The sequence below is a fragment of the Vipera ursinii genome, assembly GCF_947247035.1.
Source record: "Vipera ursinii genome assembly, chromosome: 2".
NCBI lineage: Eukaryota > Metazoa > Chordata > Lepidosauria > Squamata > Viperidae > Vipera > Vipera ursinii.
In genome coordinates this window covers 138,112,975-138,172,911 of record NC_139513.1, presented here as the reverse complement: position 1 = coordinate 138,172,911, position 59,937 = coordinate 138,112,975, and the positions used below count along the sequence as shown (strand labels likewise).

The following is a 59,937-nucleotide window of genomic DNA, read 5'->3' as shown; positions in this document are numbered from 1 at the left end:
CTTCTTTTTCAGACTTCCCAGGTCTGCAATCTCAGAATCTCTCCTGGCAGGAGTCTTACAGCTAGACAGGCTCTCTTGACTTAAGCTTTGGAGCTCTGTCCAAATGCACGCAGACTACAAATTCCACAAGTGAATCATGAGCTGAGCTTTCAGAAAGAATTTAAGATAGGGATTTTCTAGAAGGCAACTGCTCCAACAGCACATCTGCTTCCCAAGGGACCAGCAACAGCAGAATATACGGGGATAAAAGGCAACGTGGAACTCCACGTCTCAAACAGAGCAAATGTATTTTCAGCGTTAATCTGTATGGATATGTGCGTTTTTTGGGGAGCCATCAATACGGCTTGAAAGGACTCAAAAACCAAAGAGCTCTCTGAATTTAGCACAACTCCCTGTTCAGTTCAAATGTTGAGTATCTGAAAATAGCTCTTCAGACTTAGGCATATCCAATGTCATACTGTCTGCATTTTACACGCCATCAACTTGTTCATGAAGCACTAAACCACTGGCTTCTGAATCCCACTCAACACTGGCCATTCTAATTTTATTTGAAATGAAATCATTTTCAAGCCCATAATTTAATGGTAAGAAAACTTACACAGATAGTGTCTTTATCAATTAACATATCAGTTAACATAGAAACAACGATTACATTCTATCTTGGATACATTTAAACATATGATAAACTACCTATTTTTGTAAAAATTACACATATATTGTATTGTTTTTCCCCCCCAATGTAACAACAGCCTGATATTTTACGGTGGGGTCTATATACCATGCTAAAACTGTGGTTTACTTTAACAATTGCTTAGTAAATAAACTACAGTGGCTGAATTCATTCATTAGACTTAACAAATAATTCCAACAGAAGAGAATATATGTAACTCAGGGTTGAACTGTGGAGTCCTTGGTGCTCTCAAAGCTTGGTTGTTTGCTTTCAGACATTGCATTAAACAAGGAACAAGCTCCACACTCACTAACACTGATGATATTATCTAGTCAGGTAATTAAACATTTGCAAGCACACAACCAAGCTCAAAGAAGCACTAAGGACTCCACAAAAACAAATGAACTTTATGGCTCAGTTTCATGTGTGATCCCAGCCTATTTCCATAAGCAAACACATTTTTTTTCTCTGTTGCTGAATTTAACATGTAACCATAAAGCAGAACCAAATCATCTATCAAATATAATAATAAATACGTTCGCTGGATGTTACAATATTTGGTTGACATTTTCCTATTCAAGATGTGCATTATTTCACTATTTCCTGATCCCTGTCTGGGGCGTGCAATATTTCACTATTTCAATATTTCCTGATCCAAAACACAAAGTTCTTCACACATGCCTCACCACGTTTTTTAGTCATATGCCACATAGTAACAATTTGTACATGTGAATAAGCAAGGATGCATAATGGGAATGGTACTCAGTGGAGTTCCATAGTGCTCTAACCTGGGCTGTTTACAGTTTTATTAATGACTTGAATGAAAAAGGTGAGGGGACAATGATCAAATATGCAGATGACACAAAACTATGAACAACAGCTAGAGAAACAGAAGACTCTAAAAGACAGGCTTTAACAGTAGGCCAAAATGAAGAGATGAAATCTTGCAAGGTAAAATATATATTTAAAAAATGAAAGGCACAAGAACAGGATAAGTAAACAATAATACATGTAAGAAAGATCTGGGTGTTTTAGTAAACTACAAGTTGAACAGGAGCCAGCCATGTAATACAGCTGCTAAACATGCAAATGCTATATTGTGATGTATTAACAGAAACACATTAATTTTTCATTCATAAGTAATCACTGTCCCACTCTACTCAGCATTGGTCAGGTTCCACATTGAATACTGTGTCCAGTTTTGGGCACCACATTGGGAAACTACCACAAGTTCAAAAAAGGGGCACCAAGATGGTGAGGTGGTTGGAAACCAAGTCCTATGAAGAATCATTAAGAAACCAGGTATGTCTGGAACAGAAATTGGGGGGGGGGCAGACAGACACTATCAGTCATCAGACAACTAAATGGTTGTCACAAGAAGAAAGAGAGCGGCATTTTTTTTTTTGCTCCAGAGGGCAGGATGGGAACCAGTGAGCTGAAATTATAGCTTAGGAATTTCCTGACAGTAAGCACTGCTGCCATTGGAGGTATCCAGACAGAAGTTGGGGAGCTATCTGTCTGAAATGCATTGGTGATTGCTCCTCGTGCACCAAGTAAGAGTTCAGAAGTATTTGCAATTGTAGTTGTACCTGCAATTATTTAATTAATGTTATGGCACAACTCTAGCAAAAAAACCCCAAACATATAACACTAGATAACTAAATAAGCCTACTTTTTTATCATCCCTCAATGATTTGATGAACTGGCTTTAGAAATTATTTCAAGTGAGAAAAGAATTTGAGATTTTCTTGGACTGCGGTGGTCTTACACTTAAGAGTTATGAAGTGGCTAAGTTGTGCATGAATATCTCTCTTTATGCAATCATGGGGGGGGGGGATTACCACCTGACTTCCCATACTTTTATTATATCTCAAGAGTCATGAGGAAAATCCTTGGAGGAGGGGCATTTTTGATAGCAGTGCTTGGCCACTACAAAAGGACTGACTATTCAGCCTTTGAAAAAATATTAGAATTTATCTCTTTTTTCCCCCTAGAGAAATCCAAAGAAATCATCCATCCAACGTCGGCTTAATATATTTGCTGGAGAAATCTGAAAGCTCAATCACACCCAACGTTCCCGTGTATTTCTCACAGCCATTATTAGAGCAACATGCTTTTTAAACCGAGCTGCCCCAATGCAGCTGTGTCTGTGGGCATAAGAAAGCGTTTAATCATCGCCAACCAATCGTGCGAAATTTACTTCGTTAAAACGTATCGGATGTGAGCCTAATCGTGTTGTTAATCATAAAAGGTTCTCCGTCTCGTCCCTCGGATGGCTTCCAAATCTGTGCCCGAGACACCAGCTCCGACTTCACGTCTTCCAAGCCCTCCTTACACGAGGCGCTTCAGGGAGGTCACTTCCCTAGATTCCACCCACACACACCCCCGGTATACACACGCACACTTTCAACCCCCGTGTCCTGAAAGGTAAAGCGATGATCTCCGGGCTCGCACCCAAAAACCCTGTAGCCGCCTTCCTCCTGCCCTGGGCACGCCTCCCTCTCTTCTTTTGTACACCGCCACGGATTTACTGTCGGAGGATTAATTTACCATTGCGCTTCGCTTCCCTCCCTCCTCTCCTTTAAAAGCCCCAGTGCCACCTCCCCTTTAAAAAACCGGCTGACTTGTCCTCTGTTAGAGCGCGCGCGCTCTCGCTCTCTCCTGATGTCTAATTCGTCTCGCGCTGCCTTTGCCGCCGCCGTTGTTATTCGCGTCTCCTCGGAGCCCGCGTGAGGCAGGGCGACTGCGGAGCTCTCTCTCTCTCTCTCTCTCTCTTTGCCTCCGGCGCTGCCGTCGCCGCGAAGCCGTTGCCATGGCGGGGGGGCTGGCTCGTGCTGCTGCTGCTGCTGCTCTCCGCGCCCTCCCCCCGCCCGTTGGGCTGGCGCTGCTGGCGCTGGTGCTCGGGGGCCAACGGGGGGCCCAAGGTGAGCGTGGGCGAGGAGGAAACGGAGCCCGAGCCAACATGGCGGCGGGCGCTTCGGCGCCGGGCTGGGCGTGGGAGGGCGGGGAGCCCCCTTCCGAGCGGGAACCTTGGGGGCACCTTCCCGCAGGTGTGGCGGTCTGCGGGAGGGTGAAGGTGCCGCCATGGCCTCCTGGGACTGGGGGCGGGTGAGGGGGAGCCCGAGTCAAGCGAGAGTCGGAGGGGGATGAGGAAGTCACCTCTCTCTCTCTCTCTCTCCCCCACCCCCGCTTTCCTGAAGCCTTTCCCCACAGGGTCGCTTGGGGTGCAGCTGCGGGGGGGGGGGGCTTGGGGCTGAGGTACATACAGGGCCCGCGCGGGCTTGAGGTAGCGAGGTGCATGCAGGGAATGGGGAAGGTATGGCGGATAAGATGATGGAGGTGTGGGGGAGGAGAGGCTGGAGTAAGGGAGTATTCCGGTAATTATGGGTGGCGTTCAATCTGCTTTGGCAGGACACCCATCAGAATGTGTGGTTGTTGTTGTTTTTTGCTTTTGTTTTATTTTGAAGCTGAGACGGGTTTTGCTTTGATCTTTTCCGTGGTCTTGAATTCTGTGTCTGTGATGCTTTCGACGGGGTGGATGGAGGTCACATGGCTGCAAAGCCAATGAGACTCATTGTTTTCAGGAACTGTTGCGGATCGCATTTTGGGATTAGCAGTTAAAAAACACACACCCTTCAATGGGTACCATAGCATTGAATTTTAAAAAAAAAACCAACCCACCCCCCCAAACTCTCAGTAAATGGCAACATGGTACTAGAAAGATGGTGTTAGATTTGAATTCTAAACCTTTTTAAATTGGCTATAAGCCAGCGGAGCTTGTGTTCCCCCAAAAGCCTGTCAAGCTTAATGACTGAAGATTCCTCTTTGCTGGCTCAAAAAAAAGCATCCTCAAATTAGCAACCAATCAAAACTTAATTTTGTGTTTGCAGACTTCTTTATTAATATATTTCAAAAGAAAAGTATAGGATGTTGCCTTAGAGGACATACTATATACTAAAGCTTTTGATGAGATATCTTGTTATCTATAGATACTTCTTTTAGACAACTGGCAAGCAGAATTAAGAAAAGTGAATGGCTAGAATCCATTATAAAAAGGCAGTCCTGTTTCTGATATGTTAAAAACCTGTGTTAAACTTGGTGAGTTTTGCCATATGGTAACCTGATTGACTGCTTCAATACGTTCAAATTACTTGGTCAATTTGTAATGAGTTAGTCTATATTAATCTTCAATTTTTTTCTCCCTGGTAGCATGGATGACCAAACTTATGATCTGAGTGCACACATAGTCATTTAAAATAATTTAAGTTTAGGTACAGTTAATCTTTGCATGGAAGATAATCTGAAGTCTAATGTACGCTGCAATGATTTTATTTTGGGGAATGCGTATAATGAATCAAAGCCTTTAACCAATTTTCCAGTAACAAAAGTAAACTTGATTTATATGTGGAGTATAAAAAAATGAATGAGGAGAAAATACACTCTCATGGACAATGGACATGCTGGGATTATCAAGGAAGCTGAGGATGGAAGTTTCAGTCCAGACCAAAAAAAATAATAATGCTACCCCACACTGTGCAAAATGAGAACCAGCAATTTGGATAGGTTTATTCATTGGTGGTGGGGGGGGGGGAGGAATAAGAAATTTCTGTTAGTCATTGTGGCTATAAATTTAAAGGTATAAAACTGATACGTTCTTTACCATGTACTGAGACTATATGGGAAGTATTGCATTTATATTTTCTATGGGCATCTGACTGGGTGTTGTAGAAATATACTTTTAAGCTGAACCGCTTTTGCATGCTTTTGCATCTTTGTGCAGACCGGTTTCTGGCATGCCATGGCCTGGTGCCGGTCCCCGGACGGGGTTGAGGACCTCTGGTATAACAGATACAAATTCAATTAGCCATAGAATGTTTAGGATTTCATCCTGAAATATTTAATATGGGTGGCAGTCCTTGTGAGCTTTGTAAACAAATTAGTATTATGCTACCTTGTCTCTTAAAGATGAATTACCAGTAAATATTTTTTTGAAATAGGTTAAAAGTTATAAGAATATATGATGTAATAAATTTAGACTATAGGATAGTCGTAATCAGACAACAGGAGTCATAGCTATCTAGCATGGAAGATACTTTTTTTCTTTTTTTTAATTTATAGTACTTAATTCCTTCAGTAGCTGCCTGCAAGAATGGCCAGAGATGCTAGTGAATGTTCTTTCTAAGAAGAAGTAAGCTAAGATACTCAATTGTTTTAGATAGCATATAAAATAATTTTTAATAATGTTTAACCTTAATTACAGACTTACGTGGCCAACCTCAGGTGAAAGTGAATTTTAGAAAATTGTGGGTGTATTTATAGTTAAATAAGGGACACGGTGGCTCAGTGGGTTAGGACGCTGAGCTTGTCGATCAGAAGTTCGGCAGTTTGGCGGGTTGAATCCCGAGTGCCGCGTAACAGAGTGAGCGCCTGTTACTCGTCCCAGCTTCTGCCCACCTAGCAGTTCGAAAGCACGTAAAAATGCATGTAGAAAAATAGGGACCACTCCGGTGGGAAGGTAACAGTGTTCCGTGCGCCTTTGGTGTCTAGTCATGCCAGCCACATGACCAGGGAGACGTCCTCGGACAAACGCTGGTTCTTTGGCTTTGAAACGGAGATGAGCACCGGCCCCTAGAGTTGGAAACGACTAGCACACATGTGCGGGGGAACCTTTACCTTTACTTTTTCTATAGTTAAATAACTGACTATGAAAATCCTCATGCAGATGAAGAAGCTTTGTCTTTGATATTTCAGACTCTGAAAAGCTTATATTGATTTCCTTGTAATTTATGCTTGTTCAGAAAAATAAACAGGAATGGGGAAATTGACTTGATTATTTTTTGATGGCTTTGTTTGGGTAGATGATTACTATTTCCAGGAAATGCTGCTGCTTATTTTTATAATGTTTCTTGATAAAGTGTGCATGTGTTTCTATAATGACTATGCAGGCACGTAAAACTATGCAAAAAGATGTATTTATCAGTGAATGAGATCAAGGAAGGAACTAATTCTGCCCAGTTACAGGTGAAAGGTATCAGTAAGTGAAAGTTATATACAGGCTGTATTGCAAACAGCAAGAACTGTGAAAGCTTATTTTTCCAGTTGCCTGTTTACAGGCACAATGTGCTTTTTGTTCCTTGCAGAGAAGGGCAGTTTTTAAGCTCGTTCTAATTGCAATGGATATGTAAGGGTTTTTAAAAATGTAAATTTGAACTATCTTTATGTACAAAATATAGTTCACATTGATGTTTCCTCGGTTTGATTTCACGTGATGTTTCCTCATCATATGATTGAGGAAGCTTTATGATGAAAAATCTACTCATTTCTTAAAACATTAAAATGTTTTATATTATATTTGAAATCTTAGTAATTCTTAGAACATGGATGTACATAGCTCAGATTGTTTTGAATACAACATAATTTATGCTTTATTACTTTCCAAGAAAGATGCTATTTAAATGGAGGCTAAGTGCACTGTCCCAAAAGGCAATTTTGATACTTTAAAAACAACAGTAATTCAGCGTGACAGATACAATTCTATTTCCCCGTTCTGGCAACTGGGCAGTCTGTCCTATTGTGAATGAAGGCTTTGGTAGGAAACTGCTTTTGCAAGTGACCTCAATTAAAACATCATACAATATTCAGGGACCGTCAGTGCGGAATTTGATTACCTCTGCACAAATCAAGTGGGTTTATTATCAAAGTTGGTTCTCAACTCTCACATTTCAAGAAGGCAGATAATAAAGGGATACCTTCTATGAGGCTCGTTAAAAGAAGCCTATTGGAAGGCAATGAAAACTGAGTTGGCAGCCCTATAGTCATACAGTCAGCCCTATAGCTGAACTCCGGATGGCCCCCGACCTTCGCTCCTTCCGGCGTGATCTAAAAACTTATTCGAACAAGCCAGCCTGGCCTGATGGATTTGGGTTTTAAAATTATTTAATGTATTCTTATTTTATTGCCCTGTACACCGCCCTGAGTCCTTCAGGAGAAGGGCGGTATATAAATTAAATAAATAAATAAATAAATAAATAAATAAATAAATAAACTGCTGGGAATAAGGAGCAATAAAATTGGAATATATTCCTGAGAATCAAGAACTGATTGCAATACCTGTTGCTAAGCTTAGAATACTTGGTAAAATTTATTTTAAAGAAAATGATTTAATCATCCAAAAGATTATTTATGTATGTAATTGTGAATAAGACCATCTACAGATAAGCCAATCCCCAGAATTTCAACTGAAATACCATGAAGTAAGTTTCACTCATATAAGCTGAGTCTTGATTTTTTGACCACAATGATAGGCAGGAAACTACAAACTTGCATCATCATTTACAAAATTACATTATTTTAAGGCTGTGATGGGCTTTAAAAATCTGAGCTATGGTCCACAGATAAGACACCCCTGAGATTTGCTTTGCATTTTGGAACCTAAAATTTTTACTTATCCACAAATATGTAATCAAAGTATTTTTGATATGAAGCGTAGAATCTGCGAAACAAGAAATGTTATAGAGTTGTAGATAAGAAAAAACATGCCAGGGAAATGTGCATGCACATTGGTATAACATTTTTCTATTTATAACAAAATAAATTATAGTAGACAGAATATGTATAGAAAAGGAATCCCAAAGTTGTTTTTTTCAAGAGGCAACTGTTTTTCTTTGAAGATGTTTTGCTTCTCATCCAAGAAGTTCCTTCAGCTTTTGGATGAGAAACGAATATCTTCAAAGAAAAAAAAGGAAGTCCAGTTGCCTCTTGAAAAAGCACCTTTGGAACAACTATGACCTGGATGACTGAGAATCTCCATAGATATATAGAAAAGGAAATAATATTTTAACAATGTTCTGTATTATACTTTCTTCTGACTGTGGGTGTGTGAGCACGCGCGCGTGCAGGCGCACGTGCGTAGGAGTCCTATTTCTACTTATTTTAGATTCCAATAGATGCTTTTCATTTTAAAAAATACGATTAGGAATATTGTATGGAACTTTGCACAATATAAACCTGCCCTTAATCTGTTTGTACATTGGCTTTAAATTTCAAAAGGAGAAATCTAAAAATTATTTCAAGATAATAATTCACAGTGTTAGCTCTGAAATTTAACAGGTGCATATAACTCTACGATTCAGAAGTATTCAGAACATAGATTGAAAGGGTATGATTTTGCTTTAAGTGTCCCACTATTCTCAGTTCTGGCTTTATAGAAATTGGGTAGTGCTAAGTCCTTCATATTTATAAGCTTTAATCACAGAATGTTTTAACTCTGTAATATAAATGTTGAGTGGGCTGCATTTAACTTGATTTCCTCTCATGAGCTTTTATTGGAGATTTGATGCCAGATGCAGTTAATAGCTTAGAATGTTGCTTAAATATTAACAGGCAAATACTTAAAGAACAGCCAAAATACAAAAGTAATATTTCAGTAGACAAATTATATAGACTTAAAATGAAGATGCCTGGAGTTACTCAAATGGATAGATACATTATAGCAAGCTGTGGTTCACTTGTTTCATACAGCTGGACAAGTCTAATTAGGAGGAGATGTGACAGTGGAGGTCTGTGGAGAGGAGCTGAATAGATGTACCTGCTCTTAAATGAAACCTATTTCTGTTTATTTGAACCTTCAGGAGTCATTTTAAAGACCCCTAAAGCTGCAACCTTATACCAATTAATTGTGGGTAAGCCTTTTTAAACATAGTGGTACTTTATTCTCAGTTGTATTTGTGTTTATCAAGAATTAGAAAGCAGAAGATATGTATTCTGATTGACACCAACTTATATTATTTCTTTAAATTTGTTATAGCTCCCAGTCATAGTAGCATTACTAAATCTTGGACCTGGAAGAATATGAAAGTTTTTAAGGTCCTCTTGCTATCTGAAGCTTAATACTTGGCAACCAGAAAAAGTGTATTCTGTGATAACTGAAATTCCACTCCTGAAAAAGGCTTATTAGGCAGAAATATGGATGTATGTTTGGTATTGTTAATGGTATCTTATCCAGGTATTCCACAATGCTTTGTAGCTGATTTTAGGCATTCGATGCTTTAATTTTAAACTATTGATTTCTTTTGCATACTCTTGCTGAATATGTTTATTGATTTTTACCATATTTCTATGGTATTTTAAAAATTAATGTAACCCAGACACTGTTTTTTTACTGGACATGGTTATGGTTTTAAATGTATCGATAAAAAGCACTTGTTTATTGAAAAAATAAAGAGAAAAACAAAGGTGAGTATGGCCTTTATTTCCCCACCCAAATTTGTGTCATAACAAGTTGGCGTTCTGTCTGTGATTAAAGTACAGTGTCAGTTCATTTCAGCAAAAATGCATACCTTGTAGATCTCTTGTACAAGAACAAAGCTTTCGTTCTGAGTCTCTGAAGCTTAATATTAAGCTTGTTTAAACAGCTTCTTCAGGGGTTGGGTCTGACTTGCAGCAGAATGTCAGACATAAGCATGCCAAACAGATATAAATACAATTCACAACAAGCTTGTCTTGCACCTTATTTCCAGTGCATCTTATCAGAGGTGTAGATAAAGATCTTAATCAGTGAGCTCTTATGGTGTCCAACCAGAAATTTTCTTTTATTTAATTATATTAGATTATATACTGAAGACATCTACCTCCACCCTCTATTTAACTGCTAGAAAAAGGTATTTTTTGAATTTTGCATTTGTGTAGGGATTTTTTTTAATGTTGGACTTGCTCAGACAACCTCAGCTGCAGTCTGAATCATTTTGTTTAAAAAAATATATACTTGCCTCATACATGCCTGTTGATTTATGAACGTTCTCCAAGCTGGAAATAATAGGGAGTCTGCTAGTTTGGTTTTAATGAGGCAAAAAGATTCATTCTCAGTTGCTACCTAGAACTGAAATGCCAGAATTGTCCCAACGCTTTTTTAACTGGTTTTTGCTGGTCATCACTTCTTCCAGAAGGGTTGAAACCGATTTAGCTGATTGCTTCTTTAGATTGCCAGTACAATATGTTGTAGACAAAGGAAGGAATCTCGTTACATTGCCAGTTTGGAATATATATTACCGTAGTTAGCATTTGTTAAATGCCTAAGATAGTTGTACAGAAATTAGAAGATAAGATGGTATCTGTCCACAACTTCAGATTCTTTTTTTTATTGAAAAGTTTTACAGTACATTTTTTAAAAGACAAAACCCTTCCCAACCCCCTTCCCTCTCCCCAAGCCTCCCCGACTCCTCCCTCCCCTCCCCCTCCCCCCTCCCCGACTTCCCAGAGCTAAATACAGGGTATAAAAATACAAACAATCATAATCTACCATATGCAAACAACAATAAAATATTAAATTCTATCGCACTTTAACTCTTATTGAAATAACTACAAGTAATTTATATATCACATAAATCCAATACTTATTCAAATGCTAGGTGAAACTTTTTAGTCCCATATTTATTCTGAATGTAATCAGTCCATCTTCTCCACTCCACAATATATCTCTGTTGCGACTGGTCTTTCAAATACGCTGAGATCTTTGCCATTTCCGCCAAATTGGAAACTTTTAAAGTCCATTCTTCTATAGTCGGCAGTTCTTCCTTCTTCCAATATTGCGCTACTAAAAGTCTCGCTGCCGTAATTAAATTCAACATCAACTTAGTGTCTACAACAGCAGTATCTGTAATAATGCCCAGTAAAAACAATTGCGGACAAAACTTTATCCTTTTCTTGAATATTTTTTGCATATTCCACCAAATTTTAATCCAAAAAGCTTTAACCTTTTTACAAGTCCACCATATATGAAAATACGTTGCATCTTCACAACCACACCTCCAACATTTGGGCTGACAGTTCGGATACATACTTGCACAACTTCAGATTCTAATAGACATAGTGCAGGAGGAAGGAAATGGGAAAAGGTTTTGGAGCAACCACACCATCATTGATCCTTCTTCCTGAGTGACAGATGGTGCTTTCATTATCCTTATGAGTACTTCTTACAGCAGAGAAGCTCAATTCATGCACTTATCTTCTGTGGAGGCTTTACATCTTGCTTTCTTTTAAAGATCCAGATATATTGTGGTAGGCAAATATACTTCAGAAATGGGTTTGGAATACAGAGCAAACTTTCTATTCTGTGGTACGTTCTATGCATGTTAACTGTTGGAAGTGGAGTTCATGGTGGTTGGGGATCATCAGGTTATGGGAAGACTGCTCTAGAAAGTTTACAGGTAGTCGAATTACGACCACAATTGAGCTCAATATTTCTATTGCTAAGTGAATCATTTGTTAAGTAAACTTTGCCCCATTTTACAATCTTTCTTGCCACAGTTGTTAAGTGAACCACTGCAGTTATTAAGTTAGTATCATGATTGTTAGGTGAATCTGTCTTCCCCATTGACTTTGCTTAACAGAAGGTCAGATGTCCCTGGGACACTGCAACTGTCATAAGTATGAATCAGTTGCCAAGCGTCTGAATTTTGACCGTGGAGATGCTGCAACTGTTGTGTGAAAAACAGAAGTCACTTTTTCAGTGCTGTTGTAACTTTGGTTACTAAATGAACTATTTTAAGTTGAGGACTACCTGTATAAAAAAATTTAAAAATAAATTAGGGGGAAAAGAAGGAAAGGACAGAGAAAAAGCAAAATTGGGGAACGCAGACAAGAATTGTATTGTTTTAATTTGGCATCCGGATAACATAATTTTTATTCTGAAGAAAAGTAAGATGAAAATAATAGGAAAAGGCTACTATTTTTTATCAATCCTACCTATAGAATTATAATAGGAAGGTTATCCATATTTCTAGTATAAATATCTTGTCATTCATTTTATTACTAAGAGGCTGGGGTTTTTTTCCACTTCTTGTGGATGCAGTGGTTAATTATAAATGACCTACCCCTAATATGTGGACTATGATGATGTTTTTTTCCTCCAAATTGTACACTAAATTTTTCAGAACTGATAAATGTATACTGTTTCCCAGTCATTGGCTACTGGACAAAGCTCTAGCTAATTATTAGCGGTACTTCGAGTTGCATTGGTGCCTCACCATATTTACAGAATTAAATCTAGATTAGGATAGTTTTCTTGGTCACTAACGATAAAGCCATTAGGAAATAATTAAGGTTGTACTATTTCTAGTTAAAAGGAACAGCTTAGGTTTTATTGCTCTTCCTTGGAAGAAACACTTCTGTAGTCTGAATCTGCAGTACTGTTAAAATCAGTAGTTTCTACGGCTTTTGATTCTTAAGTACGGTATATTCATGGACATCCAGAAACCAGGTTTTTGCATCTCTTAGCCTTTCTATTGTTTCATGTTAGTCTACCCTTTTTCTTGATTTATTTCCAAATGTGATTTTTTTTCACACATTCACATTTTATATATAATTTAAAACAAAATATTAGGAAATACTTAATCTCTTTTCTAAAATATTTCTAAACTTTGCTAAGCGGTATTTAAGCTGATAATTTTTTTGTAATGAAATTTGCAGAATTAACCATAATCTGAAAGATATTTTCAAGTCTGATTTGACTCTTAATTATTGTGTCCATGCAGCTTTTGGAATATGTTTTGTAAGTGGTTTGCCATTACTTTCCTCCAGTCAATATGTTTTTCAAATTCCCAAACAACTTTACAAGAAGTCTGATCCAAGTATGGCCAGCATTGTTTGTCTTCTGAGATTTACTACAGTTAGTTAGACAGCGTCATTTGCCGATAGCAAAATATGTTAGTTTGGAATAGTGATTAAGGCATCAGGTTAGAAACCAGGAGACCATAAGTTAGGCACAAATCCAACTGGGTGACCTTGGCCAATCACTTTCTCTCAGCCTAGGAAGGAGGCAGTGGCAAATCACTTCCGGAAAAACTTGGCAAGAAACCTCAGGGATTGTCCAGGCAGTCTCAAGGATTGGACACAATTAAATAACATTTTTATTATATAAATGGTTCGATAGGAAAAATATAAAGAATTCAATGTTTTTGAATTAGAAAGCTTACATAGTCCATTCATACAAAAATGAACTATGAACTGTCATCCATATGATTTAATAATGTAGTAGGCACCATTTCCGTTACCTTAACATTTGGTAGTAAAAGATCATGAATTCAAAATGCTGGGGACAGGAATTCTTCATAGCTGTGCTTTGCATTCTTGAATTAGCTTTCTGTATATTTGACCTATGTCTCACACCTTAAAAATTGTTCCAATGCAAAAACAATGTGAATTTAAAGTTGTTACATCTCACTTTTACAATGCAAGTTACTTCTAAACCTTCTTGCAATAAATACTATATTACTGTTCATTTATTTACCAAATATTGTATGCCACAATAATCAGAGATTCTTAGCAGCTCACTAATACAGTTCCTAAAATTCAAGGTAATAATAATAAAAGGAATACAGCATAACTAATAAAAGCTCACTTAAACCCAAACAACAAAGCACTCAGTTCCAACATATCACCTTTTATGTACCAAAGATGCAACAAAGTTGCACTGTCTTAATTGCTTCCCGAAAGATGAAAATAGAGGGGACCAGTTGTAGGGCTTATTTCTGAACCTAACTCTCCAACTTCATACGAGGAGGGAATCCTCAACAAATCTTTGTGGCATACAGTACACAAAGAGGATTACATGCGTTGCAAAAGGAAGGAAGGACAGACTGAAAGCCAAATAGAGCATATAGGTCATGATAGCTGATGCTTACCGTCTGGTGCCTCTTGTATAGGTGTCACCCAGATTAAGTCATCTGCTGCTGCCTTCTGTGCTAACTAAAGTTTCCAAGCAGTTTTAAAGACAGTCCCTAGAGAGTGCATTATAGCCATCTATGCACAAGCTAAGAAGGACATGAGTGACAGCTGCTAAGGCGTCCTATTCCAAGAAAGGTTGTGCTGCTGGTATACCAGATAAAGTGAGGCAACAGTTCTGGCCATAGCTCCCACTTGGTATTCATACTGAAGCTGTGAGTCCAGAAGAGTTTTCAGATCAAGAGGTTTGCTCTTTCAGGGAGAATGTAGGCCCATCTAGAGCTAAAATTGGAACTAATATATTGTCTATTATGTTTCTGGAATTCAGTCTGAACTTCTTTTATCCCATCCAGTCCCTCACTTCTCCAAATGCCAAGCTGGGACCTCCATTGCATCTCCTCTTTGGAGATATTTACAGGATATCATCAGCATATTGATGATGCATTACTCCAAATTAACAGATGATAATTCCCAAAACTTTCTTACAGATGTCCAATAGGATAAGAGGGAGGACCAACCTTTTTCGTGCACACAAGAATGGCCCGTAACTTGAACTCTCATCCAATCCCCTTCCCCCCTCCCCATTACTTATAACAACCTCTTGCTTAGGAAAGAACAAAACCATAATACAGTGCCTCCAACACCCAATCCTCAGTATATTGGAATAAGCACTCCACAATAGCATAATTAGTGGCATATAAATGCCACAGACAGCATGGTAGGACCAGAGGGCCACATTCGCCCCAGTTAGATTCTGCTCCGGATCTAGATCTCCCTTGCCTAGATCCGCAACCAGACAGGAAGGTATCTAAATAATCTGATTCACTCGGGATCCTCTGAATCTGCCATACCATCTTCTTCATAACATTCCTCCCCAAAAGAGGAGACTGGGACCAGCTAGAAATAGTCCAATACAGCTGAACCATCAGAATATTACTATGGGAGGGCAACTGGCTTTGATATGTAGGCAGTTGTCAACTTACTATTAGTTGGAACTGGCATCTTGCTGGTTGAGCAAAGCAGTCATTCAGTAACATGCCCATGTGACCGTTTCACTCAGTAACCGCAACCCTGGCTCTCCCTGTTGCAGTCATTAAGTGGATGGAGCAAAAGAGCTGTCAAACAAGGGCAGACAGTTCCCTTCTATGCATGGAAGAGAACTTCAGCAGGGTGCAGGGACAGAAGGGAGAGGAACTCCTGGGCTGGGCTGGAGAAAGGAAGCTCGGGTTTTTGTGATCTTTGCAGGGATTGTAGAGATTTGAGGAGTTTTCTTCCCTCCCTGTGCAGAAGAGAACACCTGTGGAGTGCAGGAGCAGAACCTGGGTCTTTGGGATTCCCCACTTTGTTTCTCCAGCCCAGTGTAGGAGTCCCGCTCCTCTCCATGCACACACGGGAATTCCTGCACTGGGCTGGATAAGTAAAGCTTGGATCTTCACGGTCCACTTAAAGTTACTTTAAGATTAATTTCTTAGTTAATATAGAGTCAGCATAACCTTATGGCCAAACAACAGAGGAAAACTGCTCAAAAACATATCCCTTATCTTAACAAAAAAATTGAGGGAAATGCCTGTTGTGTTTTTATCTAGTTTCTTCGTATTTTCGATAAACTTTTGACAGACGTATTGTGAGAAATGAATTAGCTTAGTAACCTATTACTGCCCAAACTTTAAATGGACCGTCTGATTCTTTTTCACAGTAAAATAACATTTCTCTTTTATTGTGGTTGGAATGCATAGCATCTCTCTCCATCTTGGAACACTAAATTCTGTTTCTTCAGGTCCTTTCCCCCCCCCCCAGTCCCCAAATAGAAAAGAGATCTGCCTGTAGCAGACAGCAGGGTTGCAGCATTAACCTGTGTTTATTTTTTGTATGCTATTTCAGATAGGAAAACATTTTTTAGCTTTTTCCTTTAATTTGTAGATTGTCTTACATAGACAAAAATCCACGTTTAATGAATGATATATTTGCTATCTGATAATGCAGTTACTTTCCTGCAGCACACTAAAGCTGTATGAGGGGGAAACAAAGTTTGAGTGTAAAGATGGGATTATCCTAATTGTAGCCAATGATTACTTATATTGATGGCTAATTTCCTGCAAAGATCCAGCAGTTTTTCAAGGCTCTATGGTGCTACGCTAAAGCTTTTCCTATAGTAATATTGGGAAGTATGTTTCTCCATGTCACTATTTCTTGTAGTATCTGGAATATTTCCTTTCAATTTAGTCATTCCAAAAAACACTTAACTTAGCCAACATGTTTATTGCTTCAGATCATGTGATGAGTTTCTTTTATTACTGTTTTGATGCTGTAAGAATGTATCTGTTTCAGTATATATAAAGGCAAATTGTAAAATGCACACCAGTGTCTGTAAAGAAGCAATGAACTAGTACTTCATAGCTGCAGATGTTCACAGAGTATGTTTACAGTTCATGAAAGTATATAGAAGTCCATAATAAATTCTGTTGAGGATGAGGATGAGTCGTGAAGAAATATGATGTAATCCTGTGATCTTGATTTATAGCACTTTCTTGTTAGAAATGGGAAACCATTTTTTTCCTTTGTCTAGATAAATCTAACTTTTTGCATTAAGCTGTCCAACATGTATGTACATGCTCTTTATTCCTTCTGGGAAACAGAATCTGCTGAGTATTGCAGAAAGTATGTTATGTTTCTTAGGTTCACACACCTTTTCTCTTGACATTACTAAACGTATCCTCGCTGCTTAGATTTATCTTGATTGTTTTTTCCATGTACCTTGACAGAGGAATGATTTTTGCTCAAAACCTGAAAAGATGAAATTTGACAGCTGCTTTGTGTTTATTAAAAAGCAGAATGTAGTTGTTTTCCAGTGACATAGCAAGTGGCTGTTCAGTTGTAGAAGGCAAATGACATTTTTCACAACATTTGAACTGAAATTATGTGTGCAGTATTGGCAAATATTTGTTCCCAATCCTGATTTTTCTGGCATCGAAGCATTGGCAGAGGGGGGATTAATTATTGCTGTGTATATTATTATTTTTTCTTCTGCCATTAAGTAGTGTTATACCAGTCAGATTCCATTTTCTGTTTTTGAGGAAAGCTGGAAGTTATCATGATAGCCAGTAGCAATGTTGTTTAGGTGGAAGAACTGGATATAGAAAGGTCAAGCAGCCCTCTTTTACAATTCTCCTGTAAAATTCCTCCTCTTCTCCATAACTTATTAGCAATTCTTCCTCCCTCATACATAAGTTTACATTATGAGGGAGAGATAATGTTACCAATCTTTGCAACATAGTTCTCCATTTACATGAGGTTTTGTAACAAATAGCATAGTTTAAATTATAATTGCTGGTTGTTTGCTTGTAGAGTTTTGTTTGGTTTTTTGTGCCCTCCAGTTATTGTTGACTCCTGGACAAATACCTGCAGTTTTCTTGGCGAGGTTTTTCAGGAAATGGTTTGCCATTGCCCTTTTTCCAGGATTGGGGGAAAGTCACTGGCTGAAGGTCACCCAGCTAAGGCAGGACTAGAGCTCATGGTCTCCTGGTTTCTAGCTTGGTACTGTAGCCACTTTCCCAAACTGGGTCTCTGTAATACCTGTTATGACTCACTAATGTATGCTGAAGTTAAATTGAAGTACAGATATAAATAATAAAGATGACCTTGAATCAAGCTTGACTCCTAATCCTTTCAGATATGTTCGTGTAATTTTCTAAGTAACAGTCTGGAAATGGTTTGTCAATGCCGTCTGCTGAATTTTTCTTCTAAAGACTTTCCATTTTAGCTTACAACCTTGGTATTTCCTGATAGTTTCCTATCCAAGTATTAATCAAGCCTGACCTTACTTAAGTACCAAACCCAGAAAAAGTCAACCAAGTGGTACCATTTGCTGAGACATGTAAATAGTAATTCCCATACATAAATGTATTGAGCTATATTTACATGCATATTTATCTAGAAAACAGTAATTATACTAAACATAATGGGGCTTACAAATAACTTTAAAGATTGTATTTTAATATTTGAGGATTTTTACATACAGTTCAGATATCACATTCCACTTCTCTAAACCACAAACTATAGGATAAATTTTGTTTCCTGTTTAGCACATCAATTTCATAACCTGTTTTTATTTAACCACCATTGGCTATGGCATTGAATCAGGCAAATTATGATTGTTGTTAACCTCAAACTGTGGATTAGAGTGGTTTTGTGGCCTACTATTTGAAATTGTTACTACTGTAAGTGTAATTTGGTCAGTTAAGATATAAGTATAGTTGGAAGAAACTAAAATACAAGAGAGTACTGGTGTTTGAGAAGAGAGAGGAAAGTGAGAATTTTCAAGTACTTGAAATACTACTTTAGTAAACCTTTCAGAGCTGGCTCCAACCAAATAAATCTTTAGTCATGTTCTGCAAGATAAGCTAACATCAATATCAGTACATTCAAAGAATATGGTTTATTCTAGATTCCTAGTAAATTCATGACAGGCTAAATTTTCAGTTGTAATGACGATTCTTTCTCCCATAAAGGATTGTTAATCTATAATAAATGAAATCAGATCTGTCTTGAGCTGGTCTTGACTGCTGGTGATTTCATGTACATACAGTATGTATGTAGTTGTTGTTTTCCCCCCAATAGTATGGAAATGTCTTGCCATTGCCTTCTCCCAGGATTTTTTTTTTCAGGATAGCCTACAACACTAAGATTTCCTTCACCCAAGTACCAAATAGACCCGACTCTGTTTACCTTCCTAAGTGCAGCCTTTGTAATATAAGTAAAGTCACATGAAAAATAATATAAGTTACAGATAGTGGCGACAAAGCTAGAAGCTAACTTCTAGAGCCTTGGTGGAGCAGTGGGCTAATGCCTCCTTAAGTAACACCAGCTGCCTGCAATTAGTGCAGGTTCGCGTCCCACCAGGCTCAAGGTTGACTCAGCCTTCCATCCTTCCGAGGTAGGTAAAATGAGGACCCAGATTGTTGGGGGCAATTAAGCTGACTTTGTAATAATGCCGCTTGGGGGGTGTGTGTGAAAGCCCTAATAAGCAGGCATATAAAGCCCTAATAAGCAGAATGAAGGCTACTGCTAAGCTTGTAAGCCGCCCTGAGTCTTCGGAGAAGGGCGGGATATAAATGGAATTAAAATAAATAAAAAATAAAAATAACTGGCTGGAATTTGCACTACTTCAGGATTAGGATAGCTCTGTTTCTCTCTGCTTGAATCTACAGCATTCATAATGATCGATGATATTCAGGACAACGTGAAACTACCCCAAAGGATACATGGATATAAATTACCTATCTTAATTTTATGTCATCTTATTTTGAGTATCAGCAAATATCTTTTTCCCAGGTTGTGGTATGTATTATGGTTGCCATCGGTGTTTTCTTTGTTCGTTGGCCCCAATAAAATTGGGAGAGAGAAGAAAATACTACTTTTTGTTTATTTTATTTAAATATTTCATGTATTTGCAAATTAATTATTAAAATATATTAATTTGTCTACATATAGACTTCAAAATAAGGAAACTTATTTTTGTTCTAGAGAATTGATGGTTGCCTTGGATAACTTTGTTTTTCTAGAAGGGTGAGAGATTAGTTGCTGAATCTTTCATTTCAGATTATTCAGTGTGAATCCTGATTGGTCGTTGATATTCATGCCAATGTTTGAACCTTTTCTATTTGGGACAAGTTCAGTGAGAGTTATTTTGCATGTTCATTACAATAGATTTTCATTATTCCTACTAAAATTCAGCTCACTTGCCACAAACACAACTGCATCTATAGACTTGATGCTTTCAGACTTTAAGAAATCACATGGAGCAAAAACAGTGCTAAAACAAATGTATTACTGGCCTTTGTGGAGTTGGTCCTTCATTGCAATAGATGGAATATCTGAGTTATTGAAAAATATTTTGTTGTATAGCCGAAGTGTAAGGAAATTAAGTACCTACTTCTAAGAGACAGAATTCCTTCAAAACTGAATTGACAGAATAACCTTGAGATACGAATCTGCATTCTGTAGAAAGCAACTGTGCATAAGAGAAATATCTTATTCCATGGGGGCATTTAAACATCAGAATTATAGCAAATAGACATTAATTATTTTCTTCTATAGACTTCCCACCGAGAGGAAGCCTATGGAATAAAAACATTGTTCATATAAAGTAATATTTCTATTACTTTAAACTGTTAATGGTTCAATTAAACCTTGCAATTATATATAATTCCATTTCAAAGGTAATAGAATTCCAGTTAATCCTTCTTGTAAGTAGTTTGTCACACAGAATTATTTTTCTTGTTACTTCAGCTTTACTGTGTTTGTGCTCTGACTGCAATCAAGCCAATGCCACATGCGAAACAGATGGCGCCTGCATGGTCTCAATAACAAATGTGAATGGAATGAAGCATCACACCCGGACATGTATTCCTGAAGTAAAGTTGATTCCTGCTGGAAAACCATTTTTCTGCCTTAGTTCAGAAGCTGTACGCAACACACATTGTTGCTACTTTGACTACTGTAACAAAATTGATCTTATGGTACCCAGTGGTAAGTACAATAGATTGAATATGAGAATGCTCTGTGAATATGAGAATTATTTATTGATTGATTGATTGATTGATTGATTGATGGGATTTATATCCCGCCCTATCTCCCGAAGGACTCAGGGCGGCTAACAACAAAACATATAATAAGTACAGAAATCAAGATTAAAATTGCCTTTGCATAGGCAATTAAAGCAAGCCTGATTATGCTGTAGTTATATCAGCCTTAATATATCCTGGTAATTATTTAATTGTTATTTATTTTTTTCAATTTAAGTAGCTTCCCATCTTAAATTCATGACTCTGGACTACTAACAGTGTTAAAAGAATGCATATAAATTTAATTAAGAAGAAAAAATAAAAATAGAAACCATTGTAAAAACAAACCCCATCAATCACAATTCAACATAAGAACTGTATTGGGATTCAGCCCCAATTTCTAACCCCTAGCCTGGGTCACTAAACTAAGTCTTCAAGGGCTTGCAAAACAGCTGATAGGGTCCAGAGTCAATTTCATCTCTACAGAAATTATATTCCAACAGTAGGTAAATAAAAAGAAAAAGCTCCCTTCCTGGATATTCCCAAATGGCATTCATTATTTTATGTACTTATTTATTAAATTTCTACATCACTCTTCTAAGTGACTTGGGTGGTTTGTAGCATCTTAGATAAAAAGCATAGGAAAGCAGCTGAGTTTTTTTTTTTTTAAAAAAAATCAACAACATAAACTAATTTTAATTTTTTTCCCCATGAGAGTTCATGTGTAATATTCAGAAAAATATTTTAATACTTGAATTCTGTAGAAATTCTGTGGAAATATCTAATATATTCTAATATTAGAATTAGATTTCTGTCAACAAAGATTGAATTTTAAAAAGCTGGAATTGTATTTAATATTTAAGAGATTGTTTTGGAAAGTATATTACTGCATCTGTTTATGGTATCAATTTTGTACCAAATATAATAAAAATTGGTGAAAAACTTAAAAAGTACAGCCATATAAAATAATCAGTTGAACTTCTAATTGTCACTTTCCATCATATTATACAATCTCAGTCAAACAGGTTTTTAAAAGCCCTATTCATTAGCTAGGTTGCAATATTAAATTCTATGAATTAAATTTTGTGGTAATACTATACACTCTGTGTGTAAAAAGTAAGAAATATTGTTGGGGAAGGGTTTGCCTCCCCCTTGTGGCAGTATATTTCATTGCAGCATGCACAAGTGATTTCAGAAAAATAATCTGCATTTAGAATATATGGAAATCTTAACAAAAATTACTGATATACTCTATGCTGAATAAAACATTTGGCATAAGATTATTCCTTAACCAATTAGGGAAGATAAAATAGAAAATTGAAAGCAATGCTTAATACTATTTAAATAATCTTTGGAAGTATAATGAAGTCTTTTGTCTTCCATATTGTACACTTAAGCTGATGTAAGCTTAAGTCTGTTTCCATAAGCTATGTTATCAAAAAGTCTCCACTGACAAATAAGTTCCTGCTAGAGGTACTCAATCTTGGGGAGGTATTGCTTTTATTATATGTGGGTATATCTTCATATATATTAAATAAAAGAAAGCATTTCAGTGATGAAATAATAGGAATAATAGGAACATAGGACTATGAAAGAAGAAAGGTCTATTTTCTTATTTTGTCTAAAATCATTGGCCACACTACCACCCGCCACATTTGTGAGTTCATTGAAGCCTGGCACTCCACAAACAATTCCATCAACAGACACATTGACCTACAACCAGCTTACAAACCATTCAGAGTCCAAATCAACCACACAGCCAACCAGAGACGGCACCGATCCTCAACCAACCCACGCAAGCTCCCTCCCCACCCCACCAGCAGTTCACTTTCCAATGACCCTGACCTGAAGTAATCTCCCCATCACAAGATCCATCACAAGCCTCTCACTGATGACTTACACCTGACCCATCACACGACCCTTATTTGACACACCCACACCTGAAACCCTTATAAACAGAAGAGCACTGACATGGTAATTACTAGCCTGGTAATGCAACATTTGGAAACCAACCCACAAGGTCAGAGAATGAACCTTCACCCTCATCCTATACCCGAGCTACAGATATTCGCCACTATTGCAAAACAATGTTCTGTTTATTGGCAATGTGAGGAAAAGATAGGGAGAAACTTTTAAACTACTAAAAACATTACTTCAGCTTATTTGGTTTTTCCTATTTGCAGTTACTTATTTATATGTAATGCCAAACAGAAATTTAATGTCACGAACATGAATCCTGATTTCCTGTTTTTGGTGCAGCAACAATGGGGGATAACAGAAATATCTACTTCCACTTTTTTATGGTTTTGGTATAATTACAAGCTTCCATTTTTAATCAGTAAAAATAAATGTTTCTGATTTCATTGTAGCTGAAGTACGTGCATCCCTGAGACTCCAAGCCATATCAATTCCTTTAAATGTTTATCCTTACTTTTCAATTGTATGCCTTCAAATCTATTGATTGTAGTCTCTTATTTTTTTTAAAAAAAATCCTTAGATATATACTAGGCTTGAATTTGAAGCTTTTCTTGTCTTCCCTCTCCAGGACATTGGAAGGATAATGAAACTTCTTCAATCTGGGGACCTGTGGAGCTGGTGGCTGTCATTGCAGGGCCAGTCTTTCTTGTGTTCATCATTATGATTATACTAGTTTTTGTCTTCCATCACCATCCACGTGTGTACCACAATCGTCAGCGGCTGGACATGGAGGATCCATCTTGTGAGATGTGTCTATCCAAGGACAAGACTCTGCAAGATCTAGTCTATGATTTGTCTACTTCTGGCTCTGGTTCAGGTATAGTGTGTCTTTTATGTAAAGATTTTTAGTTTTATTATAAACTTCAATATGTAAATGTACTCTGTACTGTTAACCTAAGAATACCCATGCCTCCTAGAGTTTTTTGCACAACTTCCACCTAAATGGCTACCCAGATTATTTATTTATTTATTTATTTATTTGTACTGGAGGTTGCTTCAGAGTGTTTGCCACAAACTGTAGCTGCAAAGTATTAAAAGCTAAAATTATACACTTCAAAATAAATTCATTGTCGCCAAAACATGCAGTTAATACTTCCTTTAAATAAGTCATACAGAGCTATAGGTAACTGTATTTGAAATCAAGGAGATATAGTGTTTTATTAGTACTGATTCTACTAAAGTTAGTAATAAAAATGCTAACAATCAAAGTGAAATATTAATAATAACTTACTTTTTTACAAAATTTAAGTTTCAATGAATGATAAAATACAAAAGAAAGAGTTAAGGAAAACAATACAATGGTAAAAATATAAAAAAAACAACAGAATAGCTTCTGGCTTTCTTTGATATAGCTACAAATATAAAGTAGGGTAACCTTTAAACCATAATACACAGTATTTCCATAATTATAAATGGTTACAATCATCAAATCCCAAAATTAAAATTTTGTTTCAGTTTCAAGCAAAAAAGTCCTAAAGTGGTTTCCACAGAGAAACAAAGCTAGGTAAACAACTCTCTCTGATCAAAGCAGTCAATTTCACCATTTCCTTCAATTCCATTAACTTCGCTGTCTATTCTGTTTTGAGAATTTGTAAACCCTTCCACCCCTGAGCATGCATCATTCTCGCGGTTATCTTCTATTAAAGAAAAGTTTTGTTTTCCTTCAGTTTGTCCATCAAACCTAAAAGGAAAATTTCTTAGTTGTACATTTATTTTAAGAATTCTTTGAATTAAAGTACATATCGGATCTCTTAGCTTCCTAATAAGTCTATCAAAAATGATAAAAAGTACCTTCACACTGGTTGCATTTCCAAAATATATTTACATACCTTTGACAATTTATCTAGTATTAAATATCAACAATACATTATCTTGTAGAAATTCTTTTTCAGATTATAATTCAATGTAATTTCTTTCCATACACACACACACACACAATGTTTTATCAATGGGAATAAAATACAAAACAGAAAAAACAACTATCCAAAAGTAACAACAATAACAAAAACAAAATGTGTACAAAAAAGGGGGAAAAAGACCCAAACATCCAACATTAAGCGTAAAAAAAAAATCCGCCCTGGCTGGATTTTATTTTTCTTTTTAGCATCCAATTCAATGTAATTTCAATCCTTGACTCAACATATTTTCCCACTGATCAAACATTATATTGTTTCCAAACTTTTATTAGGTTTATACATCTTAGCAATAGCACATTCATCATTAATACATAAATTAGTTCAAAGTCAGTTTCCTCATTTGCAAAATCATAATTCTTGTCCAGTTTAAACTTTTCTATCAACTGAGCATAAGCACTGACAGGTATGACCTTTCTTTATGAATTCTACTTTTGAATTTAATTTAGATTGTCCAAAAAAAAAGTCAGTAAATGGGTATAAATCAACCAGTTTCGTGTAACTGTTATTTCTGTTTTGAAAAAAGCTTTTTGAGAAACAACAATAGAGGAATTTTAGAGGAGTCATTCTTGGTTTATAACTATTCCAAACCCTCAATTTGGCATGCCTGATAAAGTGATGGGAGGTGCAGTGGCCAAGCCTGAGACCTAAGTACGTGTGATGGAATTATTTGCCCCAGCTCCTGCCCACCTAGCCGTTCAAAAGCATATACGGTAGACACAAGTAGATAAATAGGTACCAACTTGGTGGGAAGGTAACCGTGTTCTGTGTGCCTCGGCCTATAATCATGGCAGCCCCATGACACAGAAGCATTTTCAGATAATGCTGGCTCTTCGGCTGTGATTTGGAGATGAACACCACCGCCTAGAATCAGGCAGCGGAAATCTTTTACCATTTTAATAAAGTGATTATTAAAATATATGTTAGCCCCAAGTTCATGATACCATAAAAAGCTGTTCCACCTAAATCTCAAATCAAGTATTCCTGTTCCAATAACCTGTTTCGTAAAGTCACCCAATCATTCATGCATACCAACAGTAAGCAGAGAAATGCAGTTTTAGGTCAGGTAATCCTAACCCACCTCTTTCTTTAGCATCTTGCAACAGTTTATATTCTTGGCTTTTTGGAAATATAGTTTTGCTTAAGTATAAATAGTACAGTTTATGACAACACTGATATGTTAATATGTTAATATCAGTATTGTCTGAAACAAATAACATCCTGGGTAAAAATCCATCTTAATTACAGAAATTATACCCAACAAGAACAGCTGTATTTGTCCCACCTCATTTTTAATGTCATTCCACACTTTCGTGTAGTTATTCTGAAACAGCATGCAATTCATATTAATCAATGTAATCCCTAAATTTGTAACATTTGTCTTAATTTTAGAACCAGTCTTTTTATCTTGATCTTGTACACTCATATTTTTAACCAACATCTTAGTTTTTTGTTTATTTACTACTGCCTTTCTTATACTCTTACCATTGTTTTCTGGAATAGATCTAAGTCTTAAAAAACATTTTCTCTACATTCCAGTAATGCAATGTTATCCAGTCTTCTATCCAGCTAAGCATCTCTAGATCCCATTCTATTTTCCAGAAAGTCCATTTTGTCATTCACTTGTTTAACTTCACTGGTAATCTTAATCAACTTATTTGTCCAGTTGTTTTTCCAGCATGTCAAATGTAGCTCCTATAGATTGTGTCACTTTTATTGTAAATTCTTCAAAAATAGTCCTAAAGAATACCACCTTTTCAGATCCAAATGCTGTGATTTTTTGAGTCAGTCAATGATAAACTGATTACCTAAGCCATGGTGGCGCAGGGAGTGGAATGGAATGGAATGGAATGGAATGTGCAGCCATGCTGGTTTCTTTTGAGAGCTGTTATTTTTCTTCTTCATTGGTATTGTGCTAGACTGGGCTTTTATAATCTCACTTTTCAAAATTTTCCAAGCTTCTTGAGTTATTTTCCCCTTGAGGATTCTCATCCATGAAATCCTTCCTGAGAGATGAAATTAGCTCTCTTAAAGTCCAAGACTCTAGTTTGACTGTGTTCTATTGCTTGTGCTTGCATAATGTTGAATTCCAATATTGCATGGTCACTCTCCCCCACCCCCCAGGTTCCTATTAGTTCAACACCTTATTTCATCTCTGTTAGTGAGAATTAAGTCCAATGTGGCTGATTCCCTAGTTTCCTTCTCTACTTTTTGGGAGACAAAGTTGTCTGCTAGGTTTGTCAGGAACTAGTTTTATTTTCCACTTGGTGCAGAGTTTGTCTCCCAATTGATGTCAGGGTAATTAAAGTCCCCCATTACTATTGTTATGTGCTTCCTACATACCTTAGTTAACTGACTAGCAAAAACTTCATCTACTTCCTCTGTTTGGTTGGGTGGCCTATACCATGTTTCGCTGAAAATAAGACCTGGTCTTATAATTTGTTTGCCTCCAAAAGAGGCACCACATCTTATTTTCGGGGTATGCCTTAAGACCGCCACAGCCAGGCCTCCCATGCCCCAACACCTGTTGTGCCACTGCCCGAGTTCTTCTGTGGCCACTTGCTGCTGCATGCCATGTGGTGCATTGTGTCACTGTCGCCGTGAGCAGCAGGAGACCATGTGGATCGTTGTGCCAATCATGCCAGTCCGCCACAAGTAGCAGGAGGCCCCAATGACTTGTCATGCCTACTGCGCCGCTACTGCCACTCATGGCCTGCCACGAGCTATGGCATCAGCGTGCTGAGGCACGTGGCTCCTGCGAGCGGTGGAATGGTGCAGTCAGCACAAAAGCCATACGGCCTCTTGCGAGCGGTGGCAGTGGATGCACCACATGATGTGCAGCCACAGAAGAACTCAGGCAGCAGCACAACAGATGTCAGGGTGTGGGTGGCCTGACTTCAGCTGTCCTAAGGTAAGCGGGTGCAGGACGTGTGGGGCAGCTCCATCCCCCCCACCTAGCTTGATGTTACGCATGCACCTTGCTCCAAAACTAGGACTTATTTTGAGGATAGGGCTTATATTAGGTGCATGCGTAAATTTCAAGCTAGGGCTTATTTTCGGGACAGGGCTTATTTTGGGGAAAACACAATAGTATGCACCTATGGCGATGTTATTTTTCCCCCTTTTATATTGACCCAAATGCATTCAAGACATCTTTCATCATTTCTGTAGAGATGTAATTATTTCATATATATATATATAGTGCAACTCCACTTCCTCTTATTTGGTCTGTTTCTTTTAAATAATTTAAATCCATCTAGCTGCATGTTCCGTTTGTGGGTTTCATCCCACCAAGTTTCCATAATGGCAAGAATATCACATCTGCCTTCATTTACTTGAATTTCTAATTCACCCTGTTTATTGTTCATACTCTGTGTGTTGGTGTATAGGCATTTGAGTCCTTTGACTGACCCTGTGTTTACTTTCTACATAACCTATCTGGTGCCTGAGTTCCCCTACTTCCTTACCACCTGTTTGATTAGTCTTGGTATGGCACTCACTATTATAAGCTTGATTTTACTTGACAGCAAGATTGATATTCTTACCCGCACAAACATCTATGTTACGTGCACTTATAACCCTATTAGTTTTATATTGCTGGCGACAGTAATGTTCTATATGTCCCCATTGTTTAGTTTAAATGTTTCACCAGAAAGTCTGTGAATTTAATGCCAAGTAGTCCCTTTCTTTGACGGATGCAGACCTTCTCTTTTGTACAGTTTTTCATTGGACCAGCTGCAGACATCATGACTAATATAATCAAAGCCTTCCCCTTTACATCACTCATTTAGCCACACATTGAACTCCACTATATGCTGGCATTTTCCTTTTTGTTCCTTATATACTGATAAAATCTTTGAAAAAGCAAGCCTATAGCCTATCCTACCAAGTTCCTGCCCCAAGCTCTGAAAATCATTCTGCACAGAAAGTACATCTTTTTGGAACAGATCATTCATGCCAAGATGTACAATAGCATCAATATCACAGTCTTTATTGGCATTCTTGAATACCTTAAAAATATGCCTCTACTGGCAGTAGCACCTGGCAGATGCCTGACCTCTTTCAAAACCTCCATATCATTTCCTAAATTTATATCCCTTATAATTGAATCACCAACCAGAAGGTGGCTTCTCTGCTTGGATGCCTTGCTCTTCTTGCATGACTGGTGTGTAATATCTGATTCACTCTTTCCCCTATCCAAAACAAGTTCTTCATCTTGGACCATGATCCCCTGCTTATTTGAATTGTCATCATCACTTGCCTCCTTAGTGTGTCCCTATTAAGGTCAGCAAGGGCACTATTTGTTATGCAGGTTCACAACAAAAGCTTTGTGTTTATGGTTCACAACTTTCACCCTGCCAGATCCCACAGTTGTCCATACTGCCCTTCTCTTGCAGGATCATTGTGGTAGAGGGGGCTGATAGCATGGCAGCTCAATAGAGCAGAATGGCTGAGTTGGACACCTAATTTCTGCTTGAAGAGCACAGACTAGAGACTCCAGACTCCAGTGGTTAGAATGCAGTATTGCAGGCTAATTCTGTTCAATTTTCACCGACTCAGGGTTGACTCAGCCTTCCATCCTTCCAAGGTCGATAAAATGAGGACCCAGATTGTTGGGGGCAATATGCTGACTCTGTAAATCTCTTAGAGAGGGGTGTAAAGCACTGTGAAGCGGTATGTAAGTCTTATAAATCCACTTGCAATCTAGTTAATACCCCCATCTAGTTAATACCCCCATCTAGTGTGTGTAAAAAATAAATTGCAGCTGGGAACACTACCAGAAATATAAAGGAAAAGATAATAGCGTCTCAGATTGTTTATAAGTCCACTCCAATCAGCACAAGATTAAATAGAAAAATGAATTATTCTCATGAGAGCTCACCACAAATTGTCCAAGTTCCAATTTCACAGGAATAGATTCACCAAAAAGGTAATTTTTAATCATTTTTTTAAAATTCCCATGTTTCTTTAAAAGAAAGGCAACCAGTAGTACAAATGTACAGAGTCCAATATCCTGGTCCAGTTTTTAAATTATAGTCAGAGAAAAACTGAGAAGCTTCGAAACAAAATACTTTTGCAATTAGATGGTGAGTTGAGTAAAGAAATAAGGTTTACTTCAAGTTTGATAAGATCTCAATGAATCTGTTCCATAAAAGAGCTGCAGAAATTAGAAACTTATCAATCAGATTGCAACTAAATGAAAGAGAAATGATTCGTGGATTCCGTGAATACATTCTCGAAAAGACACATCCAGAAAAACTGTTGCATTTGATACAGACTCTGAATACCATTCCTATTTCTTCAAGTGAATGTGAACGTGGGTTTTCACAGATGAATCTAATTGCCACCCCAACAAGAGCTTCGTTAAAGACTAAGACAATTTCAGCACTTTTGTTCATCAAACTTGTCGGACCACCTCTTGAGATTTTTCGATTCTTCAAAGTACGTTGATCTGTGGTTACTCAGAGGACGACATTCGGCCATAGATACTAAGAGCAAGGAAAGGAGTCAAGAAGATTTGCCAGACGAGAATTGGACAAAAGTTTGGAATTTTCTCTGAACATTTGCCTTAAATACAATAAATGTATGTTAAGAATTAAATATATAATTGTTTAATTATATAAATATATAAATAAAATTATCTAAATAAAAGATTAACAAGATGAGAGTTCCTGCACTTTTTTTTTTTTTAGAAAAAAAGCCCTGATATCTGGTATAATTATATCAGATGTGTGTGTACTTGAAGGGGGATAAAATAAAGGTGAGCTTACTGTTCTTGTCATTGACTTCTGCTTTGTCTCTGTTTTCATCCTTCATTCTATGCTTTCAGGCTTGCCGCTTTTTGTCCAGCGTACTGTGGCTCGAACAATTGTCCTCCAGGAAATCATTGGCAAAGGTCGCTTTGGGGAAGTGTGGCGTGGCCGATGGCGTGGTGGTGATGTAGCTGTGAAAATTTTCTCATCACGGGAAGAGCGATCGTGGTTTAGAGAAGCTGAAATCTATCAAACAGTCATGTTGCGCCATGAGAACATTCTAGGATTTATTGCTGCAGACAACAAAGGTATTTTGTTCCTTTGATGTTCCAGTAAACAAATGCTTCCATTTGCTTTTGAAGCTTAATAATGATGTATGATAGGTTCATACTTTCCGCTAAAATCTAATTTTCCTTTTTTAATGTGTGATTTAGCATGTACTACAAAAGAGGTCACCTTGAAATTAAGACTTATCCCCTTAGCATGATCTGTGAATATGCTCTGAGGTCTGTGGCTTCTTTGCTTATTCCAGGTTTGCCTTACCTTACCAATCTGCAGAGTATGTCAAAACAGCTTTAAAAAGTGGGGGGGGGGGGGGAGGCAGTGGTTATCTTTGCTTGTTCATAGGCTTGACTCTGAACTGTTTACAGCAGTGTTTGAAACCACAACTACATGTGATTTTGAATTCAGTTATTGTGTATTAGTAATATAGCAATAGCTATTATATGTTGATTTGAATTAAAGCCCAATTTATTAGCTGCACGATAATTAAGCAATAGTGATAATATGTATGTATGTGTTAGCTGTACTGATATAATATCCTAATATGTTACAGAACATTTTATATGCTAGGAAGCTAGAAATAGTAGCATAGATTTTTGGCAGTGAATTTGGGGCAGAGGAGCTTAGATAGAAATTTAAAAAAATACTTTTACTTAAGAGCTGGGGTTGTAAACATTGAAGAAAAAAGGAACAATGTCAGTTCGGCTTTGAGAGCAAGATGGAATACATATTGAAAAGAGGAAGAGGTGGCTGAGAGAACTTGAAGCACTGGATTTTTTTGTCAAAAATCCAAGGTGGTAATGAATTGGGAGTTCTACCTTACGCATAGAGTTAGGGTTAGGTGACCATGAACTCAGAGACCAAAACGGACATCACCAACAAATTCAGAGTGCTTGCATATGGTTAGGAGGGCACTGACTTTTCTAGGCTGCCCTATATATGTTTCCTAGTAAAATACATGGGAAAATCCTATTGGAGGAAAATTCCACTTACCGGAGGGTTAGGGTTAGGTGACCATAAACTCAGAGAGCAAAATGGATATTGCCAAGAAATTCGGAGTGCTTGGGTATGGTTAGGAGGGCACTGACTTTTCTAGGCTGCCCTATCTATGTTTCCTGGTAAAATACATGGGAAAAATCCCATTGGAGGAAAATTCCACTTAGGGTTAGGATTAGGTGACCATGAAGTCAGAGAGCAAAATGGACATTGCCAAGAAATTCGGAGTGCTTGGGTATGGTTAGGAAGACACTTTTCTAGCCTGCCCTACCTATGTTTCCTAGTAAAATACATGTGAAAATCCCATGGGAGGAAAATTTCACTTTTTTTTTATAATCCCATTTATATCCCGCCCTTCTCCGAAGACTCAGGGCGGCTTACAATCTAAAGCACAAATCAATGTGCTTAGCAATATTCCACTTAGGGTTAGGTAACCATGAACTCATACAGGAGAACAGCCAGGACATTTTTTGTCATTACAATAGACTGAGACAACATTGTATAATTAAAAAGTTACCTCTTCTGGATTTCATTAAAAGTGTAGGGATTACTTTTATTATCCTAACCTAAAATATTCTAGAATGTTAGCCCTTAGGTATTTAAACATTGGTTTGAGCTAAATATCTATCACACAGGAGGAAAGATATCAATTTGGACCTACATCGCTCTTACATAGAGACTTGGTTGTTGTTGTTAGTTGCGAAGTTGTGTCCAACCCATCACGACCCCATGGACAACATTCCTCCAGGCCTTCCTGTCCTCTACCATCTTCTGGAGTCCATTTAGGCTGACGCCTACTGCTTCAGTGACTCCATCCAGCCACCTCATTCTCTGTCGTCCCCTTCTTCTCTTGCCCTCAACATTTCCCAGTATTAGGCTCTTCTCCAGTGAGTCCGTCCTTCTCATTAGGTGGCCAAAGTATTTGAGTTTCAACTTCAGGATCTGACCTTCTAAAGGGCAGTCAGGGTTGATCTCCTCTAGGACTGACCGGTTTGATCGCCTTGCAGTCTAAGGGACTCGCAGGAGTCTTCTCCAGCACCATAGTTCAAAGGCCTCAATTCTTTGGCGCTCAGCCTTTCTTATGGTCCAACTTTCACAGCCATACATTGCAACTGGGAAGACCATAGCCTTGACTATACGCACTTTTGTTGGCAGGGTGGTGTTTCTGCTTTTTTAGTGTGCTGCCTAGATTTGCCATGGCTTTTCTCCCCAGGAGGAAGCATCTTTTAATTTCTTGGCTGCAGTCCCCATCTGCGATGATCTTGGAGCCCAGGAAAATAAAATCTGTCACTACCTCCATTTCTTCCCCATCTATTTGCCAGGAATTGAGAGGGCCGGATGCCATGAACTTGGTTTTCTTAATGTTTAGTTTCAACCCAACTTTTGCACTCTCCTTCTTCACCCGCAACAAGAGGCTCTTTAGTTCCTCTTCACTTTCTGCCATTAGAGTGGTATCATCTGCATATCTTAGGTTGTTGATATTTCTCCCGGAAATCTTAATTCCAACTTTTGATTCATCTTGCTCTGCCTTTCTCATGATGTGCTCTGCATATAAGTTAAACAGGCAGGGTGACAATATACAGCCTTGCCGGACTCCTTTCCAAATTTTGATCCAATCAGTGGTTCTATGTCCAGTTCTCACTGTTGCTTCTTGACCCACATATAGGTTTCTCAAGAGACAAATAAGATGGTCTGGTATTCCTATTTAAGAACTTGCCACAGTTTGTTGTGATCCACACAATCAAAGGCTTTAGCATAGTCAATGAAGCAGAAGTAGATGTTTTTCTGGAACTCCCTAGCTTTCTCCATGATCCAGCATATGTTGACAATTTGATCTCTAGTTCCTCTGCCTCTTCAAAATCCTGCCTGTACTTCTGGTAGTTCTCGATCCACATACTGCTGGAGTCTAGCTTGTAGGATTTTAAGCATAACTTTACTAGCATATGAAATGAGTGCAATGAATGGTGTGATCGTTTGAACATTCTTTGGCACTGCCTTTCTTTGGAATTGGAATGTAAACTGATCTTTTCCAATTCTGTGGCCACTGTTGGGTTTTCCAAATTTGCTGGCAAATTGAGTGTAGCACTTTTACTTCGTCTTTTAAGATTTTGAATAGCTCAGCTGGAATACTGTCACCTCCACTAGCTTTGTTGTTGTTCAGCTTTTCTAAGGCCCACTTCACTTCACATTCTAGGATGTCTGGCTCGAGGTCAGTGACCACCTCATCGTAGTTATCAGGGGCGTTAAGCTCGTTCTTGTATAGTTCCTCTGTGTAATTTTGCCACCTCTCCTTAATCTCTTCTGCCTCTGTTATGTCCCTGCCATTTTGGTCCTTTATCATGCCCATTTTTGCATGAAATGTTCCCTTCATCTCTCCAATTTTCTTGAAGAGATCTCTAGTCCTCCCTATTTTATTGGTTTGTTTTATTTCTTTGCACTGTTCATTTAAGAAGGCATTCTTATCTCTTCTAGCTATTCTCTGGAATTCTGTATTCAGTTGGGTGTATCTTTCTTTTTCTCCGTTGCCTTTCGCTTCCCTCCTGTCCTCAGCTATTTGCAAAGCTTCCTCAGAAAGCCATTTTGCTTTCTTGCATTTCTTTTTCTTTGGGATGGTTTTAGTTGCTACTTCTTGTACAATGTTGCGAACCTCCGGCCATAGTTCTTCAGGCACTCTGTCTATCAGATCTAATTCCTTAAATCTATTTGTCACCTCTACTGAATATTCGTCAGGGATATGATTTAGTTCATACCTCAGTGGCCTAGTGCTTTTCCCTACTTTCTTCAGTTTAAGCCTAAACTTTGCAATGAGAAGCTCATGGTCTGAGCCACAGTCAGCTCCTGGTCTTGTTTTTACTGACTGTATAGAGATTCTCCATCTTTGGCTGCAGAGCACATAGTCAATCTGATTTCTGTGTTGACCGTCTGGTGATGTCCATGTGTAGAGCCGTCTCTTGGGTTGTTGGAAAAGAGTGTTTGCTATGACCATCGTATTCTCTTGACAAAATTCTATCAGCCTGTGCCCTGCTTCATTTTGTACTCCAAGGCCAAACTTGCCTGTTATTCCGGTTATCTTTTGGCTTCCTACTTTAGCATTCCAATCCCCCATGATGATAAGGACATCATTTTTTGGTGTTAGTTCTATAAGGTGCTGTAGGGCTTCATAGAACCGGTCAATTTCATCCTCTTCAGCACCAGTGGTTGGGGCATAGACTTGGACTACTGTGATACTGAATGGTTTGCCTTGGATTCGAACTGAGATCATTCTGTCATTTTGGGGATTGTATCCCAGTATTGCTTTTCCTACTCTTTTATTGACTATGAAGGCTACTCCATTTCTTCTGAGGGATTCTTGCCCGCAGTAGTATACCTGATGGTTATCTGAATTAAATTCACCCATTCCTGTCCATTTTAGTTCACTGATTCTTAAAATGTCGATGTTCAGTCTTGTCATCTCTTGTTTGACCACGTCCAGCTTGCCTTGATTCATGGATCTTACATTTCAGGTTCCTATGGAGAAAAAATCTTTACAGCATCGGACTTTCCTTTTACCACCAGACACATCCACAGCTGAGCGTCCTTTCGGCTTTGGCCCAGTCGCTTCATTCTTTCTGGCGCTACTTGTACTAGCCCTCTGCTCTTCCCCAGTAGCATATTGGACGCCTTCCGACCTGAGGGGCTCATCTTCCAGCGTCATATCGTTTTGCCTTCTTTCATATAAACTGCACAAACAGTTTTTAGCTTCTAGTAAGCAACTATTATAAGAAAAGGAAACTGGTCACGTTAACATAATTGCACTCTGTAATTCAAGCTACGACAATTTGTTAAGTTTATCAGGAAACACTGTGAATGTCAGCTTTGGTTATCATTATTTACAATGTTCACTATGTTATGAATTCAAGACTAAACAATATTAAAATAACTTGGCAGTCTAATTACATTCAAGTGTATGCTCTGAGGCACAGTTAACATCTATAAAAGTATACGGAAAAGCACATTATTTTGAAGTTCTTCAAGCTTCAATAATCTAATGCTGTATGAAATGACAACATTCCTGCACATTAATTCTTAACTGCCTTCTGATGGAGCAAAGACTGACAAACCCAGGAATCAGTTTTTATATTTCCATCGCCTAAGCATTATTATCCTCTGCTTTTATGATAAAACAAGCTATCTTTCTGCCTTTTATAGACTGAAAAGCAGTCTGCAATCACTATTCTGTGGAGAGAAGTATATAGGCCTGGATTAGTTAGCTGCATTGTACAGTGGCAAATCTGAAAAGAAAAACTGGGTACAGGCCATCTGAGATATTTTTTATAATGTTTATTAAAATTTACATAAACAAATATACACAAAATATATACAAACTAAGGAAAAATGGAAAAAGTGCAAGGAAAGGGGGGGTGGGAAATAAAGTGATATGCAAAGATTTCACCAAGACAAGTATAATTTCAGTAACTTAGCAACTTTTCCATATAACAACAAAAATTGTTCCGTATCTTGTTGTTGTTAGTTGTGAAGTCATGTCCAACCCATCGTGACCCCATGGACAACATTCCTCCAGGCCTTCCTATCCTCTACCATCTTCTGGAGTCTATTTAAGCTGACGCCTACTGCTTCAGTGACTCCATCCAGCCACCTCATTCTCTGTCGTCCCCTTCTTCTATTGCCCTCAATCTTTCCCAGCATTAGGCTCTTCTCCAGTGAGTCCTTCCTTCTCATTAGGTGGCCAAAGTATTTGAGTTTCACCTTCAGGATCTGACCTTCTAAAGAGCAGTCAGGGTTGATCTCCTCTAGGACTGACCAGTTTGATCGCCTTGCAGTCCAAGGGACTCGCAGGAGTCTTCTCCAGCACCATAGTTCAAAGGCCTCAATTCTTTGGCGCTCAGCCTTTCTTATGGTCCAACTTTCACAGCCATACATTGCAACTGGGAAGACCATCGCCTTGACTATACGCACTTTTGTTGGCAGAGTGATGTCTCTGCTTTTTAGTGTGCTGTCTAGATTTGCCATGGCTTTCCTCCCGAGGAGCAAGCATCTTTTAATTTCTTGGAGTGATCTTGGAGCCTGGGAAAATAATCTCTTTGCTTATCTATAAACAAAATTTAAAGCTTTTTCATTCAGTCCTAATCAGCAAAATCCAGTTATGAGGAAAAAAACAACATATATATTTTTACCTTAATCAAATCAGTTTCATATTCCTTTCCTTTTTAACATGATACCTTATCACTTTTTCTGAAAATACAATAAAAATACCTTATTCCCGTATATTATCTCTTATCTTTAAATAAATGTTTAAAAATCTCTCTTTCATTGAGTCCCATTCAAGGAAAATGCATTAAAAACTACCAGAAACTACACTGTATATATTTTAATCTTGATCAGATAAGCCAACTTTATATTCCTTCCCCTTAAAAAAAATCCTGATCTTTAATCTCTTTAAATAGTACAACACCAAAACTTGAAGTTTAACATATCTCTTGTAAATCCAAGGTAAGCAGTTATTCAAATCACTCGCCTTTCCTACAGCTCCTAGAGCTCTAAAACCCATCATCTTACGATCTCCTTGGGGGGAGCCACTGTATAGAGCAGGGGTCCCCAACCCCTGGTCCACAGCCCAGTGGCAGGGATTGGGGACTGGGCCACAGAAGTGGCAGGCAAGCGTGTGAAGTTGCATTTACACAAGCGTTGCGTACGCATGAAACCATCCCTTCTCTCTCCCCCACCGCCTGTAGTCCGCAGAGCTGGAAAGGCTGGGGACCGCTGATATAGAGAATTAATGGGTCATCCAGCTCCTCATTCTACTGTGATGGTCAGCTCTGCTCTCCACGGAGTGCCATTGCTTCGCCAGATGTTCCCGTTTTTCTTCTCCCTTCTCTCTTGTTATTTCCCATCAGTCTCATCATACAGGGAGTGCAGAATTATTAGGCAAATGAGTATTTTGACCACATCATCCTCTTTATGCATGTTGTCTTACTCCAAGCTGTATAGGCTCGAAAGCCTACTACCAATTAAGCATATTAGGTGATGTGCATCTCTGTAATGAGAAGGGGTGTGGTCTAATGACATCAACACCCTGTATCAGGTGTGCATAATTATTAGGCAACTTCCTTTCCTTTGGCAAAATGGGTCAAAAGAAGGACTTGACAGGCTCAGAAAAGTCAAAAATAGTGAGATATCTTGCAGAGGGATGCAGCACTCTTAAAATTGCAAAGCTTCTGAAGCGTGATCATCGAACAATCAAGCGTTTCATTCAAAATAGTCAACAGGGTCGCAAGAAGCGTGTGGAGAAACCAAGGCGCAAAATAACTGCCCATGAACTGAGAAAAGTCAAGCGTGCAGCTGCCAAGATGCCACTTGCCACCAGTTTGGCCATATTTCAGAGCTGCAACATCACTGGAGTGCCCAAAACCACAAGGTGTGCAATACTCAGAGACATGGCCAAGGTAAGAAAGGCTGAAAGACGACCACCACTGAACAAGACACACAAGCTGAAACGTCAAGACTGGGCCAAGAAATATCTCAAGACTGATTTTTCTAAGGTTTTATGGACTGATGAAATGAGAGTGAGTCTTGATGGGCCAGATGGATGGGCCCGTGGCTGGATTGGTAAAGGGCAGAGAGCTCCAGTCCGACTCAGACGCCAGCAAGGTGGAGGTGGAGTACTGGTTTGGGCTGGTATCATCAAAAATGAGCTTGTGGGGCCTTTTCGGGTTGAGGATGGAGTCAAGCTCAACTCCCAGTCCTACTGCCAGTTTCTGGAAGACACCTTCTTCAAGCAGTGGTACAGGAAGAAGTCTGCATCCTTCAAGAAAAACATGATTTTCATGCAGGACAATGCTCCATCACACGCGTCCAAGTACTCCACAGCGTGGCTGGCAAGAAAGGGTATAAAAGAAGAAAATCTAATGACATGGCCTCCTTGTTCACCTGATCTGAACCACATTGAGAACCTGTGGTCCATCATCAAATGTGAGATTTACAAGGAGGGAAAACAGTACACCTCTCTGAACAGTGTCTGGGAGGCTGTGGTTGCTGCTGCACGCAATGTTGATGGTGAACAGATCAAAACACTGACAGAATCCATGGATGGCAGGCTTTTGAGTGTCCTTGCAAAGAAAGGTGGCTATATTGGTCACTGATTTGTTTTTGTTATGTTTTTGAATGTCAGAAATGTATATTTGTGAATGTTGAGATGTTATATTGGTTTCACTGGTAAAAATAAATAATTGAAATGGGTATATATTTGTTTTTTGTTAAGTTGCCTAATAATTATGCACAGTAATAGTCACCTGCACACACAGATATCCCCCTAAAATAGCTATAACTAAAAACAAACTAAAAACTACTTCCAAAAATATTCAGCTTTGATATTAATGAGTTTTTTGGGTTCATTGAGAACTTGGTTGTTGTTCAATAATAAAATTAATCCTCAAAAATACAACTTGCCTAATAATTCTGCACTCCCTGTATCAAAGGGCATGTTAGCGACATTTTCTGGGGCAAGGATGAGAAAGAGGAAATCATTGCCAAGTCCAATCTCTACCATAATATTTTGATTATTGTGAGGACTAAACTATAAATCAAACAAAAAATAGCTGCACAGATGGAGTTAAAATATAACTTATTTCTGAACTATGCTAAATAGCAGCAAGCAATAATGAATCTGCTACTCTTCAATGACATCTAAAAAGACAGTTGTTATTTTCTTGTTTCAATACATTTTCCCTTTTTTTTGTATTGCCAACAGATAATGGCACTTGGACACAATTATGGTTGGTCTCTGATTACCATGAGCATGGCTCTCTGTTTGATTACCTCAACCGATATACTGTAACTATTGAAGGGATGATTAAATTGGCTCTTTCTGCTGCCAGTGGCTTGGCACATCTGCACATGGAAATTGTGGGGACTCAAGGTAAGAGATACAGATGTACATTTGATAACGAACAGTTGGAAAATTAGAAAAACAAGCTTCTGTTATTGATAGACATGAGCTGAAAAAGAATAAATTCTTTTGATATAGAGATTCATTGACTCTAAGAACAGCAACAGTGATAATTTTTAAACTTGTGTGCTGCCCAATTCTCAGTGATTCTTGGTCATCCAAAATAAACAATAACAAATTACGATAAAATCAATAAAAGATGCCGAGCAAGCACAACAGACTAGGAAGAATGTGGCAAGCGATCTCATTCTTATTTGCTAAAAGTCTGGGTGAAGAGCCAGGCGTTCATGGCTCTTCAAAACAACAGAGTGGAGGCCAGCTGGATTTCAGGAGAAAGCATTCCAGAGAGTTTGCTATAAAGAAGATGCACTTCTGGGGTCCCAGTTGATGATATTGTTTAATCAAAGGAACCTGGATTATGCCAACCTTGCTGGATTGAATTAGCCTGTAGATTAACATTGAGAAGATTTAGAAATCTGATATTGTTTATTTAAGAGGAAGAGATCTTTGGAATAGGTGGAGCTAAAGTTTCCTTTTAACAAACTGAGGTTAAGCATAGTTTTTTTTATTTGAAGTAATGAGGAATTGTACTTCAAAGTAATAGGACTGATGTGCTAAGGAAGGATGTAAGTGAGAATAGATAACTCCAGTTCTTCATCCTGCATTTTAAATGGTGATTTAACAAGATAGAAAATGCATATATTGTCCTACTGTCTTAATCTAGGAAGAATTGGCAGTAGAAGACCTATTCAATTTACACTGTTGAAGTTTTCCTTCAGGATAAATTACAATTTTTAGATCTCATGAATATTGCCACAACTTAACCAAGGTTTTTATATTGCACTCTCTTTTTTGTTTTTTCTTGACGAAAGAGTATAAACAGAATTCACTCTCATACTTTGTTAGGAAAACCTGGGATTGCACATCGTGACTTGAAATCCAAAAATATATTGGTGAAGAAGAATGGCACTTGTGCCATTGCAGACCTTGGTCTAGCTGTCCGCCATGATTCTGTAACTGATACAATTGATATTGCCCCTAATCAGAGAGTTGGAACAAAACGGTGAGTATATATATATATATGAGCTGACTGGGTTGAGTAGATAAAGATACATTTGGTAATTTTGAATGTTTCCTTTCTCTGTAGCCTTTTGGCTGCATCATCATTAGAATTGTATTTTCTTAGCCATTAGCTGTTCAACATGCATCATTAGGATTGGATATTTGTGAACCAATTACAGCATTAAATTACTTCTGAAATTTAAAGAGTTCCCCAATAAGGTACTTTACAGCATAAAATATTTTAACAAAATCATGTGCATTAGAAATGTAATTAACATTTCTATAAACCTGAGCAGTTCATTAAATGGTGAATTGTTGAAGGAGAATAATCTATCTTTAATGATAGCTGAACACATATTAATTAGGCAACTGCCTTTTATCTATAAGAACTATATACTTAAAATTTGCATTGTTTTAATATATTCTTCTTTCAAAATGATTTCCAATAAATTATTTAGGATAATCCTTAATATCCTTAGTGTAAAATATTGTGCACTGTGTATTTCAACAGGTTTTTCTGGCAACCATATTTCTTGTAGATCTAAATCTAATCACTCACGACAGTACAGTATTACAGAGCAGACAACTAAATCGCCTGACAAACGAGAGAAAGTTTTGTAGAATGATTGCTTGTGTTCCTAGTCTTGCTTCACCTTTCCTGCCAATAAAACCTTACAGTGCTGCTAACTAGCAAGACAAAATTTTCTTTCTTTTTAGTTTGATTTTGTTGGTAAGCATTTTAAAAATGCTGTTAACAGAAAGTCAAATAATATTTAAAAGATCCTTAAATATTATAGGCTTTCCTCAAAAGTTGTTGAATGAATTTTTGTTCTTATTCATAATAGACAATAGATGCATATTTTCTGTATATGTGAAGCATATAATAATAATAAACCTTTATTGTCAAAGTACGTGTACATTGAGATTAGTGTCTCAAATAGATGCCCTTAATCTGATTGTTCTTTTGCTACAGTTACATGGCCCCTGAGGTTCTTGATGAAACAATAAACATGAAGCATTTTGATTCATTTAAGTGTGCGGATATCTATGCCCTCGGCCTGGTTTACTGGGAAATTGCTCGCAGGTGCAACTCAGGAGGTAATAGATTCTCTCCCTCCTTCCCTCCCTCCCTCCCTCTCATAAAAGTTAAGAGTTTCCTATTGGCTTCAGATCTTACAATTCTGTACATTTTGATGCAAAGGAAGTAAAGTTGCTGATTCAGAATCTGTTCTCCCCCCCACACACACGCACACACACTGATTTAGCATTATAGTCAGACTTTCCTTTAATAGGTTTGAATGATAGTCATTGGTTCAAACCACAAAGCTATAGTTCAGGATTAACATTATTTTTTCCCTGTTCTCTTTGATATACTAAATAACAAAGGTAGTAAGTCATGAAGTATTACCGTAATAAAAAAATCCCTCCTTAATCTGCATGACTGCAGAATGTATTCCAAACTAAGATAATTTTTTTATTACATTTTTATTGATCAGTTGTGGGGATTATTTAATTCATTTTTGTCATCAACTGAAAAACTATCATATTTTAGATGGAAATAAGCAGGGAGCAGAAAATAGAATATGGGCCATAGCTGCTTCTGTATATGCTTAGTAAAAGTATTATTTAAGCTTACTCACATAAATGGCAAAAGAGGAAGGACAAGAAATACAAATTTTCCAGTCTCAAAATTTTCCACTTCTGGAAAGTGCTAAGAGTACATTGTATCTGCATATTACTGTTTCAATATCTCAATAAATCTACATACGGCAAAGTTTTTTTAGTGTCTATGCATGTTCGGACCTCATTAGAATAAGGTTAAATTTAAATTTATCACATCAAATAGTATAATTGAAATGCTTACACACTGTAGATGTTAAGATGAATATGCTAATTGGAATGATACTCATTTGTATAAGAAAAATTCACATTTAATGGTATATAGCAAAAAAAGCACACTAAAAAGTTAGACAAAAAGAAGATCCATGATAAAGAAGAAGACATGCCTTATGAAGAAATGAAGAAAGATTTTGCAGTCAAACAGTTTAATCAAATAAATTAAACTGAATTAGACAACAAAGGATAACTTAAATATAATGAATCAAAAAGTGATCATTTCCATAGATCATTTTTTAAATTGCCACACTTTAGAATAAGATAAAATAATTATTCTGCCATGGACTAATAACAAAACTCTTTAATCTCAGGGATAATACTAATAACTTTGATTAAAAAGAAAGGATTCAAATATAATTGAAATGTTAAAAAGCTAACTCAGATACCGGTGTTGTTAGTACTCTGTAAGAAAGTATTGAAATCAGAATTTTGTTATAACAAAGAAACTGCAGAAGTAGTTGTAAGATTAATTTTGCTAGAGCAAGTTCCTGTTTTTAAAAACTTTTTTATATTATACAAATTGGATACTTTTAACAAATATCAGTAGATAAGAAATATTAAGTTCAAGAGCGTTTTTTAAAAGCTTATATTTGTTTGCTTATTTTTATGGCATCCCAATCACCAAAATAATTCTAAGTGGTGTATATAATAAGATAGGCCAATGATGGCAAATCTTTTAGAGACCAAGTGACCAAACTGCAATCTAAAACCCACTTATGTGTCGTCGGGTGCCAGGTGGGCATGGTCCATTGGGTGGGCATGGCCCATTGGGGGGGCATGGCTGTGGTGGTAATGGCAGACTGGGTGGGACTAAAAAGTTCAATCAATCAATTCCAACTTTGCGAGATCTTTTTTTTTCCCGCAAGAAGTTGAAATTGATTAAACCTTTTTTTTTGCACACGGCAGACGCCTAAAGCGAAAATTTTTTATAAAACCCAGCTGAAGGCCTAGGACTGGGGCGACGGCGCGCGTGCCCACAGAGAGGGCTCTGCGTGCCACCTGTGGCACCTGTGCCATAGGTTCGCCACCACAGAGATAGGCAATCTGTCATTGAAGATTTTTGTGCAAGATACAAACTGTGTAGTAACTGTTAAGTATATGTCTTCTTTATTCAGAAAAATCACTGGATCCCAAATACAGAAGGTGAAATGAATATAAAAATATTTTGAATTTGTGTTTAAAAGAAGGGAAAGAGATTTTGTTCACTGTTACGATATGTAATATTGAAAAATATTTTGGAAAGCTATTATAGTGATATTTATTAGGAAAGCAGTACTGAAATCTAAGATGATCTTAATAATTTTATTATGAGAAATCTAAAGAAAAATAGTTTCATATACTTATGGTGGATTAGATAGTATATTCTGTACATTGGAAAACCCTCAACTACCAAAACAGAAAGACTAATATATATATTACTTCTAGGTTTAATTTAGCCATTATTTATAATCTCCTTAGAAGAAAAATATTTTTGATACACTGTTAACGTTAAGAATATAATAGTGGATAATAATTTTCTTGTTTTTTCTAGGATTATCATGGGTATTTTTCATTTAATAATTGCCGGATATATATATATAAAACTCCTTTTTTCTTATTTTCTATATTGCTTCCTATGTTGGTAATCATAAATATTGAAAGTTAAAAGAAGCAGGCCACAGACTCTCAGGTGCTTTTCCTGTGCACATATTATTGTTACAATATAATGATCATATTTTATTACTGAAAACCAATATGCACACATCATCAGATATCAGGTTCACTGCTAAGTTCCATGTTGTATCATACTTCCTGCTCCTTTTGCAGGCTGTTCATCCTATATCATTATTTTTTTTTAATTCCGTTTATATCCCGCCCTTCTCCGAAGACTCAGGGCACCTTACAAGCTTAGCAGTAGCTTTCATTCTATGTATATGCCTGCTTATTAGGGCTTTCACACACACCCCAAGCGGCATTATTACAAAGTCAGCTTAATTGCCCCCAACAATCTGGGTCCTCATTTTACCTACCTCGGAAGGATGGAAGGCTGAGTCAACCTTGAGCCTGGTGGGACTCGAACCTGCACTAATTGCAGGCAGCTGGTGTTACTTAAGGAGGCATCAGCCCACTGCTCCACCAAGGCCACTATGCCTATGTAAAAGATATTTTCATAAGAAATAATAGCTTGTTTCTCTTTTTTCCTTTTAGGTATTCATGAAGAATATCAGCTCCCATATTATGACCTTGTGCCCTCTGACCCGTCCATTGAAGAAATGCGAAAAGTTGTATGTGAACAGAAACTACGACCTAACATTCCCAACTGGTGGCAGAGTTATGAGGTACAGTTGATCTTGAAAACTAAAAAGCATGCCATAAAGCATCATTCTTAATATAGTATTTGTCATATTAGCTAGAGGGGAACGGAAAGCTTCAGCAAATTGTTGGCACAAAATCTTGGTAGCAGTTGGATAAAGAACTTGAGATATCAACTCATTCTCTCTTTACTGTATTTACGGTACCTCAGTACTGTATGTACTGAAGTATTTTATTCTGGCTTTTTGAATAAGGTCTGTGCGATCTATAGGTTAATCCATACATACAAAAAGTATTTTCTGCTAAATATATTTAAATTCTGGCTTTGATTATAGTTCTAGCCAGCCTGTTAAAAATGGACTTAAGTTATACATTGCAATAAGCTAAGGTTTGCATAATTGTGGCATTTTGAATAACACACATTGGATTCACACATCACACATTTCAAGCCAAACCAAGCAGCCCACATTATAGCCAGACATGGTATTTAAACACAACCATTTTTTCAAATTTTCTTTATTTGTTTGTAGAAAGATATAAATAAATCGTCTACATGCAGAAGACAAAACTCAAGTGCAGATTTCAAATTTAGAGTGTTAAAAAGAAGTTGGATTGGTTGGCTCTGGGTTGGTTTTCATGTAATATAAAAGAAACCCCCCCCCAAAATTATAGCATATTTAACAAACCAGTTTTTAAAAACAGCTTTGAGTTCTGTGGAAATGCAGTTAGTGACAAAAATTGTTTTTTTCATGATTGTGGAAGACAAATCTTTGCTTCTTTTAAGAGGCAATTCAATTAAGAGGCAGGTATATACATAGAATGAAGGCTATTGCTAAGCTTGTAAGCCGCCCTGAGTCTTCGGAGAAGGGCGGGATATAAATGGAATTTTAAAAAAAACTGAATTTTATTTTGACCAGATTTTTTTAAAAAATCCTATTAAAAAACTTAAGTTGCCACTGCAGTTTTAAATGCATACTAGCAAAAAAAAATAAGCACAAAGTAGCATCATAAGCAACCCATTCTTCATAGATTTGTTTTAAAAAAATGGATTTGATCTACTGAAAAGAGATTTCTCCTGATGTCATTCTTCCCATGTTCCCAGGCTTTGCGAATTATGGGGAAAATGATGCGAGAGTGCTGGTATGCCAATGGAGCAGCACGGCTAACAGCCTTACGCATCAAGAAAACTCTCTCTCAACTCAGTATCCAGGAAGATGTGAAAATTTAGACTCCAAGCCCCATCTTGAGGAAAGTGCACAAAAAGCTGCCATACAAGAATTGATGTGGTCAAGAAGGCCTACCTCGTCTTTGTATTCAGCCTGCTGCTATCAACTGGACAGCTTGGCCTGCAGGTGGCCAGGTGAGGAGGATCAACATTAGAGACTTCACTCATTTCCTCATTTAAGGGTGGAACGCATCTGTTTTGAATTCCCTTTTGAGAAGCATTCTGAGGGACTTGTATAGGAGAACATCAGTCACAATATAACATTGTTTCTCTTATGGAAATCCCTGTAAATTTGAGTTATGTGCTGATTAAGGAAAGCCTTATGGCTTGGGAGAAGAAGATATTTTCTTGTGGATTAAAAAGTGTGGCAAGGGGAAGGTTCCGAGGACTGACACGTACACACAGGCACCTTATGTGCACTTTGTCTGGCCATATAGTGGCCCTTTTCTAGCTCAACAGATCCTAAGCCAGAACTACAGAGCGTGCATGTGCAAAGGTATGTGTCCCTTTGCCCTGTAGATGTGTATTGTGTCTCCTTGTGCTCCTGTGCATGTTGAAAATGTAGTGTGTCCTTTTGTGAAGTGCAGGTGCTAATTCCCTATTTCTCACTAGCTGATAATTAGCTGTCTTCTTACAGAGTAGGGTTCTGCCCTGCTAAATAGTAGACTTTTGGGGGGCACTGTACAAGTGGTTCCACTGCCATTCTTACCCTCTTTTTTTAAAAAGCAGGGAAAATACTTTTGATTGTGCGCGTTTGTTTTTTAGTTTAAAATTCTCCCATAATGGGTAGCAATGATTAGCAAGCAGAAAGAATTGTGGAAGAATTAGGTATCTGCTGAAATTGGTGCTTTCCTAGTTAAAGAAAGGCAAACAAAATTGAACATGTAGGATCATTGCCCTTCCATTTCTCAAGGTGCCTTTGGCAGAACAACTCCGGTGTTTTACATTTCTCTACCGAATGAAATGGCTATGGAGAAATATGCACTCAAGAGACTTCCTGGCAACATTTGTCCTTTCAAGGAACAATGACTGCAAAATAAAGCTGATGTGTGTGTGCGTGTGTGTGTACGTGCGTTTATGTGTAGATAGATAGATAGATAAATATAATATGATCTCCCTTATTCTGGAAGCTACTTTGTGTCACTTGGGCATGGGGTGGGGTGGGGTGGGGTAGGGTAGGGTAGGGAAGGATTGGGAATGGATTAACTGCATGCATTTTGTTTGAATTAAATGATCAGGGCATCGTAGGACTGATTAGGCTGTCACATCATTTTGTGGGGGGAACAGCCTGAGATTGTATTGTGATGCAAATAATGCATTAGAAACTCCATTATGTATAGGTTGGGTGTTTGATAGATAACTCCTGAAGCCATAACTTTTAACTGGAGTGGTTTGATTAATTTTTTTAATTCTTATTTTAATTGAGGGGCTGGATTTTAACTTTTTTTTACTATTGTTTATAAAATAGATAATTACCTCTCATTTGTTTATAAAGAAATCACTGCAAAAAAAAAAGAAAAAAACTGAGAAATGCACACAGCTCAATTTTACACTGGAAATGTTTCTATACAAACCATGAGCCCTTGACTACTAAGAGGAGGAGTTATCCCTTCTTGGACGGGGGATTTTATAAGAATATAAAATATTCTGTATTTGTTGTTTGTCAAAATAGGCATGTGTCTTTCCTTCCCTCTCCCTTAACCTTTCTTGTGTCTTTGATTGTATTATATACATTGCAGAGTTGCATTGTGTATTGGAGTCAATTTGACATGTTCCTTTAGGTCTGTAACAAGTTGTAGCTTCCCTTAATGCTGTATTTTGAAAATCTCAGGCGCTTTTGTTTGTAGGCATATGTGGGATTTGTGCTTCTGATTGTAAAACTTGCCTTTTTCTGTTATTTTGGTCTGATCATTTCTGAGCCAGAGACCACCACAAAACTCTAGCAAAGGGACACCATTTACTAAAAATCTTCCTTGCATTTCTGATCTAAAGTAAAATGCACCTTGAAATTTATGTTAATCATATATTTTCATAAATAAATGGCATCTATGATTGCTGGAATTGGACTTGAGAACAACGTATCACGAAGATTTACACTTGGAGCTCAGGTAATGGAAATGTTCATGTATATAATTTCACTGTCAAATCCACCTGCAATTAAAAAGAGCCATTTGTTTTTCATAGATAAGTTGAAGATTTTAAGTGATAGACATGAAATTAATGAGGCTAAAAAGTGTGTACTTCCCTTAAACATATTTGTTTCCCAAGTGGTAAATAATTTTGCCAAAGCGTGTGTCCTATTTGTACTGCATACTTCTTGACATTTTATTCCTAGATCTACGTCTTAGAGGAAGAGAAACCTGTTTCGCATAAAGTCAATTTAAATTGGAGTAGAATTCCCCCAATTATGCCTTATGGTAATTTGCTACAAATATTACATCAGTTGTTTCCTTCTCAGAATAAATCAGTTCTAGTTCTGCATGAAAGGCTATTTATTTAATAGTGCTTGTAATCTGCTCGAATCCCATAAGGAACTGGGTTATGTACAATATCGAAACAAAAAAAAAAACCCAACCTATAACAATAGCTAAATTCAAATACTTATCAATAACAAAAAATAACTACAGAGAACAGAAATAAAAAGATAAGACGGTCATCCAGATCAAAAGTGCACTGAAATAAAATAGCTTTAACCTGTTTACAGAATTGCACTAGGTGGGGATTGCATGTACTTTTGCAGAGAGAAAATACCCTGAGTTGGAGTATATTGTAAACCTCACAAAGGAACTGAATTTTCACAGACCCTTTCTTGATGACTAAACCAGTGAGCAGATTCACTGGTACAATACTGCTTGTATGTGTCCCACCGTGTGCCATTTAGGGCTCCATGGCCAGCACTTTGAATTGGGCCCAGAAGCTTACCATCTACCTATGCAGGATCTTTAATATAGGTGTTATTCTGGCTAGATGGGGCTATCTTGCCAATAATCTTATTGCCACATTTTGTATCAGGTACAGCTTCCAGATTGTCTTCAAAGGCAGCTCATAATACACATTGCAGTAGTCAAGTAGTAATAAATATATGAGTTATTGAAGACAGGGCATCCTGTTCCATATAGGATTGTAAATAGTGCAAAGCCACCTGACCACAGTTTCCACCAGCCATTTAAGAAGGAATTGTGAATCCGCATGGATCACAAATTGACAACCACATCCTTCTGGGGGAGATAATCCAGTCCAGAGTGGTCTGCTGACCATTATCAACTCTTTCTTACAGAATTTGATGTGAGCTTACTCCATCCAAACCTCATAGATGCTGATTCAAAACTTCTATAGGCTCGTAAAGTATAATTGAACATTGGTGTCCTTAGGGTTCAAAGAAGACATTATGTTTTATAGTTCATCTGTGGACAGAGATGGTTCTGCAGTCCAGTCTAGCAAGTGTGGGTGTTATTCTCTCATGCTGTCCACAGTTTTTATCAGTTTTCAATGGCACCTTATCTTCAAAGCTGGTGAAGACTCTACAGGGCTTGCCAGCATGTTCTGTCATTAGTTGTGGCTTCTAGTTCCCATGGTTGGCTGTCACCCTGGCCTGGGGTTTCTTTCACAGTGTCTTTGTAGAGCTTGCATGGTTGACATTGAGGTCTGTTCCCAGACCCCAGTAGAGCAATTGGCAAGGCATACAGCTGTCGTCCATGCTGAGGACATATTCCCCATCTCCTCTGATAATCAGGCACTCAGTGCTGGTGGACTCCGTGTAATCCAGAACCTCCAGATTGGAGACTGTCTTGCCAATGAATGCCAAGGACTGATTGGAGAACTCACATGTGAAATTTCTCCAGTTTGATGTATCTTCGATAGAGTCCAGGACTCACATTTATATAAGGGGGATGGGCTAACCACGGCTCTGTAGACTTTTTGCTTCATGGAGATATGGATGCTATATTGATTGAGCATTCTAGCACACAGCCTCCCCAGTGCTTCACTATCCATGCTGATCCTGGAGTCAATTTCTTTCTCCAAAGAACCATCACTCAAGATGACACTTCCAAAGTATTTGAAGCTGCTTACATTTGTCAGCTTAGCTTGAGCCAGCAATTTTTTTTAATTCCATTTATATCCCGCCCTTCTCCGAAGACTCAGGGCAGCTTACAAACTTAGCAGTTTCTAAGCCACCAGTTTCCTATAGATTTTAAACAACATGTAGCCCTGAGGGATACCACACTGAAGCTTCATGGATTCAGGTGCATTTCCCCCAAATCGTTGACAGACCACACTCTCAGGTAGGAGCAGAACTACTGTAAAATGGTGCCTCAAACTCTGTAAGGACGACACCATGGTATTCTTGGTGGCAACGTACATTGCTTAGTTCTGATAAAACCAAGAGGAGCATCTCCCATCTGCATCTGAAAGAAGATTATCTATCGGGAAAACCAGTGCCATTTCTGTCCCATAACCAGGTGTGGATCCTGATGAAAAGAGTCCAGATAATTTGCTTCCTCTAGGTTCTTCTCTAGCTAATTATTCACTACTCAACACCCTTTCCTAAGAAGGGTAGATTACGTATAGGGCAAACTTTATCAAGCACAGCTGAATCCAGGTTTTTCTTCTTCAGTTACCCGCTTCAAAGCAGGCAGCATGAGCTGCTCTCTCAAGCATAAATAACCTCTCGATTCCAGCTGATCGCACCCTATTTAGCCACCCAAAGGAGTCAGTACAGACATGAATCCAACATAATGGTTGGTGATCAGACTACAGAGGATTTTATCTGCTTCCTTGGATTCCACAAACTCAAAATAACCCTGATCATATCTGGTGGCACCCCTGGCTGCAAAACAGGCTGTGCCCTCCTAGCATCCATCCAGAGAGGACAGGAGCCATTTTATTTATAAAGAAACCCTCAATCTAGCAGAACTGGACTCTTGAGCATTTATTTATTTTTTTTGCATTATCATGACAAACTAAAAATGACCAAAGAGTTGTTTTTAAATGGAAAACAGGAAAATTTGCCTGATTTCAGACTATAGGCATATTCAAAAAAGGGCCTTCAAATTGCATCGTTTTAATAAAAGTGGAGTTGGATACTTATTTAAGACATTTTTTTGATGTGCCTATATCACACCAATGATGTGATAGTTAATTACTGCAGTTGGAATTTTTGACTAAGAGGAGAAAATATCCTGTTTACTGTGATAACAATAGTGTTAATGTTTCTAACCATTCCTTCATAGTTACTTAAAAAAATAACTAGTAGCAGATTCCATTGCTAATCCTAACCAGTAACTGTCATGGTACATTGAGCTTTTTTTCATGAAATTTTAGTTCACTGGCCAAATAACCCAGCCATGGGGTTACAAATAGCAGGATAGAATTCCAATGTTGAATTTCATTTGGGGAACATCAGCCAGCTTTATCAGAACAGACATCAAAGAGTCTTGATATGAAATTTCCCAGTAGAAAACTGCACTTGCAATGCCCTTAAATCTTTCCCAAAACTTAATGGTATGACACAGTTGGGGGTTACACCGGCTTCAGAATAGATCATTCTTGGTACTATTGTCTCTTCTGTCTTGTCCCAAAAGTTGATTCCTTCTTGACCTTTATATTTGTTTCAGGTTTTATATGTTTTATTAGAGGAAGACTGTAAAATAGCCACTTAGACACTTTATCTCCTCAGTATGCAAATGTAAATAGATGTAATATAGGAAAGAGATCTTTTGTTTTAATATAAGAATGAGGCTGTCAAATTTTTGGTTGTACATTATTAAAAGTTTGTTTTTATTCACATAAACTCTTATGACTTTTTATGTTTCAGTTTGTTCTGACTTATCTATACTGTACTTTATATACTTGAAATTTAATATTAGCTAAGAGAATGAAAAGATATATACATAACAATAAGTCAAAGATAATTGAGCTACATGAAGCTATGTTTCTAATAATTGTATAAAAGATTACTATAGGAAAAAATTACATTGTCGACATTGGAACTGTCCTATGGGAATAAAGCAAATGTTAGTGCTTGAATTGGATCAATTTCACAATACTGGTAATAGCAATAGCACTTAGACATATACCGCTTCACAGTGCTTTACATCCTTCTCTAAGTAGTTTACAGAGTCAACATATTACACCCAATAATCTGGGTCCTCATTTCACCAACCTCGGAAGAATGGAAGGCTGAGTCAAACTTGAGCCAGTGAGACTCGAATTGCTGAACTGCTGGCAGTCGGCAGTCAGCAGAAGTAGTCTGCAGTACTGCATTCTAACCACTGTGCCACCTTGGTAATCCTCAATGTATGACCACAACTGGGATTAAAATTTCCATTGCTAAGCAAGGTGGTTGTAAGTGAGTCAGGTCAGATTTTGCAACATTTTTGCCACAATTGTTAAACGGATCAGTGCAGTTGTTAAGTGAATTGTGATCATTAAACAAATTGGCTTCCACTATTGACTTTGCATGTTGGAAGGTGGCTGGGAAGGTTGCAAATGGTGATGCCATGATCGTGGGATGCAGGAATTGTGATAAGTACATGCTGGTTGCCAAGCACCCAAATTTTAATCATGTGACTATGGGGATGTTATGATGATTTTAAGTATGAGGCCTGATTGTAAGTCACTTTTTTCACTGCCGTTGTAACTTCGAACAGTCACTAGATGAATAGTTGTAAGTTCAGGGCTACCTATATACTATAATGGAGTTCTTGCGCTTCAGGATTATTAAATATGTGAAAGAACTTCTAGAGAAGTTCTGACATTGCCCAGTGTACCAGAAATGTGAGAGAGTGAAAAGTTCAAGGTACCTGGCCTTCCTGTTCTTTTTGTTTTGGTGCAACGCATTCATTCTGTATAAATGCTTGGTAACAAGGGCCACTGATCTCAGTAGAATTTACTTACATGTAAGCATGAATAGAATTCCAGTGTTAATGAAGTTCTGCTTAATGGATATCTCACAAGTTTGGGAATTTGTTTTCTGAGTGATACTTTAATCTTGCCCTAAAAAAAAATCTTCCCAGAACATGATGGTTGTGCCCTGTATAGTTATGGGATTCGCCAACTAATAATGCCCTCTGGTTTTCCCTGGAAAGCTAGAAAGATGCTGAACATTTATCATGGGTTAATATAATATGCATTATTTTTCAAAATATTCTTTTGAGAATTTTTGATTTACTCTTTGTCCATTTAAGAGACAAAAAATGGAGAAAGATTGTTAGATATTGATCTACTGACCTGAAGAAGCTTCTTGGATGAGAAGCGAAATGTCTTAAAAGAAAAACAAGAAAGTCCAGTTTCCTCTTGAAAAGCACCTTTGGGACAACCATGACCTGGATGACTGAGAATTTCCATAGACATATTGATCTACAGATTATGAATCTATGTCAGGTCCAACAATCTAGAAAAGAATTCCCAGCAAGAACATCCTAGAATGTATTTAAAACAGCTCATAAAGGGAATAATACAATGAGAAAATTATCACAGCTGGGACTTCCGGTTTGCACCATGGCGATGCAACCAAAGAAAAGTGGGGCTCCGCTTCCCATGGCTGATTTTTGTCCTGTCAGGGGGCCCTAAATGAGCCTAAAGTTGCCCCAGGGAGGCAATAAAGATGGAGGTGACTCTTGTAGATCACAGAAAGACGGCAATCGATCCATTTGATCTGAGTAAAGCCTTCCAAACCAGCAGGGGAAAGGCTAGCTGCATTTCTGTGGCTAGCCCAAGCCACCAACAATCGAACAAAGAAAAGCACCTACCATCATTCTAAACAACGTGCATGGAACTGGGTGATAATATTAAGCCTTTCTTTACTATTTCGATATCTGACTCCCTGGATAAGACAAACTCCCATAAAGGAAGAAATCCCTAAGTGTAAGAAGGAAGGGGATTTTTGCCCACCCTTCCAGAGAAACAAAAGCGGTGGGTCAATCTTTTGGGGGGGACAAAAACAAAGAAGAATATAATACCAAAGTGGAAGTATTATAAAGACAGAGCATTGATAAACTGCAGAATTGAGAAAATTGTTAAGGGTGTTCTCTCTGGAAAGAATATTGGGGTGAAATTCAAGAAACTTTAAAGTGGAAATAATTGTTTGCTTTAAGTGTTGGAAAATGGACATCTGAGGACATCTAGTGATGGCATAGAGGTAGAGCACTAAGCTTGTTATGGCTAGAGTGGACTTGGCACAATGCCCAGACACAGATAAACACCTAGCTTCTTTGATCTTCAGACAAGGTTCTAGTTCAACAGAGAACAGCTGGCAATGGAGAAAAATATTTTGGGCTATTCTCTGCTTGGTGGAAGTTATAACTCTTTTGAAATTTGCTGACTATCTTGGATTACAAACATCGACTGAACTTTAACTTAACTTTCTGCCTCTTGGTTATTTTTTACTGGGGGGAGACCAAGGGATTGATTGTAAGGTGGTTGGACATTGTGGATTACAGGCATTGGTTGACTGATCATTTTTTGATTCCTCAACAGAAGAGTTGTGACAAAATACCCTTTTTTGGTGGTGGACCTATATTTTGGAACTTACTGGATCACAAAGGCTACAAAGACTATAAAAATTACTGTGTTTCCCTGAAAGTAAGACACTGTCTTACCTTTTGGGGGGCTCTGAAGTAAGCACAGTGTTTTACTTTCAGGGAGGGCTTACTTTTTGCTGGTACTGGCACCAGTAGGCCGCGAGCACGTGGGGGTGGGGCAGGGCCTGTGCATGGAATGAAGAAGCAACGTGGTGGCGCTAGCATGGGGGTGGACCAGTTGCTTCCCTCCCCCTGCCAGACACCTGCCGAAGCCACGCAGGGTAAGGTTGCTGCGCCCGCCCCCACCCGGATGCCCTCGCCTCCCCCGAGTGTTTTTTTACTAACTTGCCTTTCAGCTGCATTCCGTTTCTCCGTTCGCTTCTCAGCCTTTGCCACGTGTTTGTGGGACTTGGTAAAAAATAAAAAGTTCCATCAGACTTTCTAACTTCTCACGAGATCTCAAGACGCTCAATTGTGAAGTTGGAATTGACCGATTGACTTTGTTTTCCCAAAAAAAAACCCTCCTTTGTTTCCTTGCACGCGGCAGTAGTGCAGTAGATCATGAAGGAGAAACGGCACTGGGTTCAGAGTCAAGTAAGGAAGGAAAGGCAATTTCTGGGGGGAGTGAGGATTTTTTTTCCCTTACCTGCCCCACCCCCTTCATGGATTACTGCCTTGTCGTGGCGAAGGGGCTTGCGTAATTCAATGAAGCTATGAGCTATGCCGTGCAGGGCCACCCAAGACGGACAGGTCATAGCAGAGAGTTCTGACAAAACGTGATCCACTGGAGAAGGAAATGGCAAACCACTCCAGTATCTTTGCCATGAAAACCCTATGGACAGTATCAAAAGGCAAAACGATATGACGCGGGAAGATGAGCCCCTCAGGTTGGAAGGCGTCCAATATGCTACTGGGGAAGAGCAGAGGGCTAGTACTAGTAGCGCCAGAAAGAATGAAGCGACTGGGCCAAAGCCGAAAGGACGCTCAGCTGTGGATGTGTCTGGTGGTGAAAGGAAAGTCCGATGCTGTAAAGATTTTTTCTCCATAGGAACCTGGAATGTAAGATCCATGAATCAAGGCAAGCTGGACGTGGTGAAACAAGAGATGACAAGACTGAACATCGACATCTTAGGTATCAGCGAACTAAAATGGACAGGAATGGGTGAATTTAATTCAGATGACCATCAGGTATACTACTGCGGGCAAGAATCCCTCAGAAGAAATGGAGTAGCCTTCATAGTCAATAAAAGAATAGGAAAAGCAATACTGGGATACAATCCTCAAAATGACAGAATGATCTCAGTTCGAATCCAAGGCAAACCATTCAATATCACAGTAGTCCAAGTCTATGCCCCAACCACCGGTGCTGAAGAGGATGAAATTGACCGGTTCTATGAAGCCCTACAGCACCTTATAGAACTAACACCAAAAAATGATGTCCTTATCATCATGGGGGATTGGAATGCTAAAGTAGGAAGCCAAAAGATAACCGGAATAACAGGCAAGTTTGGCCTTGGAGTACAAAATGAAGCAGGGCACAGGCTGATAGAATTTTGTCAAGAGAATACGATGGTCATAGCAAATACTCTTTTCCAACAACCCAAAAGACGGCTCGATACATGGACATCACCAGACGGTCAACACAGAAATCAGATTGACTATATGCTCTGCAGCCAAAGATGGAGAAGCTCTATACAGTCAGTAAAAACAAGACCAGGAGCTGACTGTGGCTCAGACCATGAGCTTCTTGTTGCAAAGTTTAGGCTTAAACTGAAGAAAGTAGGGAAAAGCACCAGGCCAGTCAGATATGAATTAAATCATATCCCTGTTGAATATACAGTAGAGGTGACAAATAGATTTAAGGAATTAGATCTGATAGACAGGGTGCCTGAAGAACTATGGACAGAGGTTCGCAACATTGTACAAGAGGTAGCAACTAAAACCATCCCAAAGAAAAAGAAATGCAAGAAAGCAAAATGGCTGTCTGAGGAAGCTTTGCAAATAGCTGAGGAAAGGAGGGAAGCAAAAGGCAAGGGAGAAAAAGAAAGGTACACCCAATTGAATGCAGAATTCCAGAGAATAGCTAGAAGAGATAAGAATGCCTTCTTAAATGAACAGTGCAAAGAAATAGAAGAAAACAATAGAATAGGGAGGACCAGAGATTTTTCAAGAAAATTGGAGAGATGAAGGGAAAGTTTCATGCAAAAATGGGCATGATAAAGGACCAAAATGGCAGTGACCTAACAGAGGCAGAAGAGATTAAGAAGAGATGGCAAAATTACACAGAAGAACTATACAAGAATGAGCTTAACGTCCCTGATAATCACAATGAGGTGGTCACTGACCTCGAGCCAGACATCCTAGAATGTGAAGTGAAGTGGGCCTTAGAAAAGCTGAGCAACAACAAAGCTAGTGGAGGTGACAGTATTCCAGCTGAGCTATTCAAAATCTTAAAAGACGATGCAATAAAAGTGCTACACTCAATTTGCCAGCAAATTTGGAAAACTCAACAGTGGCCACAGGATTGGAAAAGATCAGTTTACATTCCAATTCCAAAGAAAGGCAGTGCCAAAGAATGTTCAAACTATCGCACCATTGCACTCATTTCTCATGCTAGTAAAGTTATGCTTAAAATCCTACAAGCTAGACTCCAGCAGTATGTGGATCGAGAACTACCAGAAGTACAGGCAGGATTTCGAAGAGGCAGAGGAACTAGAGATCAAATTGCCAACATACGCTGGATCATGGAGAAAGCTAGAGAGTTCCAGAAAAACATCTACTTCTGCTTCATTGACTATGCTAAAGCCTTTGATTGTGTGGATCATAACAAACTGTGGCAAGTTCTTAAAGAGATGGGAGTACCAGAACATCTTATTTGTCTCTTGAGAAACCTATATGTGGGCCAAGAAGCAACAGTGAGAACTGGACACGGAACCACTGATTGGTTCCAAATTGGGAAAGGAGTCCGGCAAGGCTGTATACTGTCGCCTTGCCTATTTAACTTATATGCAGAGCACATCATGAGAAAGGCAGGGCTAGATGAATCAAAAGTTGGAATTAAGATTGCTGGAAGAAACATCAACAACCTAAGATATGCAGATGATACCACTCTAATGCCAGAAAGTGAAGAGGAACTGAAGAGTCTCTTGTTGCGAGTGAAGAAGGAGAGTGCAAAAGTTGGGTTGAAACTAAACATTAAGAAAACCAAGATCATGGCATCCGGCCCTCTCAATTCCTGGCAAATAGATGGGGAAGAAATGGAGGTAGTGACAGATTTTATTTTCCTGGGCTCCAAGATCATTGCAGATGGGGACTGTAGTCAAGAAATTAAAAGACGCTTGCTCCTAGGGAGGAAAGCCATGGCAAATCTAGACAGCACACTAAAAAGCAGAGACATCACCCTGTCAACAAAAGTGTGTATAGTCAAGGCTATGGTCTTCCCAGTTGTAATGTATGGCAGTGAAAGTTGGACCATAAGAAAGGCTGAGCGCAAAAGAATTGAGGCCTTTGAACTCTGGTGCTGGAGAAGACTCCTGCGAGTCCCTTGGACTGCAAGGCGATCAAACCGGTCAGTCCTAGAGGAGATCAACCCTGACTGCTCTTTAGAAGGCCAGATCCTGAAGCTAAAACTCAAATACTTTGGCCACCTAATGAGGAGGAAGGACTCACTGGAGAAGAGCCTAATGCTGGGAAAGATTGAGGGCAATAGAAGAAGGGGACGACAGAGAATGAGGTGGCTGGATGGAGTCACTGAAGCAGTAGGCGTGAGCTTAAATGAACTCCAGAAGATGGTGGAGGACAGGAAAGCCTGGAGGAACATTGTCCATAGGGTCGCGATGGGTCGGACACGACTTCGCAACTAACAACAACAACAACAACAACCTGCCCCACTTGTTCTGAGGTCGCTTTCCACTCAGCCGCATTGCTCTTGCCAATGGCCCGACCGCCCACTTCAGCACTCCTCGAGCCTCCGGTGCTCCACCTCCTGCTTTGGTGGCTCTGTAGGCAGAGCTGTGAAGTTGTCTTTGTCAGAGAACTTCACAGCTCTGCCTACAGAGCCACCCAAGCTGTAACTGAATGGGCAGGTGAGGGAGGAACCTGCCCCACTTGTTACACGGTCGCTTTCAGCCAAGCCACATTGCAGCAGCATTGGGCGCAATACACGAGGTGGCATACAGCCATTTGCCACCTCGTGTGTTGCGTCCAATGCCGCTGCCATGAGGCCATGGAACAAGCCGGCCGGAGGTAAGGAACCAGTATACCAGATTCCCCCCTCCCCCATCGGCTTCACCTCGTCACAGAGGCCGTCCGTGAAGGCCCTTAAGTAGGACTTACTTTTGGGGGGAGGGCTTATATTAGGCCCGCCCCCAGAAAATCAGCTGGGGCCTACTTTCGGGGGTGGGTTTACTTTCAGGGAAACACGGTATATGAGACGATTTTAAACCTAAATCTAAATTAAAGTTGTATATTATTGTATTGGTTGTGTTAGATAAGACTAGCACTTGGGAAATACAAGTAGAGGGAGGGAACAAAAATGAGTGCTCCACACTTAGCTAAAAGTGGTAAAAACCATCCCAAACATCTGCCTCTGAAGCCCCCAATCTGGTACGCCAGAGACAAAGAACTAATAACTTCCAGAAGGAAATGCAATTTAAATTGCAATCAATTCAAGAGGCAATTGAATCACATGAAGAAAACTCAAGAGTAAACTACGATGAGACTAAAGAGAATCTGAATAAGATAAATGAGCAAGTTTTTAACTTAAAATCAAAAGTAGGGAATCCCCAGAAAATGACTATAAAGAATGAACAAGGAACTCAGAAAATAAAAGATAGACTAGAAGAAACTGGCCCAAAGATAGAGGATATAAAGGAAAGAAACTACAGACTGGCACAGACAAAGAAAAAACACTGAAGACTTAGAGATAATACTGGAAATGGAAAAGGCACGCTATCCCTCAAGATTGCAGAATATACTTGGAAGATCAGGAAGAAGACCATATAGAACAGATTATAGAGTCTCCAGAAGTGTTAAAAACTGAGAAACAAGAAAAGAAAAGAGAAGCTGAGGGAGGAGAAAAGTTGGAGCTTTTCAACAAATATGGATGGATTGAACTCCCCTT

The 59,937-nt window shown here is 38.4% G+C and overlaps 1 protein-coding gene across 1 annotated transcript; it reads left to right on the top strand.

Annotated features, from left to right (window-relative positions):
- The first annotated feature begins 3,367 nt into the window (after positions 1 to 3,367).
- Positions 3,368 to 47,432, top strand: ACVR1B (activin A receptor type 1B). Its single transcript, XM_083351415.1, has 9 exons — positions 3,368 to 3,594; positions 20,678 to 20,917; positions 23,498 to 23,746; positions 30,673 to 30,903; positions 39,621 to 39,788; positions 40,725 to 40,881; positions 41,854 to 41,978; positions 44,964 to 45,094; positions 46,171 to 47,432. The coding sequence occupies exons 1-9, from the start codon at positions 3,483 to 3,485 to the stop codon at positions 46,294 to 46,296; spliced, it is 1,539 nt and encodes a 512-aa protein (XP_083207541.1). The 5' UTR covers positions 3,368 to 3,482; the 3' UTR covers positions 46,297 to 47,432.
- Positions 47,433 to 59,937: the final 12,505 nt, after the last annotated feature.

Coding starts and splice junctions, on each gene's coding strand:
- ACVR1B (XM_083351415.1), top strand. CDS start 3,483: ATGGCGGGGGGGCTGGCTCGTGCTGCTGCTGCTGCTGCTCTCCGCGCC. Junction 30,904..39,620: donor TATTGCTGCAGACAACAAAG/GTATTTTGTTCC, acceptor TATTGCCAACAG/ATAATGGCACTTGGACACAA. Junction 41,979..44,963: donor TCGCAGGTGCAACTCAGGAG/GTAATAGATTCT, acceptor TTTTCCTTTTAG/GTATTCATGAAGAATATCAG.